A 72,089-nucleotide genomic window follows, 5' to 3' on the forward strand; every position below is an offset into this window, starting at 1 on the left:
AAGCAAAGGTGTCACCGCTGTATTTCTCTGGTGCCCCAAGTTCTCTCCACAGCAAAAAACCTACTTTGGGGAGCCAGCTTTCCGCCTCTAACCTCAAGGTGCTAGGGAAGGCCTTTTCCAACCCCTCTGTCACCATCACTGTCCTTGCGGTTCCCGAAACCTTATCTCGGTGTTGTATCTTTTCCTTAGCAAGCCCAAGCCTTCGCTCTCCGCCTTGCCACTGCCCCTCCCTCACTACCCACACTTTGGACACCAGTCTGTACCCAAACAGGCCCAACCACTACATTTCTCCCTCTAGGGTTCCACCCACTCTTTTCCCCAGATGTTCAACTGCCCCAACTCTGATACCAGAGATTCACTACCTTTTTTGTTCTGATTCATCACTATGCCAGGTGCCTTTGACAATACCCTTAGTGCTGAATTTCATGATCTTCCTCTAAGAGCAAGAAATAGTGTAGCAACCGCAAAGAACCATTTCAAGACACTACATACACGCCGGGCCAACACAGCAGACAGACAATGCTGCTTCCTCTGTCCGTGCAGAGGTGGGAGTGATACCACTCCTCTGGAAGGAACCTGTGCCAGTAACAAACCAACTAAACTGAAACTGAGACCTGGAGCCAGGAGGCCACGAATGCCGAAAAGGAGTAAAAAGCACCATACAATTGAACCCAGGATGGGCTGGTCGCAGTTTAGAACAGGGTCGGCACACTCTTCTGTAAAGGGCCAGGCAATGATTTATTCAGGCTTTGCAGGCTTTAGTCTGTGTTGCAACTATTCAACATCAAACCTCCACGGCACAGTAGGAGCTACAGATGATACGTAAACAAATGATTGTGGCTGTTTCAGTAAGACTATTTATTTATGAACACAGACATTTGAATAGTTTTCACCCACCATCATTTAAAAAAACATAAATGTAAAGACCATTCCTAGCAGTGAGCCGGGTTTGGCTCATGGGCTGTAGTTCACCGCCCCCTCCCAGGCTTGGAAGGACCAAGTGAAAAAATGGACAGTGGAGGTGAACCGAAGGGACGAGCGGACCTCCCAGCGGGGCAGCCCTCCCAATACAGACTGGGTCAGGAAGCCCTCACTCCCCGAAGCTGCTGCTGTAAGACATAAATGCATAGGAAAAACGGGGATCCTGGCACGTCTAAAAGCCCTCATGAAACCTGACTTGCATCCAATCAGGTATCCCGTTTCTGTCCTGATGCTTTATTGAGAAAGCAAACAAGAGACCCAATAAAACTGACACAGTGCCTGGCTTCTACTTGTTACCTTCACCATTCACTAAAGAAAACAGAGGGACTGGTGACAGAAGCACTGTCAACTTACTTTCTACGATTCTCTATGGCAAAAATCACTGAAAAAATGAGAGATGCGATGTTGGATGCACTGAAAAGATTTTATAATTAATTCTTTAGGGTCCTAGGCATCTTGTACAGGAAAAACTGACCTGATGGAATACTTCAGTGTTTTAATACAATATGAAGACATAGGTGACTTGAGGATAGCAATAAGATTTTAACAAATGTAAACTTAAGCTTCCTCCCATTTTTCCACAGAGCAACTAAACAATAAAAATATTTCAAGGAACAGATGACGTACTATGTCAAATGCTAAATTCCAAGGTCAAATAGTCACTTACATTATTAAGAGATATACCGAAACTGTTTGTAAATTAAAACACAACAGCAAAGGTCACAGAAAAGCCTACTGCTTGCTTAGGGTCTGGTCTGGCCCTTCAAACAGATCAACAAGGCACCGTGAAGAGCGGCCGGACGCGGCCCGAACTGCCGTCTGGTATGAATCAATCCCACCACGCACATGTAGTTTCGTTGTCCAAGGACAGGAGCTCCGTGTCCCCAGCTTCTGCTGGCACATTCCCGAGCAAGGAAGAGGCTGCCGTCGCCCCTGCCTCCCTGTTCCAGTTTTCTCTATCTCCGAACGATCGAGTAGCAGATAAGATGCCGTCAAATGGAAGCACTCCACAATCCGACCGAAGCGCCACCCTCTTCCCAACTCCTCTGCCTTGAGAGACGAGTATATTTACAAATCCTCCTTTTATTCTCCTGAGATATTATTTCGCACGGTTCGTCATAAAACATACAGGCAATACAAAGTCCAAAGGCCTGTTGGTTTAAGGAATAATAAACATATGAAGATTAACTACATGCTTAACATTTTGGGGGAAAAATCATCATTTCATTTATTTTCTAAACAGATAGGTTACGAGTGCATGATGGAAAAGCTTAAAAGTTATCACCAAATGGTGTACTAAGGATTACTGCAAGAGATTATGCAGGGAGAAATCTGTGCAAATACACCATCCTAACTCAGTATTAGATGGGAGGAAAAAAATTTCTTTAAATAGTCTTGTTTATATTGGAAAAACTGAACAAGTAGATATCGGCCCCCTCTTTATGGTCAAATAATGCCAATGAGGGAGATTACAAAGAAAAACTGAGATGAAAAAAAAATCCAAATAAAAGCCAACACTGCTATTAAGATTTTTCTTTTAATATGCCACAAGATATCTTGATTGTATATATTCCAAAGTTCTTTCCGGCCACATCTCCCAACCCTTCCAAAAGATTTCATCAGTCTTTCCAAAGCAATAAAAGATGCAGGATTATAGTTCTGTCTGCCTCCTCTTTTTGAAAGCAATAGAATCCTAATGACTTTAATGGTCATATATTCTTATCTAATAAGGAAAAACATTTACAAATGTCAGAAACCCAGTTTTGAAACATTCGCATTAATTTTAAACGGAATCAGCATTTTGTGGGGTTTAAAAAGGCAGCAGTTTGAACTCACGCCTTGCTGACACACACGTTTCTGGGGGGAGGGGGGAGGGAGCGTGAAGGCTGCACCGCCGTTGGCCCCAAAGCGCTAATCTCACAAAGGGATACATCAAAAGCAAACATGCAATGGTGGTTTTAAAACTTTTACTGCAATGTAACAAGGAAGTAAACAGTAATTAGACACCTACCAATTTCCCCCCAAAACAAACCAAAAAATGTAAACAGGAAAATAACTCTGCCTATACTTATAGAGCTTCTCAAATCATGTTAGAAGGGTCTCACATTCAATGATCAAGAGATTTGAAAATAGCAGTAATTATTTTCATTTTAAGAAAAGTTCCCCTTCTTCCCTCCCCCGCCCAAAGTATTTAACATGAAAAGAATGGGCTTTCTTGACATTAATTTTATACTTGTTTTGAAGCAGCAACAAAAACCATCAATAATTTGGTGTTTCTGTTTACAGATGTTCCATTTTTTTTTTTTCAATTTCGTGAAGCCATTATCCAGTGTTGCCGTGAAACACAGACTGTAGATTCCAGGTGGCAGAGATTCTTTCTGAAACCAATGTTCAGTCAAAGAAATATTAAGCAGGGCATTACACTAAATTTCTGGATCTAGTATACTAAAAAGAGTGAAACCTAGGAAATTACCTACTGTTTTATACAAGATATAAAGACCTGCAAAAGCCGGGTTTGGTTGTCTATTTTACATACCGTGTGGATCTGCAGCACCTGCCGACTGAAGCAGACATGCGCTGTGTTTACCGCTGCCCTGTAGCCTAGAGCCCGCCCTCCCCGCCCCCAACCACCTACTACCTTATACCAAGTATTGTGGACATGAACCCAAGTCATCCCAGAGAGTCCAGTGAACAAAGTTAGTGTAATGCACTGGTGTGAAGTGTGAGATTAAAAAAAAAAAAGTCCCTTTCAATCTTCATCAAAGTTCTGCTGTAGAAGAAAATTGGCAGCCAAGTTCTCATTCTTCTCACAAGCAAAATATGCTTGTATCACAAGTCCTTCAGGAAATCCTAATGCCTTTAACTGGAAAAAAGAAAGAAAACATTACTATCCAACACAGCACTACTGACTGATCATCACTTGAACACTTACTATAAAAGACACAAAAGAGCTCCTGAGAATTTTACAGGAACCCATCCCCACCTGAATATGGGTCTGTGGTCCAACCCAAGGAGCCTGATGGAACCAGGTCCATCTTTAACACCCACCTACAAAGCCCTCTGTTCCTGGTTAAAGCTACTCGACTAACAGACACTTTGCTAACACCAACTGGCACTGACACTAAGAATCAGGTGCTCACTATGGTGGTTTAAAAATAAATGACCCTACAGAAATTTGTAAACTAAATGGCTTTTAGTGTATGAAAGGTGAAGATATGGATGGGAGCAACTGGTGATGAGATCAACTACCTCAGGTTTGTAAAGAAAGTCTTATCTTTGATTAGGATCAAATATCATTCTCAATCTCCTTGCTTTATGGAACACTCCACACAAGAAAAATGGGCCATCAGTTATTAGTGATACTACAGGATATTTCTGAGATCAAGATCTATGATGGCATTCTATTTTTATAGTCACTTTCACTTTCCTAGTCTACTAAATAAATCACGTGTGACTCAATAATCACTGCTTTAAAAGTCTTTAAACACTAAGTTCAATGATCTAATTCATTAGAACCTACATATTTGTCTGCCAAATGCTATTTACGAACCCCCTCCTCAACGGTCTCAATAGCCTTGTATTAGACTATATCAAGAAATGACCTTAAAAAACTGGGCACAAGTCCCAATTCCGCATGATTATTCATCCATGAGAGAAGAAACTAAAAACGATTTTGTTATCTAGGTCTTGTCCAGATTAAAGCTGGGCTAGCTGAGGGAAAAGGTAGATGGGCATGATCCAACTATATGCTTCTATAAGACACACACTTTAGATTCAAAGACACAAATATGCTGAAAGTAAAAGGATGGAAAAAGATATACACCATGCAAACAGTTACAAAAAGAGCTGGAGTGACTATATCAATATCAGACAAAATAGATTTTAACATAAAAACTGTTACTAATAACAAAGGACATTTTATGAGGATAAAAGCATCAGAAAGACTTCATTTTACACACACACACACACACACACACACACACACACACACGTACCAAAATACATGAAACAAAAATCGACAGAACTGAAGGGAGAAAGAGGCAATTCAACAATAATAGGTGGAGACTTCAACAGCCCCCATGTTCAATAATGGATACACCAAGTAGGCAGAAGACAGAGGGAAACAGGAAACTCAACATAAAAAAACCAACTAGACTTAACAGACATTTACAGAAGATTATGTGTCCTTCTCAAGTATACATAGAAAATTCTCCATAAAGACCATTTTAGGCCACAAAGTAAACCTTGATGGATTACACAGAACTAAAATGATAGCAAATGTGTTCTCTGACCACAATGGAATGAGCTTAGAAATCAGTAATAAAAGGAAACTTGAGAAATTCATAAATAGGTGGGAATTAGAACCAAACCACGAAGCACCGAAACCAGGGGACGCTGCCGGAGCCGTGCTCCCAGGTGAGGGTAGGGCGCTAAGTGTCTGCATAAAAAAGAAAGGCCTCTCAAGTCAATGCCTAAGCCTCCACCTTAAGAAACTAAAAAATAGAAGAAACAAATTCCAAAACAGGCAGAGGAGGAAAATAATAAAAATCAAAGAGAAAATACATAAAGCTAGAAAAGTAACAGAATCAACAAAACCAAGTTAGTGCTTTTTCCCCTTTAGATCAATGATTAAAATTACTAAAATCAGGAATGAATGTGAACACATTACTATTTTTCATAGAAATAAAAACTGTTAAAAAGGAAATATTATGAACAAATTAGGTATCTTACATGAAATAGACAAATTTCTAGAAAGACGGAAAACACCAAAACTGACTCAAGAACAAACAGGTAATCTGAATAGGCCTATGATGAGTAAGAGACTGAATGAGTAATTAGAGAATTTTCTAAAGAAAAACCAGGCTTAGATAACCTCACTGCTGAATTTTACCAACTGTTTAGAGAAAAATTAATACCAATTTTTCATATACTCTTCTAAACTGATTCTATAAGGCTGGTATTATTATTACACTGATACCAAAAGCAGACATACACGCCAGACCAGTGTTTCTTATGCAGATGCAGAAATCCTCAATAAAATACCAGTAGACCCAACCAGCAACATAAAAAAAAAAGATTACAGATACCACAACTGACTAGGAATCATGCTAGGAATACAAGGTTGGTTCAACATACAAAAATCAGTGAACTAATTAAGCACATAACAGGAAAAGGAACAAAACTACATAACCATCTTAAACACAAGAGAAAGCATTTGGCAAAATCAAAAACCTTTTTGTTATAAAAACACTCATCGAACTAGGAATAGAAGAAAACTTCCTCAATCAGATAAGAGGAATGTTAGTAAAACTTACAGCTAACCTCACACTTAATATTGAAAAGACTGAAATATTTTCCCCTAAGATCTGAAGTAAGACAAGCATGCTGGCTCTTGTCACTACTATTGGTCGATACACAGGAGGCTCAGGGGTGTCTGACCTTCTGGCGTCTCTGGACCACACATTAAATACACCACAACATGCAATCACAAAGAAACCTCATATTTTAAGTAAATTCACGATTTTGTGTTGGGCCGCAGGCTGGACACTCCTGGTAGAGCAGTTAGCACACAAAACAACTAAGGACACCCATATTAGAAAAGCAAAACCATGTCTACTTGCAAATATAAAATTCTAAGGAACACACCCCCAAATGATCAGAACTGGTACATGAGTTCAGAAGATCATGTTTCTTATATACAAAAGATCTTATGTATACAAGATATACATAAGATCAATACACAAAATAAATTGCATTTCTACATAACTAACAATGAACAATCCAAAAAATGAAATTAAGAAAACACTTTCATTTATAACATCAAAAACAACAAAAATATTTAGTAGTAAACTTAACACAAGAAGTACAAACTGAAGACTATGGAACGCTTTGGAAAGAAAATTACAGAAAGTCTAATAATAAATGAAAGAAAATCATTTACATGGCTTGATAAGACCTAACACTGCTTAACACGGCAATACTCTCCCAACTGATCTACAGAAAAACACAATATCCTAATCCCAGCCACTTTTTTGGGGGGTGGTGAATAGATATCAGAGAAGTTGATCCTAAAAATAATAGGAAAATGCAAGGGATGCAGAAGAGCCGAAACAATCTTAGGAAGCATAAAATTGAAGCGTCCACTTCCTGATTTCAAAACTTACTACAAAGCGCCCTGGCTGGTGTGGCTCAGTGCATTGAGTGCCGGCCTGTGAACCAAAGGGTTGTGGGCCAGGTCCCCAGTGGGGGGTGTGCGAGAGGCAACTTACACACTGATACTTCTCTCTCCCTTCCTCTCTAAAAATAAATAAATAAAATCTTAAAAACAAAACAAGCCTTAATACAAAGCCATTGTAATCAAGATTGAGGTTCTGGTATAGAATAAACATACAGTTTAATGGAACAGAACTAACAGCCCAGAAATAAACCCTCACACTTGCGGTCAATGATTTTTAGTAAGAATGCTAAGACAACTCAGTGGGAAAAGACTAGTCTTTTCAATAAATGGTGCTGGGGCAACTGGACGGCCAGGTGTAAAACAGTGCAGCTTGACACCATAAACAAAAAGTAACTTAATATGTATTATAAACTTAAACGTGATAGTAACTATAAAGTCTTCAGAAGACAAGAGTAAATCTTTTAAACTTGTATTAGGCAATATTCTTTTAGTACAACATTAAAAGCACAAGCAACACAATTTCTCCAACACAGAAATCAAAAACTGAACCCTAACTTTAAAAAAAACCACAGAACAATTGAGGCAAGTGTCATTTATCAACTCTGTTACTCAAGGGGGGAAATACCAGCCAGATATAAAGTATCTTTAAAAAAATACATAATTATAAACCTTGAACACTCGATAAACAATGAACAAATTATTGTCCAGATGACTTTCTAAGTATTAAGTGAAAAAGCACTTTATGGAACTTCCATCTCAGAACACTTCAGACAACAGGCAAGTACTGATTCCCCACTTACGAACGTTAACAGTGGGGCCACAAAATGAATGACTACTCATAGTGTCGAAAAAACCAGAGTACTGTAGTGTCATGACCTACCCTGGCCGAGCTGGTGAAGATGGAACCAGAAACCAGGACACCAGGTTCTGATGTTTACTGTACACCACTTTTGTAGAATTCATATATGTATCTATTTTACGTTTTACAGTGTAAAGTTAACATGTGAAATATAAATTAAAAGATGGACAATCTTAATTTAGGCAGACAACTAAAGATCATTTTTTCCCCTCAATATTAAAACATCAATGAAATTTTTAGTTTCTTAGTATATTTGTAAGTATTTCATGCTAGAATGGTAGTCACTACTGCTCCCTAGGGCTCACAAAGACAAGATGAGAGAGCAGGGCTAAGAGCTTGTCTTGACTGTAATTCCTAAGGGAAATGCTCTGTTTGACTCTAAAAGAACTACTTCCTATGACGGAAATACTCTGGATCAGCGCTACCCAATGCAGGAGCCGCGAGCCCCACGTAAATACTGAGCACCTTAATGTGGCCATTGTGACTAAAAACTGAACTGTTAGTTTTACTTAAACTCACCCTTTCTATAGCTTCTTTTTCCTGAGGCGTTACTTGAATGTAGTTCATGTGACCGCTTCCAGCTTCTGCAATCCCTCCGCTGCCACCTCCACTGCCTCCTCCTTGACCACCAGCTTCTTGAACTGGTTCATTTAACATCTGAATAAAATGCTCCTGATGTTGGCTAATTTGCTGCGGTGGTGTGAAGGACAGAGAAAAACAATACACTGATATAAAATATCTCTAGGAAAATAAGAATTCTAAATACAAATAAGAGAGAAGCTATAACTTTGCAACTGTAATATTCTGGAATGGTTCTAGATATTTAGTCTTTGGAAGGACCTAATTCCTTGTATATTATTAAAGAAGCTCAGTTCTTAAGTCAGATAAACAATAAAAAATTAAGAGAATTCAAACTCTCATTCATAAATGTACCCTGCCGAAAAAATAATCAATGTTAAAAAACTACTTGACGACTATAGGAAGAGACAAAACCTATACATGTCTTCCACACAAGCAGGCAGCACGATGATGTACAAACTGAAATCCTTTGTGACCTAAGCATTAAGCCTACAAGTACATTTTCTAAGAGGTGGTGCTACACTAATAATACGGTTGGGAAAAAAGACAAAGTTTCTTTGCTGAAGAGTTTCTCAGATTCTTTACTAAAGTAGTTCCCAAATTCACCATCTGACCAACCAAAATCAACCGAGCCTCCACGCCCAACTCTGTTCTGGACGTCTATCTTTACACCGTATTCTACTGAAGCAGCAGCTCAGAGAACTGGTTTAACGTTGGTGGAGGGGAAGGAGTGCTCACTGACTTTTTCGAACTGTGATGCGCACTCTGAACCCAGTTCTGAAATTAACCCTGGTTAGTCACCTGTAGTAACTGAGGATTTTCTCGACCTATCTGCTGTAGCAATGCAGGAAGCAGAGAAGGATTCTGTTGAATAATTTGTCTCATCTGTTGAAACTGAGGCTGATTCCGTAAAAATTCAAGGGGATGTCCTAAAATACACATAAATGTTTTTAAACAAAAGTAGCAATTGCATACACAAAGAACTGGCTCAATCATAATTTAGACAGAAGACACTGGAAAGTAGAAAAATATGTAATTTGAGCTCTCAATCAATCTTGAGCTTGAATTCCTGGGAGATTCAACGAATGGACAAAAGTAGGTTTACAGTTGTTTGTATGGAAAAATACAAATTAATAAATAATAAAACAAGAATAAATTCAGCCCTGGCTGGTGTAGTTCAGTGGACTGCAGGCCTGAGAACCAAAGCATCGCCGGTCTGATTCCCAGTCAGGGCACAAACCTGGGTTGTGAGCCATATCCCCAGTAGGGGGTGTGCTAGAGGCAACCACACACTGATGTTTTACTCCCTCTCTTTCTCCTTCCCTTCCCCATCTCTCTAAAATAAATTTTTTAAAATCTTAAAAAAAAAAAAAAAAAAAGAAGAAGAAGACATTCACCCTGGAAGGGCAACCCCGTTGGTTAAGAGTCATCCCACCACACCGAGGTTCAGGGTTCAGTCCCTGGTGAAGGCACAACAAAAGGCAACTGATGAACAACATAGATAAGTGGAAGAGCAATTGATGTTTCTCTCTTTAAAAAAAAAAAACCAACAATAAATTAAAAAATAACACCTGTTTTTACACAGTCACAACTGTAAATCTACTTTTTTGCCCACTCCTGTATTTAATAATTAAAAGAGTTCAGGTTTGCAGATCAGATGGAGTTTTATTAACGCAAACTCAATTACAGTTAGAATTTTTTATTATGACCCTCAAATTTCAAATTTATAATCTATAAACACTTGCGATAAGATCCCTTTATAATAATAAATACTAGTTAATAATATGAAATAAAGTATGAGATCTAGAACTTGTGACTTTTTTGGGTGGTGGTGCTTGTCTGGTTAACACTATATAAAAATCAAAATCTGCATGAAAAAAACTGTTTTTGAGGTTACTAATGGATAGTAAGAATTTTTTAAATGTTATTTCCTAAATTTTAATTCAAGACAATCATTCAAATTAAAATGAGCACATAACACAGATATTTATTTTTCTATGTGTAACACCAGTTTTACAGATGAAGAAAAGAAGAGTCAGAAACTAAGTCAGTAAGTGTTGCTGGAAGGAGCAGCCCCTCAATCTGAACCAATGTTGTGGCCTCTTCTTTCGACCCCCATGCTGAGTCTCAAGAAATGAAAAGCTGGTGCTCTGGGAGCATGTATACAGGGTGCTTAGAGACCTGGCTGGTGTAGCCCAGTGGATTAAGTACTGGCCTTCGAACCAAGGGGTGGTAGGTTCAATTCCCAGTCAGGGCACATGCCTGGGTTGAAGGCCGGGTCCTCTCTAGGGGATGCTTGAGAGACAACCACACGTTGATGTTTCTCCCTCCCTTCCCCCTTCTAAAAATAAATAAATACAATCTTTAAAAAAAGTGCTTAGAAATTTTTGTCAACCAGAATTGAGTGTCATAATTAGAACTAGAAAATGTATCAAAGATTGGTTTCTTCAAAATTAAGTTTGAATACTTCATGAATATACAGAAGAATGATGGAGAACACAAGTAATTCCTGGGCCTATCTAAGATTTCGCTTTGTAGTCAAACTTTTGGCAATGGAAATATGAGTACTGGCCAGTGGACACTTGAATTTAAGTTTGCTTTTACCTCTTGATACAAGATTTTAAACCTCATGAGGTTTTATTTCCTTGGATAATCACTAAGATAGTACTGGCTTTGAAATTATACATATTTTATGACATTTAAAAGGAGAGAAAGAGACAAGGTGAGCAACCCATCGGAAATAGCTTCAGAATACCATGCTCTTTACCAAAACTGGAGCAATAAAGTTTAATATAAGCAAAAATATCTTTATATCTATTTGGTAAAATCTCTTCTTGACCCTTCTCCAACACTGATGAATACAGAATGTGCTTTGAGAGTTATCTAAAGGTTCTGGGAATAAACCTCATCTCAAAATACTTCAGATGAAATTAATTTACAGTATAAACTCAGAGCCGTTTCCTCCCCGTCCAAAAGACTCCACTTTACCTCCAGAACTTGTTGTTGTAGTTGTTGCTGTCGTAGTCGCTGCAGCTGCAGCCACTGAAGACTGAGGAGCCCCCGTAGTAGCTGCTGGCGGGGGGTCAACCACAGCCTGACTTTCTCTGTCTCCGGGAATTCCCTGTAGTAACACAATGTCCGAGCTTTAAATATCCTGTCATTTAAAGTTAGTTAAATTATTCAGAGTAAAAGATTTATTAATATATTTAATAGCCTTGCCTAATTTCCAAAAGCATCACACAAATGTCTCCTTCAATTAGAAGTGAAGAATCAAGTCTTATCTGAAAGCTGCATACATTTAAATTTGGTTAGAAATGGCCTGAGTATAGTACAGAAGAACCCATATTGCTATAATATTGGGGTGGCCAAAAAGTTTGCTCTATTTTAAAGTAAAAATAAAAGAAGTTTCTTATTTTCACCAATAACTTTATTGAACAACGTATTCACTGTTTTGTTCCACCAGCACCTGCCATCTTTCAGGCAATTTCATAATTCCATCTCCCTAAGACTTTTTATCTTTTTGAACAAATAATTGTTCCAGATGCCTTTTGTAGTCTTCCAGGGAATTAAAATTTTTCCATTAAGAGAATTCTGTAAAGACCAAAAGAAATGAAAATCCTAAGGTACAATATCTGGTGAATACGGCAATGAATCAGAACCTCCCGGCCAGGCTTTAAGTTTTTGCCTGGTCATCAAAGAAACACACGGTTTTATGATATCCTGACGGAAGAGTATGCGTTTTCTGTTGACTAATTCCAGACGCTTTTCGTCCAGTGCTGCTTTCAGTGGTCTAATTGGGAGCAGTACTTGTCGGAACTGTTTGGTTTTCTGGAAGGAGCTCATAATAGAGAACTCCCTTCCAATCCCACCGTATGCACAACACTTCTTTGGATGAAGACTGGCCTTTGGTGTGGTTGGTGGTGGTTATCTTGGCTTGCCTCATGACCTCTTCCATTCCACAGTATTGTGAAGTATATCCACTTTCATCACCTATCATCATTTGTTTCAAAAAATAGAACATTTTGCCCTGGCTGGTGTAGCTCAGTGGATTGAGCATGGGCAGTGAACCAAAGGCTCGCTGGTTCGATTCCCAGTCAGGGCATATGTCTGGGTTGCAGGCCAGGTCCCCAGTGTGTGTGTGGGGGGGGGGGCGCCATGTGAGAGGCAACCACACATTGAGGTTTCTCTCCCTCTCTTTCTCATTCCCTTCTCCTCTCTCTAAAAATAAATTAAAAAAAATATATATATAAAAGGAACACTGTCATTTCATTTTAGTAGAGAATTGCATGCACAAATACGTTCCAGGTTCCCCCCCCCCCCTAACTTATGTGGAACCCAAACATCAAAATGATTAACATGACAGAGCTGGTACAAGTGATTTTTCAACACATGATTTGGAAAGTCTGAGTATACTGGCTATTTCTCACATGTATAACGTTGATTATTGACTCAATCTGATCGATGTCAACTTGAACTAGTCTACCTAGCCATGGAGCATTGTCCAGCGAAAAATCTCCAGCAAAAACCTTCGCAAACCACTTTTAATACCTGCAATCAGTCATGGCACCTTCTCCATACACAGCACAAATCTTTTTTTGAGTTTCAGTTGCATTTTTACCTTTCTTGAAATAATGAAGCATGCTTTGCTGAAAATGTTGCTTATTATCTTCCATCTTCAATGTTAAAATGGTTACACAAAAATTCACCAAATTTGGTAAGTATTTTTTAAAATACACACTGATATGCCAACAGTCACAATACAATCTAACAACATTGTGACAAGTAAGCGCTACTAGAGGCGTCATATGGAAAAAACCTAATGAATCTTCGGCCAACCCAACACAACGCAACACTGTCCAACAGAACTTCCCATGATGATGGAAATATTCTACAGCTATGCTGTCCAATAAAATACCCATTTAGCCACATGCAGCTAACGATAACTTGAAATATGATTAATGTTCCTCAGAAACTAAAATTTTAACTTACTTTTCATTTTATTAAAATAGCCACTTGTACTTAACAGCTACCTTATCAGATAGTACAGATCTAAGGTATACCGTATTTTGCCATGTATAATGTGCACTTTCTTGCCCAAATTTTTGAAGGGAAAAAAATAAGGATGCATATTATATACAGGTAGTACCTGATTTACCTCTGTATCTGTTTGTAAACACTTGTTACCTAAAATTTCTTAGACCATTATATGTATGAAAATTAATGCACAAATTCCTTTATAATATAAAAAACAAGTATCTAAATATAAATAAGTAAAAAAATTGAATTAAAAAATTAAGAAACTTTTTTTCCTGAAAGTTTGGGCCAAACACATGAATGTGCATTATACATGGCAAAATATAGTGAATGGATTTTGTAATTCAGAAAGAACTGGATTTGTAACTCTAGCATTAAGATCTTACAAAGAAAGAGGTTTTGACACACATGTGGCACTTCTGAAATGACCCCGGGGGGAAAGGTCTAACAGAGACAGAGCAAGTGATGACACCGACCGAGGAAGAAGATCACCTGACCCACGGTTCTGAGAAAGTATCATCCAGAAAGCATCACATGTTAAAAATTAAAACGGATTATTCAAAACTTACAAAAAAGGTATAAAAGAAACGTAAGTAATTATTCAAGTGATGCTTTTTCTAAGGTAGCAGCATTTATCTCCTGAAGTTACTATACCTTGAAATGGCACTGAATGACTTGAAACACACTATTTTGATGAAAATTATTTACAGAACTTCCCATATACAACTTATTAAAATGTCTTTAAGACATCTTCATAGAATTTGGAAGGAGAACAAAGAAGGAAATGTTACATTTGAATAAAAGACTGTAATGGTAAATGTTTTCAGTTCCCAATAAATCTGAAGCCCAAATTGTAAACATATAATCAAGGCTTTTGTAAGGTATAAAAATGTCTAATCACTATGCTATACACCTGAAACTAATATAATAATATTGTATGTGGACTGTAATTGGAAAATGAGTAAGTGAAATGAATTAAGGGTAATGAACAGCAGGGTAACAGCTGCCCGCATCAGATGACACTTCAGGCACTGAAAACAACAAATGCTTTTGAGGGAGTTAATTTTTTATGCCTTGAAGTTTCAAATCTACTAAACATGATTCTATTAAACTGGTGGAGAATTCCAAATCAGGAATAAATAAAAGTCATTCTATATAAAACAATACCTTAATGGACTATGTGGGGTTTTGAAGGGTTAGGAGGGAAGAGTAACCACAAACAGATCCATAGTGGTTATAAACCCAATGATTCCTCAATTCCAAACAAATTGATAAAATGAACTGCCAGCATTTTAAAGACGCTCCTCAAGAGGACAATGAAAAAGGGCATTCAAGCTCTGGCTGGTACAGCTCTGTAGGCTGCAGTGTTGTCCTGCAGACCGAAAAGGTCACAGGATCAGTCCCAGGTCAGCTGGGGGGCACACATGAGAGGGCAACAGAGCAATGACTCCCTCCCCCACATTCCCTCTAAAAACATAAAAAATGTCCAGGAGCGAAGATAAAAATTTTAAAACATTAAAACTAATATGCTACTATCAGGCCTGTGAATCTCACATGCAAATGAGTACACAAAAGGCGGAGGCAGAGACTCACGACTAGGACCCTCCTGAACTACTATCTGAAAGGGCGCGTCTGATGAAGCACAACCTGGAGACAAAGGAACGGGTTAACTGTGGACAGTATCTCCCAAACAGACAGGATCATGGATGCTATTTAGGGCAATTTAGACTTCCGTAATACTTCAAAACACTAGACAAGTACAGAATAAAATGTTAAAACATTAATCTAATACTATTCCAAAATTCGATGCTATCATTTTAGCCCACGCCACATCTGGAAAACTAAGTCATTTACTGTCATAAAATATCAAAGGTTTTAGTCCATGCCCAAAATAACCTATTTCTCAAAAGCCTTATGCTAGTAAAAACAGTAATTTAATAGAAATCCCTCAGCTGCTACCAACTATAAACAAGCTAACAAGTTAAATATCAATGGAACCAGGCAAATAACATTGTACGTTAAATTAAATGTGTAATACTATCAGGTAACAGTGAGTGGATCAGAAAATGGTAAATTAAAGAATTTATGATCTAAAAGTTTTCCTAATCCCTAGTGAAAATCTGGGATCAATCTGTCCAGATAAACCAGATTATCTGAATTTCTTAAGTGAAATCTCCCAGTTAAAAAAAAATCAATTAATTATAAAAATTTAAAGTGTAAGTCAAATAAAATGTGGATCGGGCTTCTAACTTAAACCTTTTACTCTAAATAGTGTATTCAAAATTATGCTGGCAGTCAATGAAGCTACTAAAATGTTAGACTACACGGAAAAACACACCCGTATGTGCCTGTGCCCCCCAACACAGGCTCTCGGTGCGAACCCCGAGGACATCAGTGGGGCACAGGGATCTGCTCCAAAAGAGCCAACTGTACACCTCAGTCAGCCATGCTGTTCAGTAACTAAACACCGTACCGAAATCTTTCAGGACAGGTAATTTTATCAACACAAAATGTTAACGGACTAAGAAAATGAAAGCATTATGACAATTATCTAGCATATATTATTATTCTACTGTAAATTGTTACTATTCCTTTAAAATCACTGTTTCTATGGGATATTGGTGTTAAAGTACAATGAAGAAAGTTAAACGTTTCTCACCATTAAAAGATACTCCACTGCTCTGTCAGGGTTGTTGAAACTGGCTCTCAGGGCGGCGATTACTTGTTCTCTTTCATAGCCCATTGACATGATCTCAGTTACCATATTTTCATACGACTGACCAGTCACTACAGGGGTGGGGGGAGGGAAAAGAAAGGGGACATTTAATGACTCAACATTCTCCACATCCTTATTGAATGTATACAATGTTTCAAACACTACAGTGCCAGGAATATGAAGATGAATTAACAGTTTAAACCACAACATATACGTGGTAGGCAAAATAATGCCCCCCCATCCTTGGAACCCACAAGTATGTTAGATTACCTGACAAAAAGGAATTAAGGTTGCTAATCAGCTAAATAGGGAAATTATCCTGGATTATCTGAGTGGGCCCAATGTAACCACGAGGGCCCTTTAAAGTAGGAGGGGAGCGAATTAAGAGGGTCAGAGAAACAGATGTAAGAAGCGAGGACAAAAGCGTGGTCAGGGTGCTGTGCTCCTTTGATCATGAGGGGGCAGGGGGCCATGAGCCGACGAGTGTGGGCAGCCTCTAAAAGCTGGAAAGAACCTGGAACAAATCCTCCCCTTTAGTCTCCAGAAGAGAAGGAGTGCAGCCCTGATTTTAGCCCAGTGATTTAGTCCCTTGATTTTTGCCCAGCAAGTCTGGGGACAGACTTCTAACATGCAGTACTGTTAGGTAATAATAATGTGTTGTTTTACCCTGCTAAGTGTGTGGTAACTTATTACAGTAGCAATAGAAAACTGATACAGTATGTTTAATAACTACAATAAAAATATCAGGTATAAATGTAGCACAAATATAGCTTTACTTAGCAGGTTGGGGATGGCAATCTGGAAGAAGAGACAGATGAAATGACTTGATAAGAGAAGCATTTCAAGCAATCAACTCTACCAAAACAAGCTGTTTCTCCTTTGACACCTTTTATCATCAAAGCAGGACAAAGGTTAGTTATAAAGTTAAAATTTCACATACCATACAAAGTTGGTACAATGACCCAGATACAGTAAGTCATGTTTACCTCACGTAAACTATCTTTTCTTCCACCTGTGTTCTGGGTACCATTCCCTTTCTTGTCTCCTCGAAGAACTGGGCCTTTTAGTTATTGCCTATTTTGTCCATTTCCCACCTTTCCCTCCCCACTAATTACGCTCGTCAGCAGTTAACTGAGTCCTTGAATGTCATCCTAAGAACGAAAACCTGCCTCCCTTGAACACATCCCAATTCTCTTGCAAGAACTGGTCCATTTGTCTGCATTCTTCCTTTAACAGCCCTAGATGTCTGCATGCTGTGTCCACTTCCTCGAGTTCCCCTCACTCCTAAACCAGCACCATATATGACTTTGGGTTTCTAAAGATTCTCCCCTCAAATGTGTCCCACCATTATCTGCCATCATGGCAGATAATGCCATTCTTTTTTTAATCTCACAAGAAATTTTTTCAATTAATGATTTTAGGGACAGAGAGGAAGGGAGGGACAGGGAGAAAAAACAACACTGATTGGTTATCTCTCATTTGCATTCTGACTGGGGATCAAACCTGCAATCTACATATGTGCCAACCAGGAATAGAAACTGTAACCTCTTGGTGTACGTGATGATGCTCCAACCTTACTGAGCTACCCGGCCAGGGCTCTGCTATTTCAACAAATGGCACCAATACCCAATCTAAGTACTTGAACCAGAAAAACCTTGGTGATTTCAATTCCCTTTCCCCTGCTTCCACATCTAATCTATTAGCAAATCTGGTAGGTCCTAGCTCTAAATTACATCCCAAACCCATTATTCAGTTCTTTTTCCACTGCTTTCACTTAACAGCAGTCCAGAGTAATCGCTGGTCTGGATTAAAACTTGCTTCCTCCTCTCCTGCTCCCAAGCCTACAATTCATTCTTCAGACTGTTGCCAAAGTAAGCTCTAAAAACCTCATTTTGGGCTCCCACCCTCAACAACCCTCCGCACAGGACATTCCAAGCACAACGATCTTCTCCAGTTTACTTCACCACTCCCCGTTCTCCTGCCCCAGAACCCTCACATACATCAAGCCTCCGTGACGGCCAGTTCCTTCACATGCTCCAGTTCTCAATTCAAATGGACAGTCTCGGTGAGGTATTGTTAACCACCATGTGCCTTCTGTTTTTCTTTATGAAAGCCAATAGTTTTTAACATATCCTTTATCATGGTCTGCAATATATTTCACACTTCCCTCTGCCCTCATCTGAATGCAAGTACAAGGGACTATATTATTTTACATCACTGTTTCCCTGACACCCAGATGACATTCATCAGTTGAATGGCTTTTTTCCTTCTGCGGAATTTTAAATAAAGGTATGTAAGAGTTATGAAAGTACAGCTTAAAAAACTAATGATCACTAAGCAGATGTGGTGTTTTAAAGTCTGTTTAGGATCAAGACTTTTCCCTCCCTGTTCCATACAAAAACTTTAAAATACACATCTGCTTTTTAAATTACCACTGATACAATGCTGACACAAAGCCACTGAAGTGCCGATATTCCTTCAGTGATCTCGTCCCAGACACAGTCATAGAAACAAAATTAAGACTGGTTTAGGTATCAGAACTACACGATTTTAACAGGCAGTAGCTGTGAGAAGGCTTACTTTCCTCTTCCTTAAAGGTGAGGCCGAGGTGCAGAGCCGGACCCTGGTGCCCACGGCTGCCAAGTGCCAGTGCGGACACAGTCACGGGCTGTCGGACCCAGAGCCTCCACGCCTAGTCACTACGCATGGCTTCCGAAATTACACTTCCTAGCTAATCAAGTTATTAAAAATCACAAGGAAATGCCTCAGCAGTCTTGATACTTTCTAATTTGTTTTATTTATTTTTAGAGAGATGAGAAGGGAGAGAAAACTGATGTGTGAAATACACTGATTGGTTACCCTTCACACGGCCCCAACTGGGCACCTGGCCCGCAACTCAGGCATATACCCTGACTGGGAACTGAACTGGCAATCTTTTGGTTTGCAGGCCAGGGCTCAACCCACTGAACCACAATAGCCAGGGCACTTTTTAGATCTTAAAAGTACAAAGAAAATTAGGGTCAACAGACAACACCAGACAGATAAAGAGGTTACAGAAGTAGTGATGATGTACCTTATGTATGTCATTAAGAGTGAGTTTTGAATTTACCTTTTATGTCACCTAGGAGCTATCAAATGAACTAACAATGACCTCATTAAGATTTACCTTTTAGAAAGTCTACTATGTCAGAAAATAGACTAGTTAGAACCAGGTAATTAAAAAATACCAGTGAGGTAAGAACATAAACTAAGGTGATGAAATGGCGGTAGAAACAAATATTCCACAGACTCTGGGTGGAAGGAGCAACGGGACCCCCAGAGGCCACGAGAGGCAAAGGGTCAGACAACAAGGCCAGTATTTTGGTAGAGGGTGGATGATGATACACGCAAGGAAGGGAACAAAGAAGAATAATCGGATGGGATTAATAAAGGAGTCACCTGAAACCTAAGGAATTTGTGGAGGTTATAGGTTTTCTAGTTGACAGTTTACGCATGAGTCTGGGCCCTAGCTAGTGCAGCTCAGTGGACTGAGTTCTGACCTGAGAACCTAAGGGTCACCGTTTAGATTCCCAGTTAGGGCGCATGCCTGGGTTTTGGGCCAGGTCTCCAGTAGGGGGTGTGTGAGAGGAAAGAAAATGATGTACCTGTGGCAAACTGATGTTTCTCTCCCTGCTTCACCTCTCTCTGAAAATAAATAGAAAAAAAAAAAGCCTTCTCAAAGAAAGCATTTTTTTTCTTTTAAAAGAGTGAGTTTCGGAGCTCACAAGGAGCTGTGTACTAGAGTTAAAATTTTGAGAATCCTTATAGTACAGTATATGGAAATTTTACTGGGTTGGTCAAAAGTCCATTATGCTTTTACCATAAAATAAAAGATAAATTTTTCATTTTCACCAATTACTACTGATTTGGATATTTTGAGTATGTGGGCTCTCTCCCACTATTGGCTTCCAGTGGGTAGAGGCCAGGGGTGCTGCTGAACATCTTCCAAAGCATGAGACAGCCCCACAGCAAAGAATTATTTGGCCAAAATGTCAATAATACCAAGAAACTTTGCAAACCAATTTGACATGTTCTATCAGTCAAAGTACCTTTTGCATACACTGCACAAAGCCTTTTTTTGCATTTCAGTTCCATTTTACCTTTCTTGAAATAATAAAGCATACTATGCTGAAAATGTTGTGTATTTTCTTCCACCTTCAATATTAAGATGGCTACACAAAAATTCACCAATTTTGGTTAAGTTTTTAAAAAATGCACGCCAATATGACAGCTGTCACAACACTGTTTCATATGACATTAAAGACAACTAATTACTACTAGAGCCATAGTACAGAAAAAATGTAATAGACTTTTTGGCTAAGCCAATATATAGCATATGGTATGCCTGTCATTCCCATAGTTTGAAATTTGAACTAAGCATAGAACGGAAACATAAAAGAAAAAAAAGCACACATGTTTAAGGTTTGGGCAAAATTAAAATAATTAACTAGAAAGAAATAGAGGTATGAATCAAGAAGAGTGGTATCACAGAAGCCCAAGGAAGAAAGTGTAAAGAAGCAGAGTATCAATGTAAAGACTGGTAAATAAAAGATTAAAGAGTAACTGGATCCTGAGACCATAAAGTTGAGAATGGCCGTTCTAGCAGATAAAGGATGCAAAGGTAAGGCATCACCATCAGCAGCTACAGGAGTGTGCGCCTGCGCTGCTGCTCAGTGGCATCGCTGCATTCCTACTGACGTAGCAGTGGCGATAACCAGAGCCTTCAGCAGGACTGGGGCAAGTGCCAGCTGGTTCCAGCTCAGAGGCTACAAAGCACTTTACTGACACCTGGGTAATCAATCTCCTTTGGCCCTTCTAGTATGTCTGCAACAACTGCCTAAGATTAAGCCTTTCTCTGTTTGAAATACAGTGATTTCTGTTTTCCTGACTGGAGATGAACTAATACTCAGTTGATAGCAGGGTAATCCTAGAAAACAGTCCTTCTAAAATGTGAAAGTGGGTTTGGTACATCCAGGTGATTTTAGGTTGATTATTTAAACAACTATTCTGCTCTAGTATGCTGTGGGCAACCCAGTGTGCCATTTTCAGTGGTAATGGGGTATCATGGAGTTCAAGTCCAATCAGGTCAGAGGGCTGGCCAAGATCTTACAAGGTGCTACTGCTGTTATAATCCTGCTGGTGCAGCAGCTAAGCAAGGAATGCAGAAGCCTGTATGTCCCTGAAGCTGCTGTTGCCTCCTACTGCTCTTGGTCTTCTACCTCTCCACCATTTCCAGTAATACAGAGAGTACCAAATGGCACAAATGGGGGTGTCAGCCAGCAGACCAGCCAGTAGACCAGTAATTAGCAGAAATAGCCGGACTGTACCAAAAAAGGTACAATGGAAAAATGGAGGGGGGGGGAGAGAAAACTGATTTTGACAGACTAAGTGTAGAGGAAAGGTTTAAAGACATTTATTAATTAGGATGCTCACAGAAATGATTGAATATGGTCACAAAATATAGGAAAAAGTGAAGGTTATGCAAAGTGAAATAAAGAAAAATACACAGGGAACCAACGGCGAAGGGAAGGAAACCGGGACTCAAATCAACGATTTGGAACAGAAGGAATAAACATTCAACTAGGGCAGAACAAAAAAACAAGAATTCAAAACAATGAAGACAGGTATAGGAACTTCTGGGACAACTTTAAACATCCCAACACCTGAATCACAGGGGTGCCAGGAGGACAAGGGGAAGAGAAAGAAAGTGAAAACTCACTTTAATAAACAATGAGGGAGAACGTCCCCAATCTGACAAAGGAAATAGACATGCAAATCCAGGAAGCTCAGAGTCCCAAAGAAACTGGACCCATGGAGAAACACACCAAGACACATCATAACTAAACTACTCACGATTAAAGATAAGGAGAGAATCTTAAAGGCAGCAAAAGAAGAGAGTTACCTACAAAGAAGTTCCCATAAAACTTAAAACTATCACCTGATTTCTCAAAAGGAACCTTGAAGGCAAGAAGGAACTAAAAAGTATTCAAAGTCATGAAGGCCAGGACCTGCATCCAAGATTACTTTACCCAGCAAAGCTATCATTTGGCATGAATGGCAAATAAAGTGCTTCTCGGATGAGGTCAAATTAAAGGAGCTCTTTATCATGAAGCCCTTATTATAGGAAATGTTAAAGGGACTTACCTAAGAAAAAGATAAAAACTACAAATAGTAAAATGACAACAAACTCACAATTATCAACAACTGAACCTAAAAAACAAAACCAAAACTAGGCAAACAACCAGAACGAGAAGAGAAGCACAGAATTGGAGATCACATGGAGGGTTATCAGCAGGGAGGGAGGAGAATGGGGGAAAAGGTACAGGGTTAAAAAGTAGAAATGGTAGGTACAAAACAGAGGGGGGAGGGTAAGACTGGTACGAGAAATGGAAAAGCCAGAGAACTTATACGTAAGCCCTATGGACATGAACGAGGGTAGGGTGTGTGTGTGGGGAATGCTGGAGGGAGAGGGGGTGAAGGATGGAGGAGGACAAAGGGGAGAAAAAATGAGACAACTGTAACAGCACAATCAATAAAATATACTTTTTATGTGGAATCTAAAAAACAAAGTAAGTGAACAGACAAGACAGAAACAACCAACAGATACGGAGAACAAACCGACGGCTGCCAGGTGGGACAGCGATTGGAGGGCTAGGCCAGAAAAGTGAAAGAATTAAGAATTGGCAATTATGAAATAGTCGCAGGGAGAAGAGGTACTGCTTAGGGAATATAGTCAATAATACTGTAATAAATGTACGTGGTGCCAGGTGGTTACAAGACTTTTTTGGGGTATCACTTCATAAATTATATAAATTTCTAACCACTACATAGAATACCTGAAATTAATATAATACTGAATGCAACTATAACTGAAAAATTTTAAAAGGATTCAAAGTATAAAACATTAACTCACAAAGTCTTTAGTAACATTAATTGTCTGAATCAATCATTCAGCAGCTTTACTGTAAGCGACCACGAAAACTAACACTTTATGCGCTGACTGGCGTGGCCCAGGTGACTGGGAGTCATCCCACAAAGCGAAAAGTTGCTGGTTTGATTCCTGGTGAGGGCATATGCCTGGGCTGTGGGTTCGGTCCCAGGTCGATGTTTCTCTCACATCGATATTTTTCTCCCTCTGCTTCTTCCTCCCTTCCCCTCTCTCTAAAAATAAATAAAATAAAATCTTTAAAAAAACCCACATTATCATGATCTAGAAAAATAAAACTCACACCTCTTCCCTATCTCTTATAAGGTTATTTACAATGTAGATACTTACCAAGTGCACTTGTTGCATCTTCAAAAAGGTTTGATCGAGAAGAGTCTCCTGATGTACTGTAAAAGTTATTTAGAAAATCATATCAGAAAGCATGTACAATTGACAGTGAAGTTTACTAACTGGTGCTCCCCCTTCTGGGAGCACACCTGTGCCTTTACCTTCCTCCTCCTCTTCTCCTGTAGACTTTTATTTCCCAAATTTGAAGGGACCCCACAACACTTGCAGCCAGGTGAGCAATGGGTGCAGCAGCCCGTCCTAACTCCCTGAGCCTGTCTTCAAGGTCCCCTTTTCTCTGACTTTCCAGTGAGCTGATAGCCGGGCCTTGGCTCACTACTGCTGCTTCTCCTCCTTCTTCCAAGTCCTTCCTTGTTACACAGTTTAGTAGCTGTCTAATTTCTAAAGAGATTGTTTGATTTTAATTACACATAAACATGGGGCTATAGTATTTAAGCAGTCTTTTAAATTAAACCTTCAATCTGTTATTCATAACATTTATGGCTTGAGAATGTTAGTACTCATTCTGTTCTGCAAATCCATTGTTTAAACTGTTCAAAAATATAAAAGAACATCTCACAGATAATTTACTATTTAAGGAACACAAAAAAGATGATGCACACGAGAAGTCAAATCATCTGTAAGTCAAGTCACAGGAAAAATGCCAATAGCAGCACATGATAAGCAGCACACGCGGAAACTGCACAAGGCTAAAAAGGCCTGGGAAGTCTCTACACAGTGGAACTTCAGTTACGTTTTATAGGTAAGAATGACCACAAAAACTTGGACAAATCTAAGTTGTAAATGAAAGTTAACCAGTTTAAAGGGACCAACATAGTACACTCCTGTTGTAAGAAAACACTGTGGCACAGTGAAAGCAAGGGGAAATATTTAAATTTGAATCCATAAATTACTTTCTAAGGCTCAGTTTTTTCATCGATACAATGAGGTCAACAATAGTATCCACGTATTCCAAGATGCTGTATGTAGGGTTACTGACGGTAGAGTGCTTAGCAAAGTGCCTGGCAACATAATATCCAATATGATTACTATAATCCTTTGTATAATTTTTAAAGTATCTTAATTAACTATAGGGCCCGGACAAATAATGCCCCCTTTTTATTACAAAGTCTTTTATTACAAAATCATAAGCATGCAATTCTATAACATAATATCATACTCAAGCACACCATATGACATTTTAGGTAAAATGTTCAAAATAAAACTATAAATTATTATACCCTTATTATTACCCTACCAACCACACTCAAGGAGGCGTTACTTCTGCCGGACCCTGCGGACAGTCAAACTAACATGCGTGGAAGGCAACACTTCAAAAAGAAATATACATGGGGAACTAATTCTCCTGCACAAGACCCCTGCCCACCAGTTTCTATACAACCACTTGTGCCCTCTTTTGTGTGTTTTATTTAACAAATATCGCACATCAGTACAAACACGACCACCTCAAGTTTTCCCAAGAGATGCATGGTATTCCATTTAATTGACAAAATCAGGCTCTTACTAAGGAATTTTCAGTTTAGTTGCCAAGATTTAAATTCTTACTGTAGTCAAATTTATTAATTGTTCCCCTTTCCTTGACTTTTTGGTTAAGATTATTTCAGTGGTTTCGAATTCTATGTTTAGCTCAGATAAAGTCCCGATGTGTATTTTGATCTGCTCCCAGACTCTGTCTCTCACTGAGCAGTCTTTCTAGTAAGAGCTACTCAAAAATAATTTGTGCTATTTTTGCACATTTTCTTAACATTTTTTAAAACAGTTAACCATCATTTTCATTCTTGATTTCACTCCCTACTTCTCCCCTCCCCTCAGCAGAGAAAACTGCTTATCAGTGTATTGTCCCTTTGCTACTGTTTTTCTACACATTAATATGCATACCCATTGAAAATACACAATGCTGTTTGTGGTTTTTGTTTGGTTTATGGTTATTACCTATACTGTTTTGCAATCTGCTTTTTCACACTTGATAACATAGACTTGAAACCACATTCACTTAATACGCATATATACTGCATACTTTAACTGGCTGTGCTACTAGATAATAGGGCTGCCCAAACTTTAGGAAGCCTAAGAATTCACCAGGACAGCTTGTTAAAAATACAGACTTCTGGGACCCATCCCCAGGTAATTTTCACTTAAAGATCTGAGGTGGAGCCTAAGAATTTCAAACAAACTGCCAGTGATGCTGATGCTATCTACTAACTGCCACAACTTGGAAGAGCACTTTTCTCCAATATGAGGAAGTTACATGTCAAGTTATTCCCTCACCTTACTAATGAATGTTTAGGTTGGCTACAATTTGTCCTCAATTACATACGATACAGTTCTTGTGCACAGATGCACTTTCTCTAAGTCAGCTATCAATCTTAGAGAATGAATTGAGTGGAATTTGCATTCCAATAGTTTTTAAAGAACAAAACTGGCCTAAGAAACAAATCTCTGACAATAAAATGCCAAGAAGTGGTAATGACAAACTTCCTTACACCCCTCAAGTTCTACCAGAATATCTCCTGATAATTATCTCACTAACTTTTGTGGTTTCAATGGCACTGAATGTTTTATGGCAGACAAAGAGACTGAGGCACAGGTAAGTAGCGTGTTTTCTGAGCTCCTCTCATCCTTCCCTGCCTGTGTTAGCCTTCTCCGTGGTGTATAATTTTGGAAATAAGAGTAAATACTTGGTGCACAGAGCCCAACTGAGGGAACAACTTCAGGGTCTGCTCTTCTGGGTCACTGACCATCAACTCATTTACGCAACCCATGAGGTCTGAAAAGGTAATCCTGACTCTTAGATTAGGGGACTAAAACTATACCCTCAGGAAGAAACGAAATGGATAGTGATGATGAAGACATCTGAATGGATGGTATTAGAATTAGCACATTAAAATGTAGGTCAATTCTGAAATAGGAGCTTAAAGCATTTAAGGAAGTAAGATATAGTGTAGCAATTCCAGACATTCTTAATCATATTTACAATGTTTAAATGGTTTGGAAAACCAGTTTGTTAAATTTTTAAGTTCTGTTGCATTATACAGAACCGACCAACAAGCTTTTGATGTAATAGCTTGGCCTGATTTTGGATCGTCTTCCACCAGATAAAAGTGTTGAATGCATTTTTAACTGTACAAAGGAGAAATATCAAGCCAGGCACTGGTGTCTGAGAATGCCTAAAGCAAAGTATAGGAGGCAGGCACAGGGAAAATATTCTATTACCTGAGCCCATGCTATCCTGTTAGGGAATCAACTCCTTGAGAAGAGGCCCCAACTGAGCAATGAACCAAGTGATTCAAACACCTCCTAACATGGTTGAGTAGGTCAGACACAGAAAGCGCACTTAAAGGCAGAACACTACTATGTCAGCTACATTATAATTGTAATTTTATCGTTGTTCTTCTTGGTCATTTCACTCTTACACAAAATGAATAACAACTTTGATCCTCTTCCCCTTTCCCTCTAGAAAAAGAAATACAGACTATACAGAGCTGGAGTATAGAAACTTAGACAAAAGTATACTGTTTTCTCCAGAGTTCAAAGTTTAGAAAAGGTTTAACATAGGATACGGAAAGGTAATCTGATCAAAAACCACAATCAAAACACATACATCCATGAAATTCTAATTATGAGCACATTCTGAGACACGTTTTCTAGAACCCACGTTCTCACCTGTCAGTGGGTGTCGGGCTGAGAGCCACTGGTGTTTCTGCCGGCTTCTCTGCAGGGTTCTCCTGCTTCGTTGCACTGGCAGGTGCAGATTCAGAAGATGCTGTTGTTGATGCTGGAGTGACCGATGCAGGTGTGGGAGTGGGAGCCAGAGCGGGGGTGGGGGTTGGGACCTGAGCCACAGCTGGTGCCGTGGAGGAACTAATTGTGGTCGTGGTGGCAGGATTTGATTGCTGAGTTGTTGTTGTTGGTGCTGGTGTTGTCACTGCTTTGGGCTAAACACATTAAAAAGCAGCATAATGAGTTAGATAAAATACTACATTATTACCTGATCTCTAAGTACAAGAAGCTACAAACACAGCACGAATAATACAAACTTGTAACTTGAAAAACACTTTGTAAAATGACGTAACAGTCAATATTAGCACTCTGAATCACTACTGATGTTACTCTTTCAAAGCTAATGAGAGTACATATACTACTACCAACCTCAATTAGCTTTAGCCAACAATTTCAGCCTTCACAGCAAGCTAATATGAAATAAAAATTATTTAAGCTGATATTAAGTACAAAGATGTTAACAGAACTTCTGAGATATGTATGTAGTTAGAAAGAAAACTAAAGGCCAAATAAAGTTATAATCACACACTCTGCACTTTCTGAACTAGAAGCAGAGCCATAAAGATTCCCACAGAACAAAAAGCAATGATATATGGGTAAAAATCATACTGTTACAACTCTCTTCGTTTTCCTAAGGCCCATCAATGCCCACTACCTATTTAGCTTATAACTTTTCCTGATGAGAGAAAGTAACTGTTCTGATGGAAGATGGGAATTAAAACTCAACAGCTTGCTCCACGTATAAAACAACAACTAAAGCAATACACTGGCATGTCTGGATCCATTAGAGCCAGTAGGTGCATCAGAAAAAAAGTGCCCAGTGCGAGGCAGGGGGAAGGAACTTTCAAAAATAGTAACAGCATTTACTTCCTCCTTCTGCCATTCTAAAAGTCTTGTATTTAGCTCTGTACCTTTTTAAACTGCCAATTTAATACTCTGCAAATTATTAATATTTAAAAATGCCAATCCACATAAAAATATAATTTAAATGCATTATGTCCATTTAATATTTTCCGTAAGATCATTTGTAATCAACGTAATATTCTAACATAACCGTAAGGTCTCTGTTGCCAGAAAGAGTGACTTAAGCCTTATTCTAGACAGCACTAAACCCACCTAGCTTTTTGAAGTTTTGCTAAACTTTTGATCTTATTGCTTTTCCTGTCTTTTCTTTGGAGCAAGGCAATTTCTCATTGCTTCCATAATGCCTAATTACAGCAGTCTTCTTCCCCATCTAATATCTGCCCTCTACTATTACCTTGAAAATAAAGCAACCACCAATATCACTGGAATCCTATGTAAAATAAAAACAGGCTTGGCCCTGGCCAGTGTGGCTCAGCTGGTTGGAACATCATCCCATACATTAAAGGGTTGGGGGTTCGAATCCTGATTGTGGCACAAGAGGCAACCAATTAATGTTTCTCTCTCTCTCTAAGATCAATAAACATTAAAAAGGGGAGGGGGGCTTGGTTCCAAGTAGTTATTCTCCAAACACACGCATCTATTCTGAGACTTACCCTGCTAATTTTCTCAGTTGTGTTCTAATATTCAAGGTTCCTATAATACTAAAGAAAATAAGACCAGTAACAAATACATATCCGAATGTGTGGCCACTGACTTTTCCATCATGTACCATCTACGATAAAATTAGATGAGACAATGGAATATTATCCAGCCCTAAAAAGGACAGTAATGCTACAACAGGGATGGACCTTGAAACGAGCCAGTCATAAAAGGATAAATAACGTGTGATTCCATTTAATGTGAAGAATGTAGAGGTGGAGGGACGTGGCCGGAAAGTTACTGTCTAATGGGCACAGTTTCAGTTTGGGAAGATGAAAAAGCTCTGGGAAACCGGCAGCAGTGACGGCTGCGTACCAACGTGAATGTACTCAATGACACCGGGCCACACACTCAAAAGTTTGTTTCCAAGTCCAATTCATGTGAAGTGTTGCTTTTGTTCCTCAGTATGAAAGTACGCAGTAGTTAAAATATGTTATAAACTCTGCTTCTTACTGCATATATCAATTATTTATAACTTTAAAACCCACATTTATTCTATTTTTTGTCTTTGATAAACTGTTTTCTAATTTAAAATTATTTTTAGTGCTACAAGTAAAACTATTCTTCTCAGATTATGACAATTCAATACTAAAAATCAATGTCATGAGTACTTCCACAGCTGTCTTAACTCTTCACTGCATGCTTATGTATTATTAAATAAGTATATAAATAAAATATCTGGAAAAACCTATATTTATTTCTGCTTTAAAGAAAACCTTTGGCTTTTGTAACTTATCCCAAATATATTTCAGTCCAATAAATCAGAGACATTCCTGTTAAAAACTGACTCATAACAATCATTCCGTCATTTTTTCAGCTGCCTTTTCCTTTCTGGTTTCTCAAAACCTATCCCATTAACTAATAAATATCACTGAAATTATAAGTCTACTTGCCTTGCCTTTGCTATAAAGCCTTGAGAAGAATGTGAGGTATAGTACATAATTGAGCAAGCCCATTTAAGATAACCTTATGAAAACTACAGTAAGAAACACTGATTCAATTTCCAAGAATCACATTTTCTAAGAATTACATAATCATTGGTTTTACTACTCCAAAAAAATTAATGATTTTTAAAAGATTTTATTTATTAATTTTAAAGAGAAAGGAAAGGCAGAAAAAAGAGAAGGAAACATCAGTGTGTGGCTGCCGCTTGCATGCCCCCTACTGGGTATCTGACCTGCAACCGAGGCATGTACTGTGACTGGGAATTGAACTAGTTTTTGCCCTGTAGGCCGGCACTCAATCTACTGAGCCACACCAGCCAGGGCTGAAACCTAACAATATTTAATATGCCATTCTATATATCAATTGTCTTAATTTACTTAAAATTATGTTCAAACTACAAGTGTATAAAATTTTTAATCAACTTTTGGTTGACCCAAGGTAAATTATTAAAACCTTTAGAAACAGTAATTGCATGCTGCTATGGATGTGCATAAACTGTATTCACTCAAAGGTGTAAGGGCTGGACTTGGAATCAATGTTATTTAAAAGCTCACATGCATAAAGATATACAGAATAAGGATAAAACTTACTTTTGTCACCATAACCACCACAAAGTTTTTCTCATCAATTTTATATTCTTTTAGAGCAGTATCATCATTGAGGATTTTGCCTAGTATGCAAAGAGGGGGAAAAAAGTTATTTAAGGTACAGTAACCACTGCCTTACCCTAACTGAAGTTAAATCACCAACATCAAATTCTATCAATACTTTCCCCAAAAGAAACACATTAACCAATAAGCCAAGATAAAATAAATATAAATGGAACACAATTAGTTAAAAAGGCATAAGCATTTGACTAAAAGATAAATGCATATAGTATACACATACCCCAAGCAATTCTTTATTCTTACTTATAATAACAGACTTGCTAGTTAAGAAAATATTAACTAGGTCCTACGAAAGGAAATTATGAAAACAAATAGGATTCAGTACTGAGAATGCCCAAGGGGAATAACCTAGAACACTTTTTCTTGAAAGGAAAGAGAAAAGAACGAACTTCTTGCTCCCACCAATAACCAGGTATCTGGCAAAACAAAAATGTCCCAATGCTATAGAAGTGAGATACTCATAATAAAAGTACTTTAATAGTATACAGAAACGACAAGATGATACAGAGCTGGGCAAAACATAAAGAAGTACAACAGACTTTGGTAATCCTGAAGGTCTAATGTTAGGGCAGGATTCCTTCAAGTTTCTTTTTCCTTGAATTTGGTCTTCCATCTTTAAAGTTATTGGATAAAAAGCTCTAGGCATGAAGATGGACAGGAAGAGTTCCTCTACATGGGACCAAGAAACAGTGAAACTGGCAACCAGAAATTCTAGTTTTATGTCTGCCACCAACTACTTGCTTTTTTAGGCTTCTGATTCTTAATTTTGGGATTAGTGTTTTCTTTAAACTCTTAAGAAGATATTAAAAAATCTCCATCTAGGAAAAGATAAGAATCCAGGAACCACCCAAGTCCCACCTTACTGACATATATAATGATGATGTTATGTTGATTTTGAAGAACAACGAAAAGCATTGTCTCCACAGAAGTAGAATGTTAAAAGTATATTTTTAAAATACATTTTCCTGGTTAGTAGTAAGGTCAGTAACGCAATTTCCTATTCATATCTTTTGTCACTTTCTTTAAATGGGTTATCCTTTCCTTATTATTTTCTAAGAGCTCTTTATATAATCTGAATATTAACCTTTTCTATTTTTGTCATTTATTTATTGTCTTTTGACATACAAGGTTTGCTACATCTTTCAGTCATTCTCCAGGTATTTTATTTAAAAAGTTAAAAAATAAAATTTAATTTCATAGAATGACCCCAAGTACATCAAAAAACATAATCGGTATAAATAGTTTCAACAGATTAAAAAAGGGCTCAGATTGATTAAAAATACAAAAGCTAGGGAAGTGGATCATTCAATCCATACCTGCATAAATTAATTTCTGACCCGCTACAGGAAAGGCATCTTTCCCCTTTTCAGATTCAATCTTCTCTTTCAGTGCTTTCACCTATAAGAAAAATAAAGATTTTTTTTTTTTTTTGGGAAAAAGTTAAATGACAATGACAATCCAGAAATCCAGAATCTGGTAAAATGACGCAAGAAAAAATTTTTATACACATTAATTAATGCTGCCAAAATTTTAATGACTGTGTCCTCACAACACTGTCTCAAAAAACTCACTATTAAGTTAACCTATATTATTAGGTAGGACAAGTATAAACTTTGTTTTACCACCATCTGTTACACATACAGATATTTTAAATACTTTACCAGCTGAGTTGATAAATCTATTTAAAATAAAGGTTCAACATCAAAAAGTTTGATTCTCATTATAAAGTTTATGGGCTTATTTCCCAGAGTAAGAAAGTAAAGGTCTAAGAAATAAAATGGCCCCATCTACAATAAAAATTAAATGTGAAATGTTATAAGGCAAACAATACACTTGAAAAGTGGGTAATGTTTCATTATAATTACCTAAGGGGGGCTTTATAAAGACCAATGAAAAACATAATTTGGGGGGGGGCCTGGACATGGTATTTTTAAAAATCTTTACTACAAGTACTTCCGAAGTTCAAGGCTGAGAATCACTGCACTACTTAAATGATCTTAACCAAGTAGCTTGGTTTCTCTCAGCATCTACAAAGAAGGATTGTATGGAATATAGTAGATGATCCTTATGTCTCTTGGGGTTCTACAGTTACATGACAACAGGCTCCTGATGAAGTCGATTCATTTCTGAAACTGACTGTAAGGTAAGGTGGCATAAGAGTTAAGAGGCAAGGAAACATAACGAAACTAGTTTCATTTCATTAAAGGACTAAGAAACAATGGGGGAAATTGCATTTCCTTCAAATTCCCAGAATACTTTTAAAAGTGTCTAAGTTGACAGTTCTGAGCTTCAGGTGAAAATTTCTGATAGGGATACAGAGAGGGTTCTTTTGTACAATTATAAAGCAATGGTATAATCTTTCAAAATAAAATTATAGTAATGTTTATATGACTTCAAGTACATTAACACACAAATTCACATAATCCTCAAAACTCTGACAAATGGGAATATCACCCACTCAACTTTATAGATAAAACAAATAGAAGTTAAATATACTTGCCAAATCACATTGCTACTATACAGTAGCTGAAACCCCAAACCAGCTCTTCTGACTCCAAGCTTTGAAGCAGAGTATTTTGCAAATTATATAAATCACTCTTGCTACACTGATCTTCCCGAAATGAGTCAGTAGCATCACTGCTATTCTAATGTTCCCCAGAATAGAAATTCATCGGAAGTCTTCTGCCCTGGCTGTTGTGTCTCAATGGACTGAATGTCAGCCTGCAAATTGGAGGGGTTTGATTCCCCAATCAAGGCATATGCCTGGATGTGGGCCAGGTCCCCTGTAGCAGGCAACAGGTCTATGTTTCTCTCCCTCTATTCCCCTCTCTCTAAAAATAAATACATAAAGTCTTAAAAAAAAACACACAAAATCTCAGCTCTGTTTTCTTCTGTTCTAAATTTCAAAGGTAAAACACAAGTAACAACTTTATAAAAAAAGCACTCAGAAAATCTGATCTCAATATCAGTAAACTGTGAGTACAAACTCCACAGTAATAAACAATTTAATATAGTATAGTGTTCTATTAAGTGGGAAACTCTATGCTATGAGTGGTTCAGAATAAAAGTACGAGAGCCCACAAACTTGTTTAACAACTCTATGGTGTGCTCTGCTTTAAGTAACAATGATGTTGCACATTCTGCCTAGCTGTACATTCAGTCAGCATTTTATGTACCAGTGGAAAATAAGAGATATTTGGTTGGCCAAAAAGTCCATTACATTTTTTCAATAAAATAAAAGATACATTTTTAATTTTTACCAACAACTTTATTGATCTGGATATTCTGAGTATGTCGGCATCTCCCACTATCAGCTTCTTGTGGGTAGAAAGGCCAGGGTGCTGCTAAACACCTTCCAATGCAAAAGACAGCGCCACAGCAAAGAATTATTTGGCCAAACTGTCAACAGTATCAAGAAACTCTATAAACCACTTCTGACACATTTCAGCTGTTACAGCACCTTCTCCGTACACCGCACAGATCTTTTTCTGCGTTTCAGGTGCACATTTACCTTTTTTTGAAATAATAAGCATAACGTGCCAAAAATGTTGCATATTTCCTTTCATCTTCAACATTAAAATGGCTGCACACAAATCCACCAATTCTGGTAAGTTTTTTAATGTATGCTGATATGACAGCTGTCACAATATAATTTAACACTGTTTCGAATAAAGTTAATGACAACCAAGCACTCCTAGAGCCATCGTACAGGAAAAAAAAAAAACAAAAACGTAATGAACTTGGCTAACCCAATACTGTCTAAATTTCTGAGATAAAGTGACCTTTAAAGACAATCTAGTTAAAGCCCTCTACTGCTACGGCATGCTAAGGCCTACAGCAGAGATTCTCAAGGCATGGTCCAGGGAGCCCTGAAGGTTCACAGGACCCTATCAGGTGGTCAAGAAAAATTATTTGCCTCTTTTCACTCTCATTTTCTCACATGTATACAGTTAAGTTTTCCAGAGGCTACAAAGCATGTGATATCACAAAAACTAAATACAGAAACAGACGAGAATCTATCTTCTATTAAGCAAACATTAAAGAAATTTGCAAAAGAGGAAAACAATGGCAGTTTTCTCACTACTGCCTTTTATTGTTTTGAACATAGTTCATGTAAAAATAGATACATTACAACATGTAATGGGCTTATCACTTTTAAATAAACATGTTAAAAATTTGTTTTAGAATAGCCATGGGGATATCAAGTGCAGTATAGGAAATGGAGTAGCCAAAGGACTTACACGCATGACCCATGAACATGAACAGTGGTGTGGGGACTGCCTGAAGGAGTGGGGGTGCTGGGGGGAGGGGTAAAAGGGGGAAAAATTGGGACAACCATAATAGCAAAATCAATTAAAAAACTTCTTAATGTTTTAATTTTTAATATGGTAAATACCAATAAATAAGCACATAGACAAGCTATTTGAGACCTCGATAATTAATAAGTATAAAGGAATATTAAAAACAGTTGAAGTGCTATTTTACATTCTAACTGACTTGGCCAAAGTCATCTGTGTGGTGGCAGAGCTTGGTTACAGCACTCTGTGGTGAATGATAAATTTCTTTCCACATTTTTTTTTAAAGGAAGTAATGCAGTATTTGCAACTGTGACTGCTTGGTGAAAATCATGAATAAATCCTGTTCTCAGAACAGTATGTGTTGGTTTAGCACATAGGTGGTGCTCAGTTTTCAACTGCTGAAAAAAGAAAATCAAGAAGAAATATATGACACACACACACAAAAAGAAATAAGCAAGAACCTTTCTTTGACAGGTCAGGATGAGCAGGCAACTAAGACAGATTTAATTACTATAAATAATTTCTATGCAATAGAAACTGTATTTTTATTTCCAGCACCTGTTTAGAATATATTTTAACAGTTTAGGCCACAATGACTATTACACTACTTTTAAAAGCCTAAGTAAGTAATAACTGTTTTCTACCTTTGTATATAAAAAAAGGATGGGGTGGAGGTCCTCACCCTTATAAATTAAAGTAGGACAAAACAGAGTAACAAAATGCCCCCCAATCATTTACTACTACGTAACATTTGCTCCAAAGAAATTACAAATGTAATTAAAGAATATTAAGAACATAATGAACTCTATGCACATCAATACCTATGTGGTTTGGCTAAGAAAGGAATCAGACTAACACTAAAAGTGTTTATTATTAAACAAAGAAGAAAAATTAATAAACTAAACATACAACTTAAATAGAAATAACAAAATAAATATCAAAAGGAAAAATTCAAATAAGTTAAGGAAAATAAAACGATAAAAAATGGTTTTGGTGGCAACAGAAAAATGGGCAAATGACAGGGTCAGACATTCACAATTACAGTCAAAAAGAAAAGTTCAACTGTCTTCAGTAACCAAAAGCATAGATTTTAATGTCAGACACCCTTAGTCCAGTAGACAAGGCTGTCCTGTATACAATTCTTGGTAGTAAGGGTGAAGAGATAAGTCTCAAATAGAGAATATCAAATGATATTCTCGAATGTCATTTTGAGAATATCAAATTGTTTTGGACTTCCAGCCAAGATGGAGGTGTAGGTGGAAATACTGTGTCTCCTTGCACAACCAATATTAAGGACAACAAAGACTTAGAAACAAAAAAACCCAGAACTGACAGAAAATTGAACTGTATGGAAGTCTGACAACCATTCATCCAGACTGGTAAGAGGGGCAGAGTCAGCGGTCCGCAGAGAGGAGTTGGGCGGGAAAAGGCTGACCTTGGTCACACACTCACGCACAGATAAACCAGGCAAAATGGGCAGCAAGACAGACCTCGCAACCCCAATGCCGGGAAATAAAGCCTAAAAGCTTTATTGAAAAAGTGCAGGGAGAGACTCTCAGCCTCACAGGAGAATTAGTTGGAGAGACCCACAGGGTCCTAGAACGCATACAAACCCACCCACCCAGGAACCAGTACCAGAAGGGTGAGGTTTGCTTGTGGGAAGTGGCAGAGGAGACTGAAATTCAAGAGAGAGTAGAGCAAGTGCCATTGTTCCTTCTCTGACCCCGCCCCCACATATAGTGTCACAACCCAGCGACGTGTGTTACCCTACCCTGGTGAACACCTAAGGCTCCGCCCCTCATATGAAACAGGTGCAACCAGACCCCCCCCCCCAACAAAAATGGCTCAAATAGAAGAATAGATCAAGGCCCCAGCCAGAGCCAATACTTTTAAGCGACCAAGAGATGACCAACCTATCAGATGCACAGTTCAAATCACTGGTGATCAGGATGCTCACAGAACTGGTTGATTTTGGTTGCAAATTAGATGAACAAATGAAGGCAACACACTAAGTGAAATGAAGGAAAATGCACAGAGAACCAATAGTGATGGGAAGAAAACTGGGACTCAAATCAATGGAGGGGACCAGAAGGAAGAAATAACCAAACAGAAAAGAATGAAGAAACAAGAATTCAAAAAATGGCCCTGGCTGGTGTAGCTCAGTGAATTGAGTGCAGGGCCATCGCTCAGTGAATGGATTCCCAGTCAAGGCACATGCCTGGGTTGCAGGCCAGGTCCCCAGTGGGGGCCACATGAGAGGCAACCACACATTGATGTTTCTCTTTCTCTTTCCTCCTCCCTTCCCCTCTAAAAAAATAAATAAAATCTTTTTAAAATTTCAAAAAAAAAAGAGGAGAGGCTTAGGAACCTCTAGGACATCTTTAAACGTTCCAACATCCAAATTATAAGGGTAGCAGAGGGGGAAGAAGAAGAGCAACAAGTGGAAAACTTATTTGAACAAATAATAAAAGAGAACTTCCCCAACTTGGCAAAGGAAATAAGACTTCCAGGAAGACCAGGAAGCTCAGAGAGTCCCAAAGAAGGGGGACTCAAAGAGTCCTCATCTACAAAGGAGTTCCCACCAGACTGTCAGCTGATTTCTCAAAAGAGACCTTACAGGCAAGAAGGGGCTGGAAAGAAGTATTCCAAGTCATGAAAGACAAGGACCTACATCCAAGATTGCTCTATCCAGCAAAGCTTTCAATTAGAATCGAAGGGCAGATAAAATGCTTCTCAGATAAGGTCAAGGTCAAGGAGTTATCATCATCAAGCCCTTATTATATGAAATGTTAAAGGGACTTATCTAAGAAAAAGAAGATAAAAAATATGAACAGCGAAAGGACAGCAAACTCACAGTTATTAACAACCACACCTAAAACAAAAGCAAACTAAGAGGACAGCTAGATCAGGAGCAGAACCATAGAAATGAAGATCACATGGAGGGTTAGCAACAGGGGAGTGGGAGAGGAGGAGGAGGGAGGAGGTACAGAGAATAAGTAGCACAGACGGTGGGGAGAAAATAGGGGGAGGGCAGGAGTAGTGTGGGAAATGTAGAATCTAAAGAACTTATGACACATGGACATGAACTAAAGGGTGGGATGTGGGTGGGAGGGGGTATGCAGGGTGGAGGGGAATGAAGGGGGGAACGGGACAACTGGAATGGCATAATCAATAAATTATTTTTAAAAAGGCAAAAAAATGATAACTGTTTTTGAGGGCAATATGTCAAAAGTCCTGAACTTTTTTTTTTTTTTTGGGGGGGGCGGGATTTGACCTGGTATCATCACTTCAGGTAATATCAGTGTCACTTCAGGTAATGTATCTAAGAAAATAACTGAACTAGACTTTGGAACCAGGGTCACTGACCGTCCAACATCTGACATTGTTCCTCAACCTCAACACAATGACCTTTACTTCTAATCCACTTGAGTTGTCTAATATTCACAGTACACAGGCGGAATCTTCTTATCCCTAAACTGCTCCCTCTTTGCAGTTTTAAGTACCAATGCCATATTCCTACGGACTCTCCTAGCAACTGTTCATTACACCTGGTCCTGCATGCATTATTAAGATTTTGGTCCCTAGATCCTCTACTTTCATTTCATTACTGTCAGCTCTATTCAGCTTAGACAGCAAAGTCACTACTTCTACCACTTTCTTCCCAGTATCACAAACCTTCTTGTCATTCTGCCACTCCTGTCAGGTAAAAGTTCACACATGGATCGACACAAATCATCAGTACTACACATAAAATTCTTCCAACCACACTCTTTTGTCTCATTTAGCTAACAAATGTCACCATTAACTAGCTAACCGACTGCCTATCCACACTTATATCCAGTCTTCTAAATGCTATTGGAGAAAATGAATGATCCCTGCATCCTTCCGTTCTCCTGGTCAGCCCTCTCCTCCATTCTCCAAGAGGGTACTTCAAACCTGTATTCCCCCTCTAAATCTGATTCCCAACACTAATCCCTCCGAGTCCTTTTTCTACTTCACTCAAAACAAAGAAGACACCAGAGGAACTCACCCTCAATTTTCTGCCACCAAAATGACACATTTTTTTTGCATCCAGATCAACCTAATCCCTTTCCCACCTACAAAATTAAAGACAGTAGCGCTTTCATTTAAACTTAACTCTTTCCTGCCTCCAGCTTCTCCCTCCAGTGTTCTCCTGTACCTTGCCCAAGTCATTATATTTCCTACCCTCCCTCAACTTCATTTTCAACTTCTCCCTCAAAGACAGTTCATTTTCATTCACATTTAAACAGATCCAATCCTCTATCTTCTTTAAAAAACAAAACTCGCAACCCCCTGTCTCCTGATAGCTCCTCTCTCCTTAGCCTCAAGTGTTTTTCAAAAACTAAACACTGTCTTCACTCACTGGTAACCCAACACCTATTACTCAAGTGGGCAATACAATGCTGATAAACAGATGTATGCACTTTACTGCTAATTTTCTCCAGTAGTGCCTACTCCCACAATTCCATTTAGACTTTCACCAGTATTACTTATTTTAGCAACATCATAACCAGACATTTCTTAGTCCTTCCCTATTTTACTTGACCTGTCACATTGGACAGTACTGATCTGTCTCCTTTTCACAGTGCCTTCCTTTGGCTCCCGTAACACCACACTCTTCTGGTTTGCCTCCTACCTCCCTGTTCACTCCTTTGTAATATCTTCCTCAGCCAGCCCTTTTAGATTCCCTTCTCTCCTCTTCCAGGACTGGAAAACTACTCTTAGTTTTTTAATAACCATCCAGGTGTCATCTGTATTTCTAGCCCAGTTCTCTCCTAACATTCTTTGGTAATGCACACCCAAACTCTCTACTGGACGTCTTTAATGGATGTCTTGTGGGCAATTCAACATTAATGTATTTGTTGCCTAAACTTTCCCTAACCCAATGAAATTGAGCGCACTTTGAAAGAGCTTATAAGTTGGTCCGAAGGTTGTGGGTTATTATTAAGCTGAAAGAGCTTAAGGCCTTCTTTCCAGATGTGGCAAAGGAACGGGTAGCAACAACGTACATGGTTTCTCTTGAGAAGGACATGGCCAGGGATGCCTGCAGCTATGGCTCCTGTAACTGTGCCGAGTGGTGTCAAAGCTCCTGTTCCAGTAAGTCATCTCAACAGGACGCATCTAAAACTGAGCTCACCAGTCCCAGGAAATAATCAGGACTACTTTATCCAAGGCTAACACACAAGCAGGGACTGTCATTTTGCTGCAATTTAAAATAGCGTTTATAACTAATTCGACTACAAAGCATGGTTAACACTCAAGAAATCAAACTTTTTTCTAGCCAAGACACGCACAGCTCTCTTACGAAACTGTGCACTTTGAAAGAAAAGCATACTCGATATCTCATACTAAACAGCTGGCAGGGCTTTAACCTTTTTCCCCCAAAAGGGATACAACCGTAATAATCCAGGCACACCTTGTTTTAATGTGGTTCATTTTACTGTGGTTCAGAGATACTGCCTTTTTAAAAAAATGAACTGAAGGCACACTCCCCCCACCGCAGCACAAATATTACAATCCACTTTATTCTGATACTCGCTTTGTTGTGGTGGTCTGGAACTGAACCAGAAATATCTCTGAGGTGTGCCTGTAGCCTACTTTAAAATGCTAATACAAAAGCTGATGGGCCACCCCTTTTAACCGGCTCCCTCGTGCGGTGCTTTTCTCTTGCTTCTCTCACATCCCTCACATCAAATCATCTCCCCGTGGTGCCAATGTACCACCTATTTCCCAATTTGAACACTACATCGCATCCCATGGTACTACCCTAGTTCAGGCCAACAACAATTAAAAGCAGTCATTTTTATTTAAGAAATTTAAGCAGTATGTTTCAGATATCAAAATAGTACCTTATAAATTGTATCCCCTTCATAGTATTGTTTTGCATGTCAGTCTTCTTACATAAGACTTTTGCATAAGATTTCTAAGACCAAGGTTTGTTGATTAGGTCAGTAACTGAGTATTTCTGATAATCCTGCTTCCTCATTGTTTCAATGTATTTTCTGTATTACTGTGTCACTATGTTGTCCTCGTTACTGTTATAGCTACACACAGGAAAAAGGATTATGCAAACTGCCCAGGAACATCATGGCTGAATGAGTGACAGCTCATAGGTCTATGAACTTACCAGATGCCAAGCAGTATGCCAAGAACTTCACGATATTTAACTCGTTTAATCTGTGCTATATCTCTATTTGAATCCCAGCTACTTACTCATATGGAAGTTGGTGTTGGTAAACAAATACTGTTAATATCTGTGAGCACCGATGCAGGCACTTTTGAAGCAATTTGCCCATCTTTGATCCAATAAATTCCCTATCTAGACATCAATCCTGAAGAGGTGCTCACAAGTACTTCAAGATACATGAAAAAATATGTGCACCACACTCCTGCAGGTAACACCAAAAATAACAGTAAAATCCATCAATGGTGAAATGATAAAATACATTTATTGCACATACATTCATTTGAATACTACGCAGTACAACAAGAATGATGACTATATAAGAAAGGTATATAAGGAAGGCAGTATGCATGCACATATGAATAAATATTTGCAATTATCTTTAAAAGAAAAAAGCTAGTTGCTAACTAATTTATTTTTTCAAAAATAGGTACAGTGTAGGTATAAAAATGTGACTAGTAGCATAAAGTCCAGTAGTTACTTATACCAGTGGCCCAAAGCCTATCAATTTTTTACCTTCTTTACTATAACAAGCCTTATTTTAATATTCAAAAATTAAGAGAAAATTTAGAACTTGAAAGAAAGGAAGGAAGACTTCTGGTCAAGATGGCGGCATAGGACAGACAAGGCTCACCTCTTTGCATGACCACATCAAAATTACAACTAAAATATAGCACCATCACTCAGAACTGTCAGAAATTCAGTTGAATGGAAGCCTGACAACTACGGAATTAAAGAAACCACATCCACCCCAACTGCTAGGAAGGGCACAAATGTGGAATGGGCTGGTGCCAACCTACGTGTGGTGGGTAAAAATTGGGAGGAATATCTCAGGAGCAAGGAGTCCCTGCTGAACACCAGGTCCCCCAGCCAATGGTTCCAGTGCCAGGAAGATAAGTCCCCATGACTTCTGGCTGCAAAAACCAGTAGAGATTGAATCCATGGAAGAAACTTCTGGAGCCCCAAGTAGCTCCTCTTAAAGCACCTGCACACAACTCACCTACTCAGACTCAGTTCCTCTGAGCTAGCTCCAGCACCAGGATGGCGGCCTGAAGGGCATGAGTGGCACAGAGGATGAAGTGTCTGGCATCATGCTGAGCAGAGGCCATTGTCCCTTTTCTGAGCTCTCTCCCTGCAGAGCCATGGAGCCAGCAGGCTGGTGCCATATCTGAGACTCCATCAACCTGGCTAACACTGACCCACCTTGGTGGTCCCCAGTGACTGCCCCACCCAGGCTGCTTTTCCATATGAATGGCTAGTCTTGGTGTATGCTTCACAACTTCCTAAATCCTCTCAAACAAGCAGCAGTTAGCTTCAGAGAGCCACAGGGTCATCCACTTGGCTTCACCTGGGAATCTCCAAGCCCTGCACAAGTAGCAGCCATCTCGGATTGATTGCTTCATAGCACAAGCAGGGCAGGGTGGCCCCAGACGAAACACAGGTGGGGGATGACTGGGGCCTGCGCCACCCCAAAAACCCCAGGGCAGACACCCACAGTGGAAAGCTACAGGCCACATCAGAGCACCACCACCCTGCCCGTGCACAGCTGATCCTCCACGGAGGGCAAAGGTTGGTGATAAGTGGTCACACCTAATGCATACAGCTGACTGGCCTGGGCAAATTCCTCCCATTGATCTGCAAACAGCAACCCAGGCTCATCTACAAAAGGAGGGTGTACTCAGCCCACACAAAGCGTGCACCTCGAGTACCCAGCTTGGGTGATTGGGGAGGCTGTGCCACTACAGGACACCTACTACAAGGCCACATTATGAAGACAGAGTCAAAGCAACTCTACCGAATACACAGAAACACACACAGGGAAGCTGCCAAAATGAGGAGACAAAGAACCACAACCTAAATGAAAGAACAGATCAAAGCTCCAGAAAAAGAGCTAAATAGAATGGAGACAAGCAATCTATCAGATGCAAGGTTCAAAAAACTGGTTATAAGGATGCTCAAGAAACTTAGTGAGGGCCTGAACAGCATAAAAAAGATCCAGTCAGAAATGAAGGATAGCCATGGCTAGTGTGGCTCAGTGGGTTGAGAGCTGACCTGTGAATCAAAGGGTCACCAGTTCAATTCCCAGCCAGGGCACATGCCTGGGTTGGGGGCCAGGTCCCTAATAGGGGGTGCACAAGAGGCAACCACACACTGATGTTTCTCTCCCTCTCTTTCTCCTTGCCCTCCCCTCTCACTAAAAGTGAGTAAGATCTTAAAAAAAAAAAAAAAAAAAGAAATTAAGGATACATTTATTGAAGTAAAGAATTTACAGGGAAACAACAGTAGAGTGGATGAAGCTGAGAATCAAATAAAATCAATAATTTGAAAGATAAAAAGCAAAAAAGAACCAGTCAGGAAAACAAGAAAAAAGAATCCCCCAAAACCAACAAATGAGGATAGTATAAGCAGTCTCTGTGACAACATTAAGCATTCTACCATTTTCTTTAGATGGGTGTGAGGAAAGAAAGGGCAAAAAATTGCAAAATTATTTTAAAAAATGAAAGAAAATTTCCCTACCTTGGTGAAGAAAACAGACATCCAAGTCCAGGAACCAAAGAGAATCCCAAACAAGAGGGATGCAAAGAGGACCACACCAATACACATCGTAATTAAAATGCCAAAGGTTAAAGATAAAGACTCTTAAAAGCAGCAAGAGAAAAACAGAGTTAACTACAGAAGAGTTCCCATTAAACTGTCATCTGATTTCTCAAAAGAAACTTTGCAGGCAAGAAGAGACTGGCAAGAAATATTCAAAGTCATGAAAAGCAGAGACCTAAGGCCAAGACTGCTCTACCCAGTAAAGCTATCATTTAGAATTGTTAGGAAGATAAAGAACTTCCTAGCCAGGAAAAAACTAAAGGATTTTATCATCACCAAACCATTATTATAGGAAATGTTAAAAAGACTTATTTAAGAAAAAGATAAAAACTATGAACAATGAAGTGACAAAAATACTTATCAACAACTGAATCTAAACACAAACTAAGCAAACAAGAACAGAGACAGAGTCCTGGCTGGTGTAGCTCAGTGGATTGAGAGTGGGCTGAGTGAGAACTAAAGGGTCACCGGTTCCATCCCCAGTCAGGGCACATGCGTGGGTTGCAGGCCAGGTCCCCAGTGAGGACCATGTGAGAAGCCCCCATAAACTGACATTTCTCTCCCTCTCTTTCTCCTTCCCCTCTCTAAAAACAAACAAACAAACAAACAAACAAACAAACCTGTCCTCTACACACACACACACATACACGAACAGAGACAGAATCATGATTACAGAGAGTGGCGGATGGGCAGGGGGTGTGGGGGAATGGGTTAGAGGTAACAGGATGAAGAAGTACAAATAGGTAGTTACAAAGTAGCCATGAGGATGTAAAGTACAGTACAGGAAATGGAGTAGCCAAAGACCTTAAATGCATGACACAGGGACATGAAGAATGGTGGGTAGATTGCTGGAGGGAATTGGGGGGGTGCTGTTTGGAGGGGGGCAAGGGGAAAATCAGGACAACTGTAACAGCATAGAATAAAATATAAATAAAAAACCAAAAAATAAAAAAGATCTCACTGCACTCCCCCAGTTATTGCTTACCTATATTACACAAGAATATATTGCAATATGCAGAGATTGTACTGGGGGGGGGGGAGTATGAAGCAGTAGTTCTAATAATATACAGCCTAACAAATTAAAAAATAAATAAATAAAAGCAACTAAAATTTGACAATTAATCATTAGCAATAGGAAAGAGAGTCCCAAGCCTAGTATGTTTACAAAAGTATTTCACAGATTTACATGAAGGGCAAAGCCTTTTCCTTCCATTTGTTTCCTTGGGCGGTGTCCTTCCATTCGAGAACTGGCACAGGCACCAAACAGCATTACCTGAATTTCTTACCCAAAGTAGGTTCTTGTTAATTCTTAAAATAGAATTGATTATAAACATGTTAGTCGACTTCAGTGCAACAGGAAAAATCTTCCCACCAGGCCAAGGAGTGAAAGCCCAAGAGAAGTGATATTTTTTACTGAAACAATCACTGAGAGTACAATATTAATAATGTATAAACAGACAGTAAACAAAGGCAACTAATTCTTAGAGTTATGATCCTAAAATCTACCACTTTAAATACACTATTCAGAATCCATATCTCCCACAGAAACTATGGTATTTAGGTTCCTAAGCCAACCTATTAGAGCCAATTTAATCTCATTATAAAACATATTCCTAATAGTATGATTTCAACAAGATCATAAGAGGCACAGAGTTTGAAGACTGAGGAAGTAGGAAAGCAGTAACTCCTAAGATACCTGTAACTTTTAATGACCTAATGCACTACCCAAAAGCCGACTACCTAATCCAACCAGAAGGGGTGGGGGGGGGAGGGAGTGACAAATAAATTTTTCTCTACCTGTTGAAGCACCTAGGACCTGTTCTTATGTTATTATTAGTCATGTATAGCCAGTCTACCTCCTCTGCTAGAAAAGATCTAGATAATAAAGGGTTTATAAAGTTCACTCAGTTATAAAATTAGCTCTTAGACACACTACACAAGAAATTTATTTATCCAAACTTACAGCGAACAGATGGGGTAGTGTCCTTCGGCAGGATTCACTGTGCTAGAGCAGGCTTAAATTTAGCACCTTTCTTTCCAAAAGTGACAAGAATTTTATACATTACCCATCAAATAATCTCACAACTTTCAAGCCAAAAGAAGAACACTTCTCTTCAAAATTGTTTGAAACTGCTGATTACAGCAAGCTGAGAGAATGAGAAGGCTATTTCACTCACACAAACGTCTCTAGAAAGGATAGTGAAAACGTCCACCAATAATGGAAAACTGATGAAAGCAGAATTTATTTTTAAAATTGCATACGTTTATTTCTAATTTCACAATTCGCTAAAAATGTTCAGATCCACGATCTCACCTGATTATCACATCTGCTCTACGGAGACAGATAAATTATTATTACTGTATAATAGTAATCAGGACAGGTAAAGTATTATTACTATTACTCTATTTTGCCAATGAGAAAAGAGACTTAAGTACTGTGCTCAAGGACACAGGACAACTACAAAGTGGGAGAAAACTCTTCAAGCTGGGAAGTGGCATGATACATGTGAAAGAGAGTAAGACACAGAAAAATGGAAACAGACCCAAGAGCTGATCCTAAGTTTTGCTGTAAGGAAAAGGAGGAAAAGGAGGGAAAGGAGGCAGTACCCAAAGGAGAATGTGAATCATGGAAGGCGGGGGCGGGGGGAGTTCCTTAAGATCGAGGAAATGTATGTACAGTCTACAAATGGAAAAAGCAGTGATACGGAAGAGAAAAGAACTGATGGGAGTCACGTCCTTCACAGGTGACATGGCAGCATAGGATAGAGCAGAACAGTGAAGGGACTGGCCTCCGCACCATCCTCAATACATAGCCACCCACAAGTAAAGGTTAGCAGGCAAGGGGGAGGGGATAGAACAACTGTAATGGCATAATCGATAAAATTTTTAAAAATAAAAATAAAGGTTGGCAGGCAGGTAGCTCTGGAAGGCCCTTGTAAAAGTCCCAATAGTTTCTGTATTCTCGATAAAATACAACTTTTCAATAAAATATGAAATCTAGGGTCATCAGAAAATAAGTAGAGATGACATGAAATCTGTGAATGGATCAGGGAAACGTATGACTAGGAGGCAGAGGAAGGGCCTAATGAAGGTTAATGTTCATGAATTCACAAGTCAATGGGGCTGTGTGTTCATCATCTAGCTGCACAGGTGCAAGCACAGAAGATTCAATTTAATCACATTTGGGGGTTTCCAAGCAAGAACAATAGAGTGTGAGTGGGACCATGACACAAAGCTCCAAGCACTGTATGTATGTTATTTCAAACTCGTGTAACATTCAAAAAAACACAGATGAGGAAACGGGCACATAACTGGGCACCCTGACCAAGATAACACAGCAAATGCTAGAGTCAGAATCAAAATTCTGGCAACTTCGCTCAAGAGAGAGGCTATGCTGACCCTCTGTCCATGGGGGTAATTATAATAACCTGCCCTGTTTGTAGCTGGGCAAGGATGGAAGCGGTAAAATGTGTGTGTGTGTGTGTGGGGGGGGGTCAGTGAAAAGGAGTCTGGATAAAACGGACTACGGGTCTCATTAGAACTGGAATCACAGGGAAAGTCAAGCGGATACCAAAAACAGGTTAGTGGGGAAAAAGCTACAGCTAATAGTGTAAGTGCTAGTTACTTGTCGATGGGGCTGAGGTAGAGCAGAAGGAAAGATGACTGGATGAAAAATTAAGGAATAGAAGTCCAGGGTATGGGCAAGACTATCTTTCATAGATATGAAAACTATCAACACCAAGGCTACTGACTGTGTGACCCCAGACAAGTGACTAATGATGCTAGTCTTCACTTCTTTTTAAAACGTACACTATTACATATTTCTCACAATTCAGGTGTGGGTTTCTTTTTAAAACATCTATGAAACCCGGATTTTTTGTAATAATTTCCACAGATAAAGGAAGCTACACCAGGAAAAAGAACAATGTCAAGGATAATTACCAATCTATGTCTGTAGGTACTACCTCCACTTTATCATCACTCAAGCATTCCACAGACCACTCAAATCGAACTTCTGGCCTCACCAGTCCATGGAGACTAATCATCAGGGTAAAACATGGCCTCCAAGTTACCAAAACCAAAAGTCATGCCTTGTTTTAAATCTTACTTTTGACTTCTCAGTTATTAGACACATTCAACCTTTCCTCTTCCTTGAAACATTTTTTTGGGGGGATTCTTCCTACCTCAAAGGTTGCTTCTCGACTGACCTCATCACTATCATCACTATTGATCTTCATGTGTCAGAGCGTCCCAGGATTCAGCCCCAGGCCACATCCTAATACCCAGCAACATTCCCATCAAGGTTCCTCAATTCTAGTAAATAGATGCTGATTAAATACAAACAACATATAAGGCTTTAGGGCTCAAAAGAGATTAGGCATTACAAAAAGACTACTGGATGATCTCACCTGAAGCCAACCACACTACTATGAGTGGCCGCCTACTGTGAGTCTCCGTCTCTAGGAGACTTCTCCCTGGAACTGTGATTCCTAACTAATCTCCTTGTATTCCCCATCTGAATGTTTAACAGGCATTTTAAATTTAGGTCTTGAGTCCTTACCCTGACCCCCAAACCTACTCCTTTCCCAGCCCTCTACATCTCAGGAAAAAAAGTAAGCATACCATTCATACAACCGAAATTTAGGTTTAATTTTTGACTTCTCAATTTTCCCCACTCTAATCCACCAAAAAATTCTCTCAACTCCTCGCTCCCAAACTATCTCAAATCCATTCACTTCTCTTCATATCCCTACTTCTACCGTACTTCCCTGGTAGAAGCCTCCACTGCCTCAGACTACTTGCGCAGTAGTAGCAAGCCTCCTCACTGGTCTCCCTGCTGTCGCTCCTGCTCTTTCTACATCATTCTCCATATAGTGGTCCAACTCTTTAAAGTCATACAAAAAATCATTTTGCTCCTCTGCTTAAAATCCCCCAGGCTTCCACCTTGAAACCCCCCAGGTGATTGATGACAGAGGCCTACAGGCTCTGGTGCCTAGCCTAACACTCCAATCTCTAATCTGCACTCCCCCTCTCCCAGCAACACAAGACTATGGTTCCCCAAACACTCTTTTTAAAGGTCTTTACCTATAGAAAACACTCTCCTCATCTGAATACTTATTGTTATTCAGATCTCGGCTTAAATGTCACGTTACTCAGAAAGGCTTTTTGTGACCAATTCGAAAGTAGCCACCCAGTCCTGCACTATCAGATTACCTCACTCTATTTCACAGCTCTCCTAATTATCAGGTTTTAAAAATCTGCTTTTTGACTAATTAGTTCCACTCTAATGTATATGCTATGACGGCAGGATCTGACATTTAATAAGTACTCAACAAATATTAAATAAAAGAATCAACAGGCAAACATAAGGGGTCAATGACTCGACAGTTCACCAAAAGAACATATTCAATTCATTCAAAAGATCTTTATTAAATGAAGATGCTGTGCCAGGTCAGCAAGAGCAAAAGTCTGGCAGAAACCCTACCAATAAGCCAAAGAAACCTTAGTTTCTTCTCTGCAATGTAGGTCTTTAATAGTCTAGTACTGGATGTTTTAATAATCCAGGAACATCTTAAGGCACAACTTCAGCACAACTAAATTAAAATGCAATAAAGCATAATAGGAAAAATTCACTCATGAAAATGGCTAGCAAATACCATATATGAAGTAAGTACTAAAACAATATTTTGTATCATAATCAACATTACACAGATAAACAGCACAGTGAAACAATTATTTGCAGATTACAGCACACTATGCTATTCGCAGTAATTAAAGCTACTGTATCTTTACACTTCTCTTAGCAAAAACTTCCAATGTACATACACAACTTTGACGTCAGTTATATGAGTACAGTAATATAATTACATTTCGGCATGTGCATTTAAAGCGCTGTTCCAGCTGGGCTTTTTTTTTTTTTTTTGGTCCAGTTACTGAAAGTACACAACAGTCACAAGAGTTAACGGATTGAAAGATTAAATCTGCATACACATACTCTTCCTTCTCATTTTCAGTGATACAATAAGATGTTCACTATATTACAATTAATATTAACTTTTGTTCTTTAATCCACCTGTTCTCAATTAGAGGGTTTAAGTAATGGCAAAAAAAAAAAGTGACTTTAGATATGAGCTTAAAAACTTTGTGTACTCCATTTCCCTCTAAATCTCCATCATACCACCAAGCTCCAGAATTTTAAAGAATTGTGTATGATTATCAGTCTATCAGACATCTCAGAATGCTTTTTCAGATGAAATTTCTCCACATAATGAAGAATATTCTTTCAAGCAATGGGTTTTTTCCCATCCCATCTTCCCATTTTGTTTATATACAGCTTGAACATTTTATAAGAGGAGATGTAATTACTATTACAAATAAAAAAAGACTTGCAATGGTTCAAAATGGCTAGTAAGTATTAAGAAAATTCTGTTAGTTAAAAACTAGGAGAGAGGATTTTCAACAGTTAGAAACTAAAGCAAATACACCCACCTAAATCCTCCTGCTTTTTTCCCCGTCTGACAACTTCAACTGTATATAGCCCCATAAGTTGTAAGCAGGTCCCTTAGGCTTCCAGAAGACCCACACCAGGTGCTACAAAGTCCCTGCACCCTCCAGTCTTGCCAAAGCTCACTTAACATTTACTCATTCAGCAAATGAATCACTGCTATGATTCTTATCTCAGTTCATTCTTCCACTTATTTTTGCTCCTGCTCATGCCCCACAAGAAGTTTCTCTACTGAAAACTTGAAGTTACTTCACTTCCTTAGTTCTAAGCAAATATCAGACAAGGACAAACTTTTGAGCAGCCAAAATAGAAGTCTCAGAAAATGAAATCTTTTCACTCTATGTGGATCTCCTTACATAAATCTCACTGAAGTCCATTTCCCCCTTTATTTAATATCCTTGGTTATCTAGTTTTCACAGGATTAGAAATGGGATACTTAGTTTCTCTATAAATATACATAATCTTTATTTTTCTTATCAGAATTCTTCACTTAAATTCTGTATCAAAAATATTAATTTTAAAAACCACTATTAAGTAAATTTAATATAGTTCCATCTTGAAAAACATTTCTGAAATTTAAATTCACTAAAATGAAACCCTATGACTTATTTTAATGTAAATGTCTTATATATTACAGATGAAATGTTCTCATTTCTTGCCCCAGACTAACAGTGTGAGGTTGTACATTTATACAAATAGTAAAATAAGGCTAAAAAGCCATCCTGTAACAATGAGCTTTCTGAAACTATATATATTTTATAACTCATTTAACTAATACATTGCCTCGGAAATAAAGTGGAAAATAGCAAATAGTTAAAAATCTATACAAACATAATTTTGGCTCTATGGTAATATAAAGTGCCCAAAGAGCTATAAAAATCTTACAGACTATAAGTACTTCAGTGAAGCTGAAAAAAGTCACTGAATAGCTTCAATAAACTCACAGATTTTTAAAAAATCTTGTTTCAATAATTTTGGAATTAATTTTGAATATTATCAGCTGGTAAAGTTCCTGCAGCACCAACATTTAATACTACAAAGAACCAAAATCAAATAGACAATTATGAAAACATCACAGACAGCTGCATTTTAATTTTCATCCTCTAAGTTACTAGTACACACTAAGCAGTAGAAATCTGACTTCTATTAGTAACATCAATCCACAGGGTGTTGTCAATTACTTTTGAGGACACTGACGTTTCTCATCTGTAGTCAGTATTTCCTGCATCTTTAAGAATTTAATCACACAGCATACTTCTACACATATCTTGAAACAAAATCATTTTGTGCCACAATTCCAAAAAAGTTGAGAACTGTTTCTTAAATGATTAAAGATGTAGAAAACTTTACATTAAATGAGATAAACATAGACTACTACATGCTCACTCAAAGGTATCTGTCCACTGATTAATAATCACTTCCATTTAGCGATCACCAATCAAATACCGTCTAATCATCTCATCTCTGCAAGTCAGGCACATAGCAACTACGTACAAAGCCACAATGAAACTCAGATCTATTTAGTTAACACCAAGAACAGAATCAACTTAAAAAAAAAATACAGATGGGCAAAAAAGTTGCTCGTTTAAATTTAGCATTATGACAACTTCAACGGTGTAGAATGTGACAATTCCACAACATAAGCAGTGAATTTATACCCATGGCATTTTTAGATTCTTGGCATAAAACTGTACTGACTTCAACATAGTGGCTCTTTTGGCAGTCAAATATACAGAAGATGGTCTGAGGATTTACCATGTGGACTTACGAAGTTTTCAAAGGCTTAACTGCATTAAGAGTAAAGTTTTTATTTTCGTTTTTCTCTTACGAAGTGTTATTACTGGGGGCAGGAAGGGGAGGATGCAGGGTTCAAACTCCTACAATTCCAAGACTTTTAACACCGAGGACCGGAAAGAGGTCTAAAAGCAAAAAGCTTCACCATCAAAGAGGTCACAAAGAGCAATCTACATATAGGTGTGGGTTCGGTGGCGGGAGAACTGCAGCCAAGATATACCAGTTCTGGGGGGTAGAGGGCACAGAATTCACTTTCCCCACGCCTCACCTCTCACCCTGCGACGGACGGAACCTGACACCCCTTTTTAAAAGGCTCTTTATCTTCGAGCTTAGCGCCCAACCAGGTTCACGTAGGGGTAGTGGAGACGCCTACATCTTACCCCCCCCCCCCGCCCAAACACCCACACCAGAGTGCCCAGCTACACCGCAAAGAAGCCTTGACCACCCCCCACCCTGGCCCGGTGAAGCAGAACTCCCAGTACAAGGCCTCAAGTACCCCGCGTGCGTGCGCTCGCTCCACGCCATCTGCCAGCAGGCCTTCGGTGTCTGGCCACAGCTTCCCCTTACTCTTGCCACAAAGCCCGTGGCCAACTTCGAAGGGTCCCGACGGCCGCACGCCACTGGGTCAGGGACACCCGACCCTGCCCTCGACCGGTGCCCGCAGGCCTCATCAAAAGCCAGGAGCCGGAGCCCCACGCCACGGTCTCCTAGGTGCACCCGGGCTCTCGCAGCTCAGGGCGCCGCCGGGCCCTGCTCAGAGCTGAGGCTGGGACCCCGCGCACGGTCGCACCGCCCCTCCGCCCAGGCCCGGCGGCCCGTGCGCGTCCGCCCCTTCCCCTGCTCCCCGCCGCTCGCACCGTCTCGTCCGGGTCGATGTCGATCTTAAAGGTCTGCTGCTGCAGGGTCTTTAGGGTGACCTGCATGGTGCCGCCGCGCCGCTCCGCTGCCGGGCCTGCTCCGGGTGCTGCCCGCTGGGCGGGGTCTGTGGCCTGGCGGGGCCCCGGGGTCGCCCGCGCTCCTCGTGCTCTCGAGAGGAAGGCGGTGGGGGTGGGGGTTTGTCACATTCGCCCCGCGGATCGGCCTCTCCCCCAGCCGTGGCCTCGGACCGCGTCGCTACCTCCGCAACTGCGGACTTTCCCGCGACTTAGGGCCGCCGTGCTTTGTCAAGTCCCTGGCGCCGGCCACTGAATCTGCAAGAGGCTCCAGGAGCTCTTGGAAACAAGTAGAGAATCCGCTAGCTCATCACAGGCCGGTGGCCGCCATCATCGTGACTCGCCGAGACGCACCCCCTCCCCCTTCCGAAAAACCTGGGGCGGGGGGGGGCGAGAAATGGGGCCTGGCGGGCAAAGCGCGCAGGCGTAAATTGCGGCGAGCCTGTGCGCAGGCGCAACTAAGAACTCGGCCCCGGAATTGGGACAGAGTGAAGGCGGCTCAGGAATGTCCGCGGCCTGGATCCGGTGTGCGCAGGCGCAGTTCCTAAATCCACGGGGCTCTTGCAGGCACCTCCTTGCCACTGCAGCCCCGGTGTTCTCCAGTCAGCTGTTGCTCCGCCTACATCAAGACTCCGCCCGGCTGCCCATGCTCGAATTGCGCAATCGGTAGCGAGGAAAACGCTACGTGGAGACAGGATTCAGTGGATACTGAGCTCAGGAGCTGGGGAGCTAGAGGGCGGTAGGTCGGGGCCGGGCTTAAGTGAAAGGATCTTGGTCACCACAGTAATGAGTCGGCGCTTACAGGGCGCTTGTTGCGTAGCTTGAGCCTTTGTGTGGCGACTGGTTCTTTAACCTTAGGAGCACAGACTCTAGCGCCCGGACTGCCTGTGTGGACCTTGATCCTAAACAGAAGGACCGATAACAGGAGATCAAGTTATATCGCTCCTTTGGGGAGAACTGTCCATTAGTTCTTCATCTAACCAGAGTAAAAGCCAGAATTATTAAACTGGGTGCATAGCCCTTGCCTCACCACGTCTTACCTGCTTCCTCTGGTTGGTGTTCGTGGTGGATGCTAAGCATATGGCACTTCCTGGATTTGCACTCGCTGTTCCCGCTCCTGAGTGCTCAGTCCCCGGTCACCTGGGTGGCTCGCTGTCTCGCCTCCTTGGAATCTTGGGAATCTTTGCTCAAAAGTCACCTTCTCAGTGAGGTCTACCCTGGATACCCGACTTACAACCCCAACTTCCATAGCTTCTTCATCCTTTTCAGTTTTTTTCTATAGCACTTATCATCTCGTAATTACCTTACAATACACTTCTTTATAATGTTTTTCATATTTCTCCCTTCTCTAAACCCCAGACTGAAACTGTACGGAGGCAAGGCTCTTGGTTAACAGTGTTAACCAATGTACTCGCAGCACGAAGACACATGCCCGGCACAGAGCAGACATACAGATGTTTGCGGAATGGGTGAATGGGCTTCTGGTTCCTCATTAGTGAGATGAGCATATTAATAGCATTCAACTCTATTGATTAAAGGGGGCGGGGTGTTGAATAATATGTTAAATCTTAGTACAGGGAATATAGTAAGCAGTCCATAAGTAGTTAGCTATTAATAGTATGTCCATTTATAGATAAGAAAACTGATGTATAGATATATTGAGTAATGCCCCTGGAGACACCCTCCTAGAAAGTGGTTTACCCAGACTTTGAACCCAAACAAAATGGCCCCAGGGCCTTTGCTCCTAGGTGCCTGGCTATTCTGTCTCTTAGTAGGGCACATTAACATTTAGGTACTTCCTGTAGCACTTTTTTTTTTTGAAGGATTTTATTTATTTTTAAGAGAGGGGAAGGGAGGGAGAAAAATCAATGTGTGGTTGCCTCTCATGTGGCTTCTTCTGGGGACCTGGCCTACAACTCAGGCATGTGCCCTAGACTGGGAATTCAATCTGTGACCCTTTGGTTCACAGGCCAGCGCTCAATCCACTGAGCTGCAGCAGCCAGGGCTGTGGCACTTCTGGCTTTCTGTGGTTCTGGTAAAAAGCAAAGTTACAATTAGACCACTAGCTATGAAATCAGTTGCAAAGTATTTGGGTGGGACAGTGTCCTCATGGAGACAATGTCACTGCCTGATGTTCCGTGCATACTAGGAGTTCAGATATTCTTCTGTGGGACTTTCCCTGACCAACCTCTCTCTTCTCTAACCAGGTATTTCCCCTTCGCAGCAAGTATCTATTCATTGTAATTCAATATCTAACCCTCTGCCTTCCATTTTTTGGTATCTCTGCTATGAGTCACCAGGTGACCTAATCTTGTCCTTGTTTTGAAATGCCTCCAGTCTGGGCCTTTCCCCTTAGTTATAGATAGGATTAGCCAATTGCTTATGCAATATCTTCACTGGAAATATAATAAGCCTCTGAAATTTAACTCAGCCAGACAGAACCATTCATTTCCCATAATAGCTCATAGTACCACCATCTTACCCAGATAGTAAGACTGAAAATCTAGCCATCATCCCTGATGGATCTCCTTCCTGTCTTCCTCCCCCTCAGCTACCACATCTAATCCATTATCAAGTTCTGCAAACTTTATTCTCCATGCTATATCCCAATATTCAGCCATCCCTCATAATTTCTACTTCTGCCACCCTAGGGTAAATCCATCATTACCCTTCACCTGCCTTCCAACTGACCACTTCCACTCATTTTTTTCCCCAACAGCCATACCAGCAGTGAGAGTGGTCTTTTTTTATCAATAAATCAAATCATGTCATTTCTACTAGTAATACCTAATTACACTTTAGAATAAAATTCAAACACTTTACCTGTCCTTGGACAGCTTGCAAGATCTGACTGCTGCCAGATTCTCGGGCCTTGTCTCCTTCCTTTGCTCATTTATTGTCATCGCTCTGCAATACGTTTCTTGCATCCTTCGAACACACTAAGCTGGTCCTAGTCTCCGTGCCCTTGCAGTTGAGATGACTTCAGTTTGAAACTCGGTCTTCCCATACCTTTAAAGAGCTAACTCCTTTTCATCATTCAGGTTCCGAGTTAAACTTTATTTCCTTATGTCACTGTTCTAGGCACTTTACATGGATGCTGTCGTTTAAGCCCCAGCAGAACTTCATGAAGTAGGGGCAACATTACCCTGCTTTAAGTTTTTTCATGGATCTACCTAAAATTATTACCTTTCAACTTGCATATTGTCTGTCTCCCATGACGACCCCACTTGCCATGTCTGCTCCTTGCGTAGAGGAACTTGCCGTCTTACGTGGGCTCTTTTCCCAGCACATAGAACAGGGCCTGAAACACAGTCAGTCAAACCTATGTTGACTGACTCCCAATGCAGTAAGCTCTGTGAGGCTAGATGTGTGTCACTTCTGTTCATAATGGTACCTTCAGGGTCCAGCAAAATGTGGATGTTCAAATACATTGATTGAAAAAATGGTGAAGTCATTTCAGTTAAAATTGACAACAGTTGTAAGAAAACATGTAAAGACATTCTAAAAGTAGAATATACTCACTGTATAGAGTTATTAGGATATTAAAATGTTTCCCCCCAAAAGTTTCCTTTTTGGGGAACTACTACTATTTTCTGCAGGGGAAGAAAAAGAGAGGAGGTGAGAGATGGCCTTCCATGTATTAGTATGCATTTTTTAATTTAAAAAAATTACTTATTTATTTTTAGAGAGAGAGGAAGGGAAGAAAAACCACCATCCAGGGCAGTATTAGTATTTTTTAAAAAACGAATCTTTGGCTCATGACTATGTATATGTATATGTATTCAACAGCATAGAAAAGGAATAATTGTGCCCTGGCTGGTGTGGCTCAGTGGATTGAATGCTGGCCTGAGAACCAAAGAGTAACTGGTTCAATTCCCAGTCAGGGCACATGCCTGGGTTGTGGGCCAGGTCCCCAGCAGGGGACCACACATTGGTGTTTCTCTCTCTTCCCCTCTCTAAAAACAAATAAACAAAATCTTTAAAAAAAGGGGAGTTATTGAAAGTAAAAGTACTCCTCCCCTCTTCCTGGAAATAAGCACTGTTTTGAGTTTCTCTAAAATTTTTCAAGATGTATACAATATATTGTCCCAAATAGTTGTGGCAACAGTAGATTTTAAATGTCATTTAATTGACAGATTCACCCAAGAACATTTCCGAAACTACAGTGCTAAGATAAAAAGTTGCCGTTTTGCATTCAGTCAGATCTTGCTATCCACACAAACATCATGTAGCCAAAAATTGAGCTGGGGTCATAGTACTGGTCTAGTGTTCTCATGGGGCATAATTTACCATTGGCCAGCCTCCAAATTCTCACGCAGGGAACAAAAAAGAAAATGTTTTTCTTTTCTTTTAATTTCTGGTAAAACTGCCAGACATACCCACTTTTGACCCAGTGGCACAGTTTGGAGTCTGTATGTGTCCCTATACGGTGTAGTTGCCTTTGCCCAGAGACCCACAGTGCATGTGACAGATGACAGGACCACAACCCCCAATTCAAAGGCCATCAAAGGTAGGGCACGCCATGAGCAAGGCCTTGTAGGATAAGCGTGGGCTTCTTCAAGAATTATTAAACCAAGATAAAAGAAAATGGAGTCATCATGCTAAGTATTTGGTAACAAGCCAGGGAACTTTGCTTGTATATTTTGGAAATCAGTCAAACGATTTCAGGGAAGAGGATGAGCCAGCAGAGATGCAGCATCTGCTGACTTTGAAAATATGAGGGTAAAAGTACTAGACTTAAAACCGTTCATTCAGCAAATAGTTACTGAGACTGTCTCCTTGCCAGGAACTGTTCTGGGTGCTGGGGATATAATAGAGAACACAACAAAGTCCCTGCCCTTGAGGAGTTTTTATTCTAGTGCAGCAATTTTCCAACTGGTGTGCCACAGCAGATGTACTGGTGTGTTGCAAGAATTTTTAAAACATGTAATACCTGACTATTTAGTCAGGGCTACTGACCTCTTTTCTCTTTCAGGGGTGTCCGGCCTGCACGTGGCCCAACCCAAAATCATAAATATACTTAAACCCTTTCTTTTTTTGCTCATCAGTTTTTGTTGGTGTTTGTGTATTTAATGTGTGGGCCAAGACAACTCTTCTTTTTCCAGTGTGGCCCAGAGATGGTAAATGGTTGTGCATCCCTGTAGACTATCAAATAAAAAAATGACAACAGCAGCCCTCTGGTGTGAATGCATCAAAACTACACCTACTTTTTGGTCAGATCGACAAAAAATGTATTTTTTGGTGTGTTGCAGAATTTTAGTACTCTGTGTGCTATGAGATGAAGAAGGTTGAAAATCCTGTTCTAGTGGGATAGTAGATAAATAATAAACTAAAATCAGGTATTTATACTATATCAGGTGTTAATAAGTGCTAATTTTTTTGTTTTATTTTTATTTACTTTTAGAGAGGGGAAGGGAGGGAGAAAGAGATGAAGAAAATGTGTGGTTGCTTCTTGCACGCCCCCCAATGGGGACCCGTTCTGTAACCCAGGCGTGTGCCCTGGACTGGGAATCAAACCAGTGACCCTTTGGTTTGCAGGCCAGCACTCAATCCACTGAGCCACACCAGCCAGGGCAATAAGTACTATTTTTTTAAAAAGCACCTACAGAGGATTCATAATTCTTTGAAAAAAAAATAGAGTTGCTACGACAATACCCCAGATACCCTTCATTCTTCTTCCGTCATTCCGTCTTCCCTCTTCTTCACCCGTAACTGACCCCAAGATGGCTGATCTGTGTGGGTTGCCGCTGTTGGCTTCCCTGGGAGTCCTAGCGGGAGATGGGAGTGAGGGAGGAGAGTGAAGTCAGGGAGCTTACTTCTCTCTGTTTGGCAGTGCTCTTGACACAAAGTCGTTGGGTCTGTAGGGTGGCCCTTCGGGTGACTCTTCTTACAGTTGATATTCTCCTTCTAACTTATAATAACGTCTCCCTGTTTTGCCCTTTCAGGCCCAGGGAGCCCTTATTTTTCACTCCAGGATACTGCATTCTCCCTGTGGTTTCCCCGTATTGCACTCTTCCATACTTCATTGTGAAGAGTCTCTATTGAATCTTTCTGGAGTACACCTGGATTAGTTTCCCAGGACCGCCATAGGAAAGCACCACAAACTGGGTGGCTTAAAACAATCAAAATTTATTGTCTCAGTGTTAGAGGCTGGAAGTCCAAAATTAAGGCATCGGCAGGGCTATGTTCCTTTTGAAACCTGTCAAGGAAAATCCTTGCCTTGTTCTAGCTTCTCTTGGTTTGCGGGCAGTCGTGGTTTCCTTGGCTTGCAGCTGCTGCACCTCAGTCTCTGGTTCCATCATCCTGTGATATTCTCCCTTCTTATGCCTATCACTCTGTGTCTCTTCCAATAAGGATACCAGTGGAATAGGAAAAACTTTATTGTTTCTCTTATTGTATCACCAGTCAGTTATCACTCTCAATTCTTCTGGTCACCAAATGTGTGAGTTTTTTTTCCCCCCCACACCAAGCAACTCTTCCATTTTCTGCAGACATCAGCTGAATGTCCTACAATTCAACTAAATTCTGACACTGTCTACCGTTGAGATAGCATCAGATCCCACAAGCTAAGGGCTCAGGGCCACAAGACTGCCCCCACTGCCGATGTCAGTTACAAGCCTCAGCTTGTCACCTGTACTTCAGGCCAACTGGCTATAAACTGAAATTCCCACACCCCCCTCCTTGGGTTCGATAAGTTGCTAGAACTGTTCTTAGAACTTGGGGAAACACATTTACTAGTTTATTTTATATAATAAAGGATAGGCTAAAAGGCACAGCTAAACAGTCAGATGAAAAGATATGTAGGGCAAGTGTCCTGAGTGCAGGAACTCCTGTCCCCATAAAGTTTGGGTGCCGTTCCCTCCTGGCATGTGGGTGTGTTTACCAACCCACAAGCTCTCTGAACTCCATACTTTTGGGATTTTAATGGAGGTTTCCTTACGTAGGCATGATCACTTATTAACTTAATTTCCAGCCTCTGTTCCCTGTCTGGAAGACGAGGGGTAGGGCTGAAAGTTCTGACCTAATCATGGCTTAGTTTTCCTGGTGACCAGCTTCTACCTAAGAGCCCACAAGAACTGCCTCAGAACAAGACCCTCTTATCACCCAAAGAATTCCAAGATATTTAGGAGTTCTGTGTCAAAAACCAGCATAAAAGAGCACATATTATCAACAACCAGGGGCACAGACCAATAGATATCATTCTATTTATATATAATACTAATAGCTTACTTCACACCAGCTTGTTGGATTAAGGACTCACCCTACTCCAGTATAAATTGAACTAATTACCTCTGCATGACCCATAAGGTAGCATTCTGAGTACTGACGGTTGGGCTCTCAACATATCTTTTGTGGAGGGCGGGGCAGACGCAATTCAACCCATTATAATACCTAATTTGAATGTAGCATGTTTTTCTGCTGGGACTCTGACATATGGGTTAACCAAGGAAAGTCTCCCTGATAAGGTGCCAAAGTAGAGAAAAGCCAGGCAGCCAGCCAGCAGACACCTGGGAGGAAAAGAGGGAACAGTACTAAAAGCCATAAATGTTTGTACTCATATAACACTTACGTGCAAGGCCATGAGGGAGAAGCTTCCTTGGCACCTTGGAGGAAAACCCAGGAGATCAATGAAGGAAATGAGGAAGCGGTGGAGAGAGAGTAGCTGATGATAATAGAGATGTAAAGAAGTGGGGCAGTGGGCAGAAAACCATTGTAAAGACTTTGACTTTTTAAAAAATACTTTGTTTATCTTTAGAGAGGAAGAGAGAGAAACAGCAATGTGTGGTTGCCTCTCGAGCACCCCCCCCCCCCCAGGACCTGGCCTGAAACCCAGGCATGTGCCCTGACTGGGAACCAAACTAGCAACGCTTTAGTTCACAGGCATGTGCTCAATCCACTGAGCTACACCAGCCAGAGCCAAGGATTTTGGCTTTTATTCAGAGAAACATGGAAAATCACTGGAGGGTTTAAGGTGGAGGAGTGACGGGATCTGACTTAGTGTTTTGAAAGGAGTACTCTGATTGCTGTGTGGAGAGCTTCCTGGGCGGGGTGGGCAAAGACAGGTTAGGAGATTATCGCAGTGATCCAGAAGAGAGCGGTGACTTGTATCAGGGTGGAAGCCGTGCAAGTGGTAAATTGCTGGGTTCTGGATTTATCGTAGAATTTACAGGCTTTGTTGATGGGAGTCGGTGGGGGGTGTAAGAGAAAGAGGCTCTCCACACATATGTTCGCGTTAGGAAACTTCCTTGGAACGGCCCTCCTCAGTCAAGAGAGGCTGCCCTCGCTGGTCGCGTTCTGCAGGCTACCAAGCTAGTCCAGCAAATGGTCTGTGCGCACCGACTCTGTACCCGCGTTGTGTTGGAAATACAGTGATGGACAGTGTCTGATTTTGAATTCTATTCATAAAAGTCACAGTGTTTGTCATAAGCCCTTCCATCTCCATTGTTTCTAAAATCTGTTAGTTTATGACATAAATTTTATGTGGATAGAACCTCTTTCCAAGTTTTAACCTTTTTTTTTGTCCTCACCCAAGGATGTTTGTTTATCCTAGAGAGAGAGGATGGGAGAGAGAGACAGAGAGACAGAAAGAAAAAGCATTGATGTGAGAGAGGAACATTGACTGCTTGCCTCCCATACCTGCCCTGACCGGGGACGGGGCCTGCTAGCTAGGTGTGTGCTCTGATCGGGAATTGAACGCACAACCTTTTGGTGTACAGGACAACACTCCAACCAACTGAGCCACCCAGCCAGGACAGCTCTGGACGTTTGTAAAGTGGTGTAACTCATTACTAAGAGTATTTCTGCATACAACTAAATACATTCTTGCAGTCAAATATATTTACTTTTAAAAACAGCTTCAGCCCATGACAATTGAGCTTTAAAAATGTCTTTGAGCCCTGGCTGGTGTGGCGCAGTGGATTGAGTGCAGGCCTATGAACCAAGGGGTCGCCAGTTCGATTCCTGGTCTAGGGCACATGCCTGGGTTGCAGGCCAGGTCCCCAGTGGGGGGCGTGCGAGACACAACCACACACTGATGTTTCTCTCCCTCTCGTTCTCCTTCCTTTCCCCTCTCTCTAAAAATCGATAAATAAAATCTTTAAAAAATATCTTTGGGCCTCTTGCTCAGACTTGTCTTCCTCAAACATCATCTTCCCCCCGCCCCCCAAGTTGCTCAGTCCTGTGAATCTCATACCTGTTCAGTCACTCTTGTCAATTTAGGTCTCTTGAAAGAAGCAAACAATGAAATAGAGTTAGGAGTACAAGAACTTTTTTGGTGGGTATCAGCTGTGAAAAATAAAGGGCAGGAACCAAGATTTGGCAAGGAAAGCCTTCAGACGATAATGCTGATGTGTTTGCAGTGAAAGGAAAGAGGGAAGGAAGCAGAATTGGGTAGAGAAAAACCCGGACTGTGGAGCAGAGCCGACCATCTTAGGCAGCACTTCAGGCAGCTCTGGAGTAAAGCTTACCTATTACAGTCTTTATACAAAGTCAGTCAGTCTTTATACAAAACTTTCAGACTCAGGTGTCCCTGTCATGTTTAGTGGCCAGGGACTGCCTAGGAAGAGCTGTCAACTAACCGAATTTCTCACAGGTCAGTTTTTTTCTTGAAGGGCGACCTGAGCAGTGCATGTCTTTGGTGGCTGCAGGCCTCTGCTTGCACCCTGCAAACCCACTTATCCACACACACTCAGGAAGCTGCTGCCCCAGGGACCCCGTGGGCATCTCTTACTAAAGGGGAGCTTAGAAGAGGTAGGATGGTGGGACAAGCTACGCAGCCCGCACCAGCAGTTGGTTTGAGGGCAACTATGGTAATCATTTCCCTCCTCCACTATGTATACTGAGCTCCCTTGCTCTACTGCTCGTGGTTTACCTAGTGGTGTGACCCAGACCTTTATTCCTGAGCAGAATGAGCCTTTGGTGATTACATTCTATTCAGGCCAGGGTTTCTGCACTTGTCCATTCACAGTCACGGATGGCTGAGTGAGTAGCAAGAGGCACTGAGATCAATTGTACATATGCTTCCTTCCTGTCCCTGTTATATAACAGCAGTCCTACCTCCTGTTGCTAATAAGGATCCGTTGTCCCTTCCAAGTTGATGGGTCTTGTTGCTTATTGATTCCTTAATATAAACAGTGGCAGCAATAACTTGTAGTTCAGTAAGACCATTGCTATGTCCCCTGGCAAAGGGCTCCCCCTTTGAGGACCAGAACTTTTTAACTCTGCAGGGTCCAAGCTTGTGCAGACAGAATATTCCTGTGTATCACTGGGAGTGGTGGGTGGGACCACTCCAGTTTCCCTGCCTTGGTTCCTAGACCCAACTAGTCTTCCTGCTGGGACACAGTGCACTAGGGGATTCTCTCAGTCAGTGTGCACATTGCATCCTGGAGAACGAGATCCTTTTTTTGCACACTTGCCTCCAACATGGTGCTTCAGCTGCACCATCAGTGAACCAATCCCTTGCTCTCTCTAAACTGGCTCTTCTAGAAATGGTGGTGTGTGATAACACCAATGGATCCCTTGGTCATGAGATCACTCCCAAACCTCCTTCACTGTGAAATGGGTCTCCTGGTTGGATGTTATTTATAATGGGTGGAGTTCCATGTCTGTGGGTCAGACACTCTGTAAACTCCTGTGTAGTGAGTGGTACAGGCTAAAGCTCTGCTGGCAGGAAATATAAACGCATACTCAGACTAAATGTCAATTCCTGCAAGAACAAATTATTTGCCCTTTCAACACATAAAGGGCCATTGCAATCGACTGTCCAGTTGAACCCTCAAAGAGTAGTGCCATTTTTGCATTTCAGCACTGGTCTCTCTCTCTGGCAGATTGGGCATTTAGAGGTTATGGCAGCTAGATCAGCTTTAGGGAGAGCCCATGCCAAGGGACAATGCGTAGTCTCCATCTCTGCCAACTGGTCACTCCATTCATGTGCCTGTCATGTTCTCACTCTTACCTTCTTATCTATTCTAAATACAATGGCCAGATCCTTCTGAAACACAGGTCACTTCTCTCATGCTCAAACCCCTGAATGACCCCGCACTTCTCTTGGTAAAAATCCCATCTTTACAATGGCTTCCCTTCTCCCGCCTCCCCATTACTTCTCTGATTTCACTGGCTGCACCTTTCCCCAAGTTGACTCTGCTTCACCCACACTGGGCTCCTTGGTGTCCCTTGAACTGGCCATGTTCGCCCCACTTGGGTCTTTTGTCTTTCTCCCTGAAATGTCCTCTAGATATCTGCCCTCTTCTCTTCCTCCAATCTTTGTTCAAATCTCCCTTTCTCAGTGAGGTTTAAAAACTTACCTTGACCCCTGATCACCTTATTTAATACGACAAAAGCCCCATACTTCCTGGTCCAACATTTCTGATGCTTTGTGTTTTTCCTGCATTAAACTGACTGTCTTCCAACACGCTGCACCATTTATGCTCCTGGATTCACGTCGGTCTCTCCTGCTAGAAGATTCACATTCTTTAAGAACCAGGGAGAGTGCCTGGCACAGAGGACGAGCTCAGTTAGTAATGAAAGGACAACTTAGCCACCAAACAAGGATTTTGAAACAAGATGACATTGTTATGTGTTAAAATTGACAGTTAAGACTTCCAATATTATTATAAAAAGTGTATGGGAAAGATGTTTTCATAGTTTGCTGGCGAGTTTAGAATTTTTTCCCCCAATGTTTTGGAAAGCCAGTTAGCCACATAGGTGGTTCTTAACTTCTAGAATTTCAACTCTTGTACCCCTAATCGTATTTTTCTCCACTTAGTTATCTAGTTATGATTTAAAAAGTTGATTTTATGGTGCAGTCAGCTATCCACTGGCGCAAAGGCCTGGCATTCACATGTTTTATGTTTAAACAGTATCCTCTCCACAACCCAATATTCTTTTTTTCTCATTTGACCTGATTTTCTCATTAGTTTTGCAAGACAGAGCAGAAAAATTGTTAGCAATATATTGTGAAACACATCTTTTGCTAAAGTTCAGTGTGTTTAAACAATTTGGATTTTTTTCTTTTCTCCTAACTCAACATTTTTTTTTCTCATTCAGCAGGTTTTTCATTTCTAGCTAAAGCTGATTTAATATGTTTATTTCAAGCATGCCAGGCTTGTTGAACTAATAATCATAGTTGGTGCCCTGGCTGGTGTGCTCAGTGGATTGAGTGCTGGCCTGTGAACCAAAGGGTCACTGGTTTGATTCCCAATCAGGGCACATGCCTGGGTTGTGGGCCAGATCCCCCGGCAAGAGGCAACTGCACATTAATGTTTCTCTCCTTCTCTTTCTCCTTCCTTTCCCTTCTCTCTAAAAATAAATAAATAAACTCTTTAAAAAAATTAAAATCATAGCTGGTTTCTTGTTGACCTCATGTTTGTTTGTTAATTCATCTATTATCATTACTTCTACGTATTCATTGGGAAGTGATGATGTTCCAGGTCCTACCTGTGTTGGATGGGTCTCTGAAACCCTGCCCTCAGGAGGTTGCTAGGATGTGGAGGAATTGAAGTCCTTGTGCATTTCTGGTAGGAATGTAAATGGTGCAGCCACCATGGCTGTTCTTCACAAAAAATTAAGCATGAAATTACCATGTGATCCAGCAATTCCACTCATGGTTATATACCCAAAAGGATTCAAAGCAGAGGTTCAAACAAATGTTTGTACACCCATGTTCCGAGCAGCGTAATTCACCTTAGTCAAAAGGTGGAAAAACCCAGCTATCCATAGGCATGAAAATGGGTGAACAAAATATGGTATATACATTCAATAGGATGTATGTATATGAATAATAATCCAGCCTTAAAAAGGAAGCAAATTTTGATACATGCTACAACATAAATGACCTTGAAGAAATTATGCTGCCTTTGCTTTATAATAATTTGGAACTGGCAGTGAGGAAACCCAAGAAAAAAATGAGACAAACTGGGAACACCAAGCGGAACCTGAAACTGAAACCAAGTTCACTCAACAATTGTACATGCAAGAAAAGGTGTGTCAAAATATTTTTTGAACTTTAAGTGGAACGTGTGTGTTCCTCTTTCATAGACCCATGTTTATTGCTTGTGGTTTGCAGCGCATGTCTGCTTGAGTTTTGCAGAGCTGTAATACTAGATTTTAGTTAAGAAGAGCCCAGGACCCAAAGTGTTAGCAATAAGAAAGTTCGATGATAGGCAGGTGCAGTTTGATTCACAGACCGTGGACCACCTACTCTGACCCCAGGCTAGGTTTCAAAAGGCATCAGTCACATCTTCTCCAACCTTAGATTTCAGCACACTCTTACCTACTTTTGTCTGTCCACCTCCATAGTCACAGTCCTTGTCAGAGCCTAAAGGAATATGGTATCATTTGAGATAATCATGCATCCTTCCTACCATTTATTATGACAGTTCCCTGGGTCCCATAACACTGTCTCTGGTTCCTACCGTTTTTGCACGCTTTGATTCTTTGAGGATTTTCACATGACTGGTACTATCTACCTGGGTCTATGTCACTACGATAGAGTCGTCATCGCCTCCATCTTTTTGAATGTTCGTCCTATGTCCTGGCTTAAAGTCTATGTGCCATGGCTCTCATTTCTGAAAGAACCTCCTCACTTCTTTTCTCTTCAGTGGAGTTGCCCACAGTCAGGCTTCTGAGCACGTCCTAGTACTGTCTTCTCTCGGAAACTTGTGGGATTATGCCTATATTTTCTTTCTTTCTTTTTAATTTTAATTTTAATTTTTAAATATATTTTATTGATTATGCCATTACAGTTGTTCTACTTCCCCCTTTCATTCCCCTCTACCCTGAACACCCCTCCACCACCATTCCCCCCCTTTAGTTTATGACCACGTGTCTCAAGTTCTTTAGATTCTATATCTCCCATACTATTCTTGCCCTCCCCCCTATCTATTTTTTACCTACCATCTATGCTACTTATTTTCTGTACCTCCTCCCCCCTCCTCCTCCCACTCCCCTGTTGCTAACCCTCCACGTGATCTTCATTTCTATGGTTCTGCTCCTGATCTAGCTGTCCTCTTAGTTTGCTTTTGTTTTAGGTGTGCTTGTTAATAACTGTGAGTTTGCTATGCTTTCACTGTTCATCTTTTTTATCTTCTTTTTCTTAGGTAAGCCCCTTTAACATTTCATATAATAAGGGCTTGGTGATGAACTCCTTGAATTTGATCTTATCTGAGAAGCACTTTATCTGTCCTTCCATTCTAAATGAAAGCTTTGCTGGATAGATTAATCTTGGATGTAGGTCTTTGGATTTCATGACTGGGAATACTTCTTTCCAGCCCCTTCTTGCCTGTAAGGTTTCTTTTGAGAAATCTGCTGACAGTCTGATGGGAACTCCTTTGTAGGTGACTGTCCCCTTATCTCTTGCTGCTTCTAGGATTTTCTTCTTCATTTTCATCTTGGCTAATATAATGATGATGTGCCTTGGTGTGTTCCTTCTTGGGTCCAACTTCTTTGGGACTCTCTGAGCTTCCTGGATTTTTTGGATTTTCTTCAAATATTTTGAAATCTAGCTTCCTAAAGTCCTCTGCACCCATTTTATCCAGCTCAGCCTTGCTCTTCCTTGTGAAAGGAGCTCATCCCATCCACTCCCACAAATGGACTTTTTCCCGGTGTTTGGAATCAATCAGAGCAGTTGTTTTTATTTTTTCCTCTACTTTCCAGGACATGGAACTGTTAGGAAGGCCAGTGAAAGAATCTGCTTTTATCTGAATGAAGTGTCCAGAATGTTATCTCCATTGTTTGTGCTGCCAGTTTTGTGGCTTTGTTCCAAGTGATTCGGCTCCGCTTCCACAACAACATCACTTCTGCTCCTCTCTTTCATCTTCATCCAAGTGTTCTGGGATTCCTCTGATCTATTGTTATCGCAGCCCACAGGGCTGCTGCTCGTCCTCCCAACAGGTCTTTGGTGCACAGCACACCCTTCCATCACTTTGTTCCCATGGATCCTTTCCATTCCGCCAACTCGCAGTGGTTTCTATGAGGTCTTGTTTGTCACCCTGTGCTGTAATTTCAAGGTTACTGTGTTGGTCATGTTCTGTGCACGATACCTGGATATTTGCTGTGTACATTTCTTTTCTGATGTCCTTTCCAATTGTTTTCTCAATGACTTACTCAGCACCTCCCTCCCAGTTGAATTCTTCCCCACCCCCCTTAATGACATCCCCCTTTTAACTTTTATCTAGGTGTTTTTTTCTCTCTTCCCATCTGTTTTCCATTGACAGCTCTTTTGGCCAGATGAATTGGTCTCTGACTAAACACATTCTTTTCAGTCTTTGTAAAAACGCTCTCCAGTCTTAGTCAAATATCTGTCATTCCTACCTTTGAAGCTCTGGCCCTGAAATAAAAAATGACACCAATGTGTGTCCAATAATTCATATTGTATTTTGTTCTCAGCACTTCTTCCCCTCAGTCCTTTATTTTACATCCCAAATTTCACAGCATCTTGAGATGCTTCTCTACTTTGATGGGTTTTCATTTCCCTGTAACTTGGCAGTTGATAGCTTTGACCAGCCTCAGCGGGCTTCGCCACATGCTAGCTCCATACCCATGAAGATAACACCCCTTCTTGCTTGTCTTCATTGTGTCACTTTACAGACATTACTATATCCCTCCCAAGGAGCCCCCAAGTCCCAGCGTGTTTTTCTCCATAGCTTTACCATTTCGCGTGTCTTCCTCCTCTGTGGGAGAAGAATATCCCAAGTGTCGTAGTGCAGTCGAAAGGGGGCTTGTTCTGCTACGCATTACTGGGTGGCCGAAGAGGACAAGGAACTAAGTGAACTGGCCAAGCTCAGCTCCTTTACCCTTTCAGTGGGGATGTCACACTGACCTTACGGGGTTATTATGATGATGTAATAAGGGATTATATACGAAACCACATTGCATGCAAAAAGCAACACCTGCCATATTGCTCAACCTTTGCCTCAACCCCAGGTCAGCGCACTTATTGAGTGCTTTCTGGAAGCCAGACCCTCTGTAAGGAGAAACAAAGGCCTGTGCACAAGACTTGGCGGAGGACTTCTCAGCCAGGAGGTAAGTGAATCTGGGGGCACGTTCTTTCCCCAGAGGATTGCCGTGGGCATTGCGGCAGCCTGTGCCGTGCCTGCAAACATCTGTGCGTTGCTTTGTTCTTTGCATTTTAATCCCGTCCTGCACAAGTGTTTCTGAGCATCCCAGAGGTCATCCCAGTCGTGTGCAAGAATCTGCTTCTTTTCTTTAAAAAAGATTTTATTTAGTTACTCTTCTACAGAGGGGAAGGGAGGGAGAAGGAGAGGGAGAGAAACAGCAATGTGAGAGACGTCCATCAGCCTTTCACACGCCTCCGACGGGGAACATGACCTGCAACCCATGCCAGGAACCAACCATTGATCCTTCTGCTCACAGGCCGGCACTCAGTCCACTGAGCCACCCCAGCCAGGGCAAGAATCTGGTTATTTTCTAGAATCCCGGGCAGCTCTGACTTCTAGTTCCTGCAGGGTCTACCTTAAGCAAACGTCATCTGGGAACTTGCCACAGGACACCCCTCTCTCTCTGCCCTAACGAGGATGGGATGGCCTGGTTCTCTCATTAGTTTGTAGGACAGTTGTGACAACCAGCCATGACAATAGCAACTACAGTTCTCATGTATTGAATACCTACCATGTGTCACATATTCTGTGAGGCTCTTTATATACATCAGTATTTCTCAGTCATTTAAAAAAATGATTGCTCCGTAAGGATACTTTTCAGGCATATTTTTCTTAATAGTCCCTCCATGAAATTTTGATACCACAGACGTACTGTGTATCTGTTTAGGTACTCTATGTATGTAGGTATTGTCTGTATTTTATATATAAAAAGAGTGGTATTTTTGCACCCTCTTTCCCAAGAAACAATTTTCACACCCTTGAGGACAATATTACCCCACTGAGAATGCATTATATATGATATACAAATGTATTGCTATAGACATGAATCATATAAATCATGATATATAAACTAATATATTAATTTTATATATTTTCCTTTCCCTCCTCAATCATTCCCCAGGTAATTTCTAAACTGTTTGCTCAGTTGCTGAACCTATTATATAACCATTGACACCAGCAAAAGAAACCTTGATTCGGCGGCAATGCAGCCACTCCGTTTAAGGAAAGACTACGTTTTCTGCCTAGAGTCCAGCCCCCCGGTCCAACCTGGACAGGCCCCTGTCTGATGAAGTCCTGCGGTCTCTGTCGATGCACACTGGTTTCTTTGTGACCTCCTCCCACAGGACCTTGAATGGATGCTGAACATTCCTCCTGAGAAACCTGAGGAGGGTATTTAAAAGACAGCCCTGGTTTTCCTACTGCTTACTGCCAAGTTTCTTGAGGGCCCAGCTGCTGGGGTAAGATTTGTAGAATTTTAAAAATATATGTACTGCAGTCACTGAGGTCACAAATGTTGTCTTCATTTTCCGACGTGTCAGAGGGCTAAAAAACATGAAACGAGGGGAGGTAGTGGCAGGACTGGTGAAAGAAAGGAGAGAGAGAGAGGAGGGAGGACTAGAGGGATGGGGTGGGAGGAAAGAGAAAGAAAAGGGGAGGGAGTTCAAGTGCAATGGGAAGAGCAAGGGCCTTGGAATCTGACAACTGGCTTGGTTGCCTGTGGCCTTGGGAAGTTGCTAAAACACTCTGGGCCAGTGATGATACTTGTTTTTCAAGGTCTCTCTTTGTATAATATCTGGCACATGAAAGATGCTTGACTGTGTAAGCATTATTATTATCACATACATATATTGGTAATAAGAGGAATTCTAATAAAATAAATTTGCCAGTTTTTCTTAACTTAAAGGCTTGTGCATACCAGTATATATGGGCACTACCACAAGGCATTCTGGGACCTCAGGAGCAAAGGCTGGTGATGGAGGACACTTTGGGAATTTCTAAGAGGCCCGATAAATTTTCCCCATTCAGTTTTTGACCAATTGAGAAGTAAGACAAAGGAGTTAGCAGGTCATCAATGCTACATTATAGAGCATAGCTTCTAACTTGGAGCAAGCAGAGTTGTTAACACAGACTTCAGAATTTGACCACTTACCATTTTGGGGAAATACCAGAACAGGGCAGGGTTCCTCGTGTGGAAAAAGATGCTCCCTGTGGGTAGCTCCTAAGAAAAGGAACAGAGTCAGGAATTAAGCCATGCCTGACTTCTTTCTTCTTCTAAACACAGTAACCAAGAAAGTCAGTTCACCTTCCTGGGGGAGGAATATGTGAGGGAGCAGAAGAAGCCAGGTGCGTTATGCGAATGGGTGTCCCTCCACCTGGACAAGATAAATCAAGAGGGGGCTGGGAATGAGCTTCCAACGTCCACCTGGCCCAAAGGCAGTAGTGGGAGATGGCCAGAATTAGGAGGCTCTAACTGGGGCTGGAGGGGAAGGAAGGGGTGCTGGAGTGTGCAGCAGGATAATTAACAGCTCTCCAGAAAAATTCTATCCGTTTGTACATTCTACTGTATAAGGGTAAGTAGCACACAATTTATAAGTGCTGATAAAATATAAGATATTCTTTATTTGAAATTCCATATAGCCAACTGATTCTGACTGAATGCTTTCATTGAGTTTTGCTGAACTTACAGCCATAGCCAACCTATGTTTGCAGTTCAGCCATGAATTGACAAGTGGAGTGATTTCTGCCATCCAGATAACAATAGACGAAAATAACTTACAGGCATACACAATAGTAAAATGTCATAAGGTTATTAAAAAGTGATGAATTTTGAGTATTTATGATCTTTGCTTTTAATATAAATTAATTGTAAGTTTATGTAATTTAAATGTCAATGATGGCCGTGTTTAACAGTCCAACTTGTAAACAGCCTGAAAATGTATCAGTTGGCACACTGCTGAGGGATAGCACACAGTCCTGAGTATGTTTTTCACAGGATTGGCAAATTACGGTTCAGTCCCCACCTACAGAGATATTTTGGTGCCACTTGTGGAGTGAGGCTGCACTCACTTCCCTGCAGGAAGAACAGCATCCACCAGGGGGCAGTGTGGTCCCAGATGTAGGGAGCCAGAGCTGTGGTTCCCAGATGATTAAGGGCCACTCTTGGGGGCAAATGGCTAGACTCAGGGCTTCTCTCAGGGCATTGATCAGGGAGCAATCGGGAAACGAAAA

At 40.5% G+C, this 72,089-nt stretch overlaps 1 protein-coding gene and 1 non-coding gene across 2 annotated transcripts; one reads left to right on the forward strand and one right to left on the reverse strand.

Annotated features, from left to right (window-relative positions):
* Nucleotides 1-1,391: 1,391 nt before the first annotated feature.
* Nucleotides 1,392-53,352, reverse strand: RAD23B (RAD23 homolog B, nucleotide excision repair protein). The gene is made up of 10 exons (XM_037152641.2): nucleotides 52,891-53,352; nucleotides 31,950-32,031; nucleotides 30,556-30,635; nucleotides 27,341-27,612; nucleotides 23,663-23,718; nucleotides 16,291-16,418; nucleotides 11,586-11,718; nucleotides 9,399-9,526; nucleotides 8,538-8,708; nucleotides 1,392-3,844 (listed from the first exon to the last, which is right to left on the reverse strand). The coding sequence occupies exons 1-10, from the start codon at nucleotides 52,954-52,956 to the stop codon at nucleotides 3,731-3,733; spliced, it is 1,230 nt and encodes a 409-aa protein (XP_037008536.1). The 5' UTR covers nucleotides 52,957-53,352; the 3' UTR covers nucleotides 1,392-3,730.
* Nucleotides 53,353-57,148: 3,796 nt separating this feature from the next.
* LOC119054800 (small nucleolar RNA SNORA23) lies at nucleotides 57,149-57,286 on the forward strand. The gene has a single exon (XR_005083577.2). It is a non-coding gene; the product is annotated as a small nucleolar RNA SNORA23 (small nucleolar RNA).
* Nucleotides 57,287-72,089: the final 14,803 nt, after the last annotated feature.

The sequence above is a fragment of the Artibeus jamaicensis genome, unplaced genomic scaffold (genome assembly GCF_021234435.1).
Source record: "Artibeus jamaicensis isolate MK-2021 breed Jamaican fruit bat unplaced genomic scaffold, CSHL_Jam_final scaffold_1964, whole genome shotgun sequence".
Taxonomy (NCBI): domain Eukaryota; kingdom Metazoa; phylum Chordata; class Mammalia; order Chiroptera; family Phyllostomidae; genus Artibeus; species Artibeus jamaicensis.

Bases quoted from the DNA above. Each gene is read 5' to 3' on its own strand.
- RAD23B (XM_037152641.2), bottom strand. From the start codon at position 52,956: ATGCAGGTCACCCTAAAGACCCTGCAGCAGCAGACCTTTAAGATCGAC. The intron at 32,032-52,890 runs GTGCGAGCGGCG...TTTTTCTTATAG, and splicing joins ACATCGACCCGGACGAGACG to GTGAAAGCACTGAAAGAGAA. The intron at 8,709-9,398 runs GTGACTAACCAG...ACACCACCGCAG, and splicing joins AAAATCCTCAGTTACTACAG to CAAATTAGCCAACATCAGGA.